This window comes from Triticum aestivum, chromosome 6A (assembly GCF_018294505.1).
Source record: "Triticum aestivum cultivar Chinese Spring chromosome 6A, IWGSC CS RefSeq v2.1, whole genome shotgun sequence".
In the NCBI taxonomy this organism is placed as follows: domain Eukaryota; kingdom Viridiplantae; phylum Streptophyta; class Magnoliopsida; order Poales; family Poaceae; genus Triticum; species Triticum aestivum.
The window spans coordinates 259067688-259139776 of record NC_057809.1 but is presented as its reverse complement, the minus strand read 5'-3'; the positions used below and the strand labels follow the sequence as shown (position 1 = coordinate 259139776).

The 72089-nt window shown below is 45.0% G+C and overlaps 1 protein-coding gene and 1 long non-coding RNA gene across 12 annotated transcripts; both read left to right on the top strand.

The window, feature by feature from the left end:
* Window positions 1-34380: 34380 nt before the first annotated feature.
* On the top strand, window positions 34381-56522 carry LOC123127400 (protein phosphatase 2C and cyclic nucleotide-binding/kinase domain-containing protein). 11 transcript variants are annotated; one of them, XM_044547092.1, is made up of 16 exons: window positions 34459-34719; window positions 36451-37718; window positions 38016-38147; window positions 38235-38459; window positions 38556-38681; window positions 38768-38830; window positions 46648-46730; window positions 53250-53481; window positions 53695-54005; window positions 54091-54175; window positions 54281-54347; window positions 54465-54742; window positions 54931-54996; window positions 55268-55389; window positions 55758-55914; window positions 56022-56522. In XM_044547092.1, the coding sequence occupies exons 2-16, from the start codon at window positions 36651-36653 to the stop codon at window positions 56265-56267; spliced, it is 3261 nt and encodes a 1086-aa protein (XP_044403027.1). In that variant the 5' UTR covers window positions 34459-34719; window positions 36451-36650; the 3' UTR covers window positions 56268-56522. The 11 variants fall into 11 exon arrangements, with proteins under 11 accessions (XP_044403025.1, XP_044403035.1, XP_044403032.1 ...); XM_044547093.1 differs by having other exon boundaries at window positions 38235-38464; window positions 38597-38681; XM_044547090.1 differs by having other exon boundaries at window positions 34381-34605; window positions 38235-38681.
* LOC123127403 (uncharacterized) lies at window positions 50721-52949 on the top strand. The gene is made up of 2 exons (XR_006462454.1): window positions 50721-52028; window positions 52190-52949. It is a non-coding gene; the product is annotated as an uncharacterized lncRNA (long non-coding RNA).
* Window positions 56523-72089: the final 15567 nt, after the last annotated feature.

Below are 72089 nucleotides of genomic sequence, written 5' to 3'. Positions count from 1 at the left end.
CAAGAGGAGGACGGCGGAGGGCGGTAGGGTCGGATCCCGGCGAGAGGAGGGCGGAGCGACGACGGCGGTGGCCGGACTTGGCGGCGGCGGTGGCTGTCGGCGAAGCGGCGGCCGGGCTGCGGCAATCCGGGCGGTGGCGGCGCCGATCGGAGAAGGAGGCGAGGCGGCACCGGGCTGCCGCGGCCGGGGAAGACGGAGGCGCGGGCGGCGGCGCAACCGGGCGGCGGGGCTTGGCGATGCGGGCCTCAAGGGCCGGCCACGGGCTCCCGGGCCTGGCGGCGGAGGCGAACGGCGGCACCACGTCGCACGCCCGGAGTGGCTGCGGGCGGGCGGCGCGCAGGTCGGACACGTCTGACCCGGCGTGGACGTTGTCCGGCAGCGTGAGCAGGAGCGGATCTAGGGTTTTTGGACGAGGGGATCCGGATTTTTCAGGGAGGGGATATAAATAGGCATAGGAGGAGCTAGGAGAGTCCAAATGAGGTGCGGTTTTCGGCCACGCGATCATGATCGAACGATCTAGATGATGGAGCAGGTTTAGGTGGGTTTTGTGCCAACTTAGAGGGGTGTTGGGCTGCAACACACACGAGGCCTTTTTGGTCCCTCGGTTAACCGTTGGAGTATCAAACAAAGTCCAAATGATACGAAACTTGACAGGCGGTCTACCGGTAGTAAACCAAGGCCGCTTGGCAAGTCTCGGTCCAATCCAGAAATGTTTAATCCCCACACAAGAAAGAAAGCAAGAAATGACCACCGGAGGAGAACGAAGCGCCGGAATGCAAAACGGACAACGGGGAAAATGCTCGAATGCATGAGATAAACACGTATGCAAATGCAATGTACATGATGACATGATATGAGATGCATGACAACCACAACAACACACGGAGACAAAAGCCTAAACCCGAGGAAATAAATTAACTTAACGCCGGAAACGGCAAGAGTTGGAGTACAAATTGGGAAAGTTACATCCGGGGTGTTACAACACTCCACCACTACGAAAGGATCTCGTCCCGAGATCTAGGACTGAAAGAACATCAGGTACTCAGAACGGAGGTGATCCTCGTGTTCCCAGGTAGCTTCACGGTCAGAATGGTGTGACCACTTGACTTTGAGAAATTTGATTGACTTTTTGCGAGTCTTGCGTTCAGTCTCTTCAAGAATAGCAATTGGGTGCTCACGATAAGAGAGATCTTCTTGGAGCTCAATGTCCTCAAAGTTGACGGTGCGGTCAGGCGTCTTGAAGCACTTTCAGAGCTGAGAGACATGGAACACATCATGAACATTTGCAAAGTTTCAAGGAAGCTCGAGTTGATAGGCGAGGTCGCCTCTCTTGCTGACGATCTTGAAAGGTCCCACGTATCTGGGGGCAAGCTTCCCTTTGATACCGAAGCGACGAGTACCTTTCATAGGAGAGACGCGGAGGTAAACATGATCTCCGATCTCGAAAGCCAAATCACGGTGTTTACTGTCATAGTAGCTCTTCTGGCGGGATTGGGCTGCTTTGAGGTTATCATGAATGACTTTGCACATTTCCTCTGCCTCTGTGATTAAGTCATTACCCAAAAGCTGACATTCACCGGTTTCAGACTAGTTGAGAGGGGTACGGCACTTCCTGCCATACAGAATTTCAAATGGGGCCTTGCCCGAACTTGCTTGAAAACTGTTGTTGTAGGAGAATTCAACATAAGGAAGACAATCCTCCCACTTCATGCCGAAGGAGATCACACAAGCCCTGAGCATATCTTCAAGAATCTGGTTGACACGCTCGACTTGACCGCTAGTTTGAGGGTGGAAAGCTGTGCTGAAGCGGATGTTGGTGCCCATGGCCTTCTGAAAAGAATCCCAAAACTTTGAGGTAAAGATGCTGCCATGGTCTGAAGAGATCACTTGAGGAATACCGTGTAGAGAGACAATACGAGAGGTATAGAGTTCCGCCAATTGAGATGCAGTGATCGACTCTTTGATAGGCAGAAAGTGAGCCACTTTAGTGAGTTTGTCGATTACAACGAATATAGCATCATTGCCACGCTTGGACTTTGGAAACACAGTCACGAAGTCCATTTCAATGTGGTCAAACTTCCATTCAGGAATGGCAAGAGGTTGGAGGAGACCAGCTGGCCTTTGGTGTTCTGCCTTCACTCTTCTGCAGACATCACATTCATTCACGAATTGAGCAATCTCGCGCTTCATTCGAGTCCACCAATAAGCTTGCTTAAGGTCCTGATACATCTTCGTGCTCCTAGGGTGGATGGAGAGGAGAGAATTGTGAGCCTCGTTCATGATCACTTTACGAAGGTCACCTTTGGGTACAACATACGATCCTCGAAGAAGAGAGTGTCCTTGTCATCAAGGCGGTAGCACTTGTACTTGGGCTGACTCTTTGCAATCCCAATCTTCACCTTTTTCACCATAGCATCAAGAAGCTGGGCTTGGTGAATCTGGTCTTCCAAGGTAGGAGAGACTTGAAGGTTGGTGAGGAAACCTTGAGGAACAACTTGCAGATTAAGTTTGCGGAAAGCTTCACAAAGCTCGGGTTGATAGGGCTTGAGAATCAGACTGTTGCAGTAAGCTTTCCTGCTCAATGCGTCCGCAATCACATTGGCCTTGCCTGGAGTATACTCGATACTTGGATTATACTCTTGAATCATTTCGACCCATCGAGTTTGCCTGAGGTTGAGATTAGGCTGAGTGAAGATGTACTTGAGACTCTTGTGATCAGTGAAAATGTCCACTTTTCTTCCCAATAGAAGATGTCTCCAAGTCAAAAGAGCATGCACAACTGCCGCCAACTCGAGATCATGAGTGGGGTAGTTCTTCTCATTAGGCTTCAACTGGCCAGAGGTATAAGCAACAACTTTCTTCTCTTGCATCAATACTGCGCCAAGACCTTGGAGAGAGGCATCACAAAAGACCTTGCAGATGCTCCTGAGGCAATAGAGATGCATGTGGTCCTTTGGCAAGAGGCGAGATGCATAGGTGCCGAAGACTTTGCAACAGAAGCTGAAGGTTTTGCAACAGTGGGAACTGGAGCTGCTTGAGGAATATGCCGTAAGGGCTTTGATGAGCTTGGTCGTGAGGGCATTGCAGCTGAGGAACTTGGCTTGTGTGCAGGCTTCTTGGGCTTAGCCTTCTTGGGCTTGCTAGCAGAGGCCTCAGCAGCAGCAGCAGCAAAATCTTCATTGAATTTCTTCACTACTTCTTTGGTCAACTTGACTTGCCGCTTGGCCCATTCATCTGGAAAATCCTCACCACACTTGATGCTAGTGGTATCTGCTACTTGCCCTGGTACCAATGGAGGTCTTGGTCAAGGAGGGTGTAACGCGAATTTCTTCATGTACTTTGGAGTTACATATCTGTACTCCCTCCATTCCCATGCCCATCTCCTCTCTATCCTCTGTATGCGCACCTTGCACTGATTTTTGTTCTCCTTGCCATGTTTGGCTTCATCAGGAGTATAGTATTCCTCATAGATGTCATCAGGGGTCTCGAAAGCAGTATTCACTTTGGGTCTCTTGCCTCCCTTCCGAGGTCCCTTGCCATCAGCCATTTTCTTCAGCTCAGGATTTTGAATAATAGAATTCTCCGACAAGGTATGCAATTTGTCTTTGAGGAACACTGCAAATGAGCTAAGTTGATGAGAACCTAGAGATTCAGCAGCGGACGTGTGTACCTGTGAACAGAGTATAGGTGCGAAGAATTTGGAGAGGTCACATGCGTTCTCAGAAGTTTTTCAAAAGAAACAAGTTTGAGGAATTTGACTAGGAGTGTCTTGAGGAATTTCACTAAGCAGTTTTTGACTTAGGTTCCAGAGTTGTACAGATTGAAAATCCACACGATTGAGGAATCTTGAAGAAAAACGTTGCTTAGTGAAATAGATCAAAAAACAAATGCATGTGAAGTGTTTTAAGAGTGTGGAAGTTAAAGAATAAACACCTTTTGAAGATTCTGTGGAAATCATCAGAATCAACAAGGGCAATAAAAATAGATTTTATTTACCCTTGATGAAGAACACGATGAACTAGGAGTTGAAGATGGGAAGTCCGCCCGTTCACATCTTCCATGCCCTAACTTGGCGGCGGAAGACAGCTACGACGACGGCAGAGTGAAGATTTCCGCGGCCCGCATGAGTATGATGGCGACGAGGTTGAGGCAGTGAAGCTCTTCCACACCGGCGACGATGGAGAGTAGCAGCGGCGCTAGGTCAGAGAGCTCGAGCGAGGGGAGTGAGGTCGAGCGGGGTAAATGCGCTCTGAGGAGGGTGAGGAGTATTTATAGCCAAGGTGAAAAACCGCTCGTCTGAGGAAAATGGACGAACGTACCCCTAACCCTTCTCATCCTAGGGACATGTGTCACCCGCGTACTGAGAAGTGGAGATTGTGGGTGAGTATTTTAATCTTATCATGGGATGCAGAACGGTTTGAGCGGCAAACACCAAAAATTCAGATAAGAATATTTTAAAGTTTCATTCGCAAATTCTTCAGCTGACAGGGACACAGTGAAGATTTTGAATAGGTTTCAAATAGAATGCACATGAAGAATTTGTGAACAGACTGGGTTGAGTTTAGCATAGAGGGGGAAGGGTCCGATCACATTATCTTAGCAAAAAAGTCAACTTGAAGAATTAGCAATAAGTGAATGCTATAGAGGACTAAAAACTCAAATATATATATATATATATATATATATATATATGTATGTATAGTCAATGAAGAACATAGTCAGAAAGAGTGAAGACTTTACAAAGTTGAAGAACTTGAATAACTGAGGAATTTCAAAAATGAAGAAAAACTCAAATTGAATATTTTCAACTTTTGTTGGTGGCGTGACCCACTGTATAAGAATGATGATTTCAGAAACCGCGTACAATTGTCGTTGGGCTCTGATAATCAAATTCTTCATTAATTTCTCCACACTTAGAGGGTTTGTCTTCATTGATTGAAGAAAAACGTTACTTCGTGTGTTGCACATCTAAGTCATCAATTTTTCATAAGTGTTAGGATGTGTGTCCTTTTCAAAGAACATTCGAAGATTCTAAGATATTTAGCTCACACCACAACTTGCTAAATCTCTTCTCATCCAAGGGCTTTGTGAAGATATCGGCTAGCTATTCCTCAGTCTTCACGTACTCGATAGAGATGTCGCCCTTCAACACATGATCGCAAAGAAAATGATGACGAATCTGGATGTGCTTTGTCTTCGAGTGCTGAACTGGTTTATGAGCAATCTTGATGGAACTCTCATTGTCATAGAAGAGTGGCACATTCTTCACATTGATGTCGTAGTCCTCGAGGGTTTGCTTCATCCATAGAAATTGAGCACAGCATGAACTAGCATCAATGTACACAACTTCAGTAGTAGAGAGTGATACATAGTTTTGCTTCTTCGAGGACCAACATACTAAGGATCATCTGAGGAAATGGCATGTGTCTGATGTTGACTTGCGGTCCACAAGATCACCAGCATAGTCAGAGTCAGGATATCCAATGAGATCAAAAGCCGAGCCCTTGGGATACCATAATCCAAGTTTTGGAGTGTGAGCTAGATATCGAAGGATATGCTTCACAGCCTTATGGTGTGATTCCTTTGGTGTAGCTTGAAAACGGGCACACATGCAAACACTAAGCATAATATCTGGCCTAGATGCACATAGATACAATAAGGAGCCAATCATGGAGCAGTATACCTTTTGATTGAAGTCTATACCATTTTCATCAGTGCATAGATGGCCATTTGTGGGCATAGGGATTTTGACGCCTTTGCAATCTTGCATGCCGAATTTCCTCAATACATACTTGAGGTATTTCTCTTGAGATATGAAGATGCCGTTGCACTGTTGACGAATCTGGAGACCTAAGAAGAATTTCAATTTTCCCATCATAGACATTTGATATTCCTCACTCATCATATAGGCAAATTTGTCACTGTAATGTTGGTGTACAACCAAAGATAATATCATCAACATATATTTGGCACACGAATAATTCATCATCATAGGTTTTGGTGAAAAGAGTTGGGTCAAGTGAACCAGGTTTGAAGCCTTTATTCATGATGAATTCCTTCAAGGTATCATACCACGCCCGAGGGGCCTACTTGAGGCCATAGAGGGCCTTGTTGAGTCTAAAGACTTGGTCAGCATGCTTTGAATCTTCAAAACCTCGGGGTTGAGCAACATAAACTTCTTTCTCGAGCTTACCATTGAGGAATGCACTTTTGACATCCATTTAATATAAGACGATATTATGATGGTTAGCATAAGCAAGCAATATGCAAATAGCCTCAAGTCTCACAACTGGTGCAAACGTTTCATCGAAATCAATTCCTTCAACCTGTGTGTAGCCTTGAGCTACAAGTCATGCCTTATTCCCCACCATAAGGCCATTTTCATCTTGCTTGTTGCGGTAGATCCATTTGGTGCTAATGATATTGTGCTTGCGCCCGTCTGGTCACTTGACTAGTTCCCAGACATTGTTGAGCTCAACTTGATGTTGTTCCTCTTGCATCGCTTGAATCCACTCAGGCTCCATAAATGCATCATCTACTTTGGTGGGATCTGTGATAGAGACAAAAGCGAATTGCCCATAAAAGTTAGACAAATGTGAAGCCTTTTGAGCGTGTGAGAGGACCTGGTGCTTTAATGTTGTTGATGATTCTCTCAACCTGCACTTCATTTGCGATGTGAGGATGAGAGGGTTGACAATGTTGAGTGGGCTCAGCATTTTCTTCAGAGTCATGTTCCTTAGGTGCACCAGCATGATGTTCTTCACGTTCTGGAATGACTTCTTCAGTAGATTCTTCTGTAGGAATGACTCCTCAGTAGCCTTGAACTTAATGGATTCCTTAGGTGATATTTCATCTAGCACAGGAGGTAGGTGCTCTCTTTGCGAGCCGTTAGTTTCATCGAACCACACATCTATAGTTTCAACAACCTTGTGGTGATAGGTGTTGAAGACTCTGTAGGTGTGCCAGTCCTTTCCGTAACCAAGCATAAAACCTTCATGTGCTTTCAGTGCAAATTTAGAATTGTGATGAAGATGTCTAATCCAACATTTAGCACCGAAGACTTTGAAATAACTCACATTGGGTTTCTTGTCAGTGAGGAGTTCATATGAGGTCTTTTTGAAGAATTTGTGAAGATATACCCTGTTGATGATGTGGCACGCAGTATCAATTGCCTCGGGCCAGAAGCAAGGAGGCGTCTTGTATTCATCAAGCATAGTGCGAGCCATCTCAACAAGAGTCTTGTTCTTGTGCTCCACGATGTCATTTTGCTGAGGAGTATAGGGAGCAGATAATTCATGAGTGATACCAAGTTCATCAAGATAGTCATCAAGACCAGTATTCTTGAACTCGGTCCCATTGTCACTTCTAATGTGCTTGATCTTCACACGGATGTTTGTTGAAGCCCTTGAGGAAAATCGTTTGAAGACTTACTGCACTTCAGTTTTGTAAGTGATGATATGCACCCATGTGTAATGAGAATAGTCATCAACAATAACAAAGCCATATAAAGATGCAGCACTAGTGAATGTGGCATAATGAGTAGGGCCGAAGAGGTCCATGTGAAGCAATTCAAATGGACGAGTGGTACTGATGATAGTCTTTGAGGGATGCTTGGCCTTGGTCATCTTTCCAGCTTCACAAGCTCCACACAGATGGTCTTTGAGGAATTTGACGCCCTCGATGCCAATGACATGCTTCTACTTCATGAGCATGTGCAAGTTCCTCATGCCAGCATGACCTAGTCGTCGATGCCATAACCAGCCCTCTGAAGCTTTTGCCAGTAGACACGTGGCAGGTTGTGGTCCTGTAGAGAAATCAACAATATACAAGTCTCCTCTCCTAAAGCTTTCGAAGACTTTGGAATTGTCAACTTCCATGATCACAACACAATGATACTTGCCAAAGACAACAACCATATCAAGATCACAAAGCATTGAGACAAATGATATGTCTCCATCGTATCTACTTTTCCAAACACTTTTGCCCTTGTTTTGGACTCTAACTTGCATGATTTGAATGGAACTAACCCAGAATGACGTTGTTTTCAGTAGAATTGCCATGGTGTTATTTTTGTGCAGAAATAAAAGTTCTCAGAATGACCTGAAAATCAATGGAGAATATTTTTGGAATATATAAAAAATACTGGCGAAAGAATCAAGGCCAGGGGCCCACACCCTATCCATGAGAGTGGGGGCGCGCCTACCCCCCTGGGCGTGCCCCCTGCCTCGTGGGCCCCCTGGTGCTCCACCGACCTCAACTCCAACTCTATATATTCACGTTCGGGGAGAAAAAAATCAGAGAGAAGTATTCATCGTGTTTTACGATATGGAGCCGCCGCCAAGCCCTAATCTCTCTCGGGAGGGCTGATCTAGAGTCCGTTCTGGGCTCCGGGGAGGGGAATCCATCGCCATCGTCATCATCAACCTTCCTCCATCACCAATTTCATGATGCTCACCGCCGTGCGTGAGTAATTCCATCGTAGGCTTGCTGGACGGTGATGGGTTGGATGAGATTTATCATGTAATCAAGTTAGTTTTGTTAGGGTTTGATCCCTAGTATCCATTATGTTCTGAGATTGATGTTGCTATGACTTTGCTATGCTTAATGCTTGTCACTAGGGCCCTAGTGTCATGATTTCAGATCTGAACCTATTATGTTTTCATGAATATATGTGAGTTCCTGATCATATCTTGCAAGTCTATAGTTACCTATTATGTGTTATGATCCGTTAACCCTGAAGTGACAATAATTGGGATACTTACCGGTGATGGTCGTAGTTTGAGGAGTTCATGTATTCAATAAGTGTTAATGCTTTGGTCCGGTACTCTATTAAAAGGAGGCCTTAATATCCCTTAGTTTCCAATAGGACCCCGCTGCCACAGGAGGGTAGGACAAAACATGGCATGCAAGTTCTTTTCCATAAGCACGTATGACTATTCGGAATACATGCCTACATTACATTGATGAACTGGAGCTAGTTCTGTGTCACCCTATGTTATAACTATTGCATGAGGAATCACATCCGACATAATTATCCATCACTGATCCATTGCCTACGAGATTTTCACATATTGATCTTTGCTTAGTTACTTTATCGTTGCCACTGTTACAATTACTACAAAAATGCTACTGTTACCTTTGCCACTGTTACCGCTACTTCCATACTACTTTGCTACTAAATACTTTGTTGCAGATATTATGTTTTCCAGGTGTGGTTGAATTGACAACTCAGCTTCTAATACTTGGCAATATTCTTTGGCTCCCCTTGTGTCGAATCAATAAATTTGGGTTGAATACTCTACCATCGAAAACTGTTGCGACCCCCTATACTTGTGGGTTATCAAGACTATTTTATGGTGCTGGTGCTAGGGAGCATAGCTCTATTATTTCAGTCACTTGGGATTTATATCTGTTGATCACTATGAAGAACTTGAAAGATAAAAGAACCAAGATTTTTCCCTCAACTACGAGGGGAGGTAAGGAACTGCCATCTAGCTCTACACTTGATTCACCTTCTGTTTTGAGTAAACTTGCAACACCTACTCCTGCCAATCATTCTGATATGTCGCATGTTATTGATGATGCCACTTCTGCTTTGCGTGATACTTATGATGAAACCACTTCTATACTTGATAATATTGTGCCATTAGGTGAATTTATTTCTGAACAACTTGCTAGGGTTAGAGAGAATGAAATTATTGAAACTGATAATATTGATGAAAGTGATGATGAAGATTCTCCCCCTAGATATGAATTTCCTGTTGTGCCTGAGGGTTATGTTACGGATGAAGAAACTGCTAGAGACTTTTTAGCTTGCAATGATAGATATGATCTTAATAAATTATTAGTTAAGCTGAAAGAAAAGTCTTCGAATGCTAGAATGAAATATGACCCTGCTTTTGCTACTTCACCTATCTATATTTCCGATAAGGATTATGATTTCTCTGTCCACATTGAGTTAATTACTTTGGTTGAATCTGATCCTTTTTAGGGCTATGAATCTGAAACTATTGTGGCACATCTTACTAAATTAAATGATATAGCCACCCTGTTCACTAATGATGAGAAAACTTGCTATTACTTTATTCTTAAATTATTTCCGCTCTCATTAAAGGGTGATGCTAAACATGGTTTAATTCTCTTGATCCTGATTATGTGCGTAGTCCCCAGGATATGATTTATTACTTCTCTGCTAAATATTTCCCCGCTCATAAGAAACAAGCTGCTTTAAGGGAAATATATAACTTTGTGCAAATTGAAGAAGAGAGTCTCCCACAAGCTTGGGGGAGGCTTCTCCAATTACTTAATGCTTTGCCTGATCATCCTCTCAAGAAAAATGAAATACTTGATATCTTTTATAATGGACCGACCGATGCTTCCAGAGACCACCTGGATAGTTGTGCTGGTTGTGTTTTCAGGGAAAGAACAGTTGATCAAGATGAATTGCTATTGAATAATATGTTGAGTAATGAAAATGATTGGACAGTTCCTGAACCAACTCCTAAGCCAACTCCAAAGAAAAGGGGTATTCTATTTCTCGGTCCTGAAGATATGCAAGAGGCAAAGAAATCTATGAAAGAAAAAGGTATTAAAGCTGAAGATGTTAAGAATTTACCACCTATTGAAGAAATACATGGTCTTGATAACCCGACACAGGTAGTAAAGGTAAATTATCTCTGTAGATTTGATGAAGGTAATATCCCTCGTTATAAGTCTGCTAGCCAATGCTTAGATGAGTTTGATAATTTTATTGTTAAACAAGTTATGTTGGTAGACAATTGAAACGTAATGCTTATATGATTGAACACTTGAGTGATTATATGTCTGGAGTTAAAGGTGAACTTAAACTTATTAGTAAACATGCTTCTATGGTTAACACTCAAGTAGAACAAGTACTCAAAGCTCAGAATGATTTGCTCAATGAATTAAATAATAAGAAAAATGATAATGCTGTTAGAGTTGTGACTAGAGGGGGTAAAATGACTCAGGAACCTTTGTATCCTGAGGGCCACCCTAAGGGTATTGAGCAAGATTCTCAGGGAACTAATGATGCACCTAGTTGTTCTAAGAAGAAGAAAAATAAAAATGATAGAACTTTGCATGCTTCTAGTGAACTTGTTGTTGACACACCTAAGAATCCCAATGATATTTCTATTTCTGATGCTGAAACACAATCTGGTAATGAACATGAACCTAGTGATAATATTAATGATGATGTTCATGTTGATGCTCAACCTAGCAATAACAACAATGTAGAGATTGAACCTGTTGTTGGTCTTGATAACCCACAATCAAAGAATCAATGTTATGATAAGAGAGACTTTGTTGCTAGGAAGCATGGTAAAGAAAGAGAACCATGGGTTCAGAAACCCATGCCTTTCCCTCCTAAACCATCCAAGAAAAAGGATGATGAGGATTTTGAGCGCTTTGCTGAAATGATTAGACCTATCTTTTTGCGTATACATTTGACTGATATGCTTAAAATGAGCCCTTACGCTAAGTACATGAAGGATATTGTTACTAATAAAAGAAAGTTACCGGAAGCTGAAATTTCCACCATGCTTGCTAATTACACTTTTAAAGGTGGAATGCCAAAGAAACTAGGAGATCTAGGAGTACCAACTATGCCATGCTCCATTAAAAGAAACTATGTTAAAACTACTTTATGTGATCTGGGAGCCAGTGTTAGTGTTATGCCTCTCTCTTTATATCGTAGACTTGAATTGAATAAGTTGACACCTACTGAAATATGTTTGCAAATGGCCAATAAATCAACTGATATAGCTATCGGTATTTGTGAGGATGTGTCTGCTGTGGTTGCAAACGTTACTATTTTAACGGACTTTGTTATTCTTGATATTCCCGAGGACGATAGTATGTCGATTATTCTTGGTAGACCCTTTCTGAATACTGCAGGGGCTATTATTGATTGCAAGAAAGGCAATGTCACTTTTCATGTTAATGGTAATGAGCATACGGTACACTTTCCGAGGAAACAACCTCAAGTCCATAGTATCAATTCTATTGGAAAATTTTCAACGATTATTATTGGAGGTTTTGAATTTCCTCTTCCTACTATCAGGAAGAAATATGATATTCTTATTTTTTGGGACATGCATATCCCCATTGAGGTAACCTAGTGTTATTCAAAATTTCTCTGGTTTCGTGTTATTCGAAAAGAGTTTGTTAACAAGACTTGATCAACCTTGTTAGTGGATTCCTTTTGATGAGCATGAGAAGGATGAAGTTAGAAAGCACAACTCTCTGTACCCTCTTTTTACTTTCTATTATTTAAATTAAATAAAGCAAAAATAGTATTTTTTTGACTGTTTTCTAAATTATCCTTGCAATAAAAAATACCCCGAAAATAAAAGTTCTCCAAATGCCCCGAAAATTTAATATGACTTTTTCTAGAATATTTAAGAATATTTGGCACTGAGAACACACCAGAGGGGGCAACCACCTGGCCACGAGGGTGCAGGGCGCGCCCTACCCCCTGGGCGCGCCCCTTCCTCATGGGCCCCTCGTGGCCCCCCTCCACTTATTCTTGCGCCCACACACTCCTTCCTCCAGAAAAAATCACCACACAGCTCAAACCCGTGTTCTAGCTTGTTTTGCTGCCATTTTTGATCTCCTTGCTCAAAGCTCCATTCACAAAACTGCTTTGGGGGATTGTTCTTTGGTATGTGACTCCTCCAATGGTCCAATTAGTTTTTGTTCTAGTGCTTTATTTATTGCAATTTTTTGTTGCTTAGGTGACCCTATTCTTGAGCTTGCATGTCAAATTTATTTGGTCCCAAGTAGTTCTAATGCATGATATAGTCTCTAGGCACTTGTGGGAGTAGTTGCTATCAATCTTGTTGAGTTTGGTTCACTTTTATTTTGAGTTACTAAAAATTCCAGAATTTTTTTAGAGAAAGAAATATGTTTAGGAAAATGTACCAAGGTGGTTCCTCAAGGAAGCAAGGACCCAGGCCCGCGATACGTGAGCTGGAATATGAACTATCAAGAGAAGCTCAAGTGCGGCCTTGTGAATGGTCGTCAGAAGATTTTATTGTCCAAGTAGGAATTAAGGAGGAATTTCACGTGTATGTGTGTAATGCTGAACTTGAGGGCTTCGTGTCAGATAAGTGTCCCCCAATATTATCACCTAACGGATTCCTTTGTGAGAAGGTTTAAATTTACATCATCACACAATTCTCACACTGTCCTATTTGATCTGTATGATAAATCTTATACCATGGAGTTAGAAGATTTTAATACTGCTTGTAAACTCCCGCAGTGGGGTAATGTCAGTGAACCTAACAAATCTGAATTTAAAGAATTTCTTACTAGTATCACTGTGGGGGAATCTAGAGAAATAACACAAGCTACCATAGGGAGCATTCATTTTCCTGCCATACATTATTTTGCTCTCTTCGTGGGTAGATGCATTAACGGTAAAGATGAGGCTTGTCACATGTGCCTTCCAGATCTTAGTGTCCTCAAGAGTGTTGCATTAGGTGATAAACAATATAACTTGGGGCTATTGTTGCGCGTAGGTTGCATCTTAATAGTTTAAGTGAAAACTTGTTTGGTGGAATTTATGCAGCTTGTGTATCTAATTTTCTTGAGATACCCATACATGAAAATGATATGGAGTTTCCTCTTGCTTATCTAGATTTTAATGCTATGGTTCGCCATCAGTTTATTGAGAGGAATGAACAACCTCTCCAGTACCGACTAATCTTTGACAGGCGTCGCACTATCCATGTTGCTCTCCCTACTCCTGCTTTCTTTGACTTTCAGACAAAAGGGAGATACATTATAACCAGGGGAGGAGGCGAACAAGTACGGGAGGAGGACGGAGGCAGCTCGCCTCCAAGCTACAGCTCATCAGGCAGTAGCTGCTGCATCTCAGTACGACCCCAGCTTCAACTTCGGATACGCACCAGGCCAGCCATGGGCATAGACCAACTTAGGCCAAAAGCCTAAGCTTGGAGGAGTACGTATTTCTCACCGACATTACATTCATATTGACACACTCATGCCAGTTGTCGGTGCTCATACTTTTTCATTGTATCATCCATGCTAGTTTATTTTCTGTTTTAAGCTTTCTTCTTGTGTGTTTGAAAAACCTTAAGAAAAATCAAAAAAAGTAGTTGTAGCTTTTAGCTAGTTTACTTTCCATGCCTGTAGTAGTAATAATTAAAAGAAAACCCAAAAAGATTTCTTGCTCTTCTTTTGCTTGTTGGGAGCTTTCCCGTGTAAATAGTTTTATTTCTTTTATTGTTCTTTGGGGGTCGAGAGGAGAATACCATGATGAAAATGTTGAGTGACTCTCATATGCATTATTATTGATCTAACAAAGAGCCCATATTACCTTGTCTTCTCCTGTATATTGAATGCTTGCAGATTCCAGCTTAGTCCAATGCACGTGCACTATTATTATTATTCACACTATTCAGTTGTGCAAGTGAAAGGCAATAATGACGATATATGATGGACTGATTGAGATGAGAAAAGCTGGTATGAACTCGACCTGTCTTGTTTTTGTAAATATGATTAGTTCATCGTTCCTGATTCACCCTATTATGAATGAAACATGTTTGCAATGACAATTAGAGATTATAGTTGCTCATGCCATGCTTAATTTTCTAGGAGTTTATAATGGTTTACCTTGCGTGCCAACATGCTATTAAAATGGTTGTGATGTGGTATGATAGGGTGGTATTCTCCTTTGAACGATTCGAGTGGCTTGACTTGGCACATGTTCACGCATGTAGTAGAAACAAAATCAACATAGCCTCCACGATATTTATGTTCATGGTGAATTATATCCTACTCATGCTTGCATTCAGTGTTGATTAATTTTAATGCATGTTCATGACTGTTGTCGCTCTCTAGCTGGTCGCTTCCCAGTCTCTTTCTAGCCTTCACTTGTACTAAGCGGGAATACTGCTTGTGCATCCATTTCCATAAACTCCAAAAAGTTATTCCATATGAGTCCACCATACTTTCCTATATGCGGTATCTATCTGCCGTTCCAAGTAAATTTGTATGTGCCAAACTCTAAACCTTCAAATAAAAGTATGTTTTCTATGCTCGAATAGCTCATGTATCAACTAGGGTTGTCTATATTCCATGCTAGGCAGTTTATTCTCAAGAGGAGCGGACTCCGCTCCTCACTCACGAGAAAATGGATGGTAACCGGGATGCCCAGTCCCATGCTCAAATCAAATCAAAATAACTGCAAACAAAACTCCCCCAGGATTGTTGTAAGTTGGAGGCACCCGTTGTTTCGGACAAGCCATGGATTGATTTTTGCTGGTGGTAGGGGGGGTATAAACTTTACCATTCTGCTTGGGAACTGCCTATAATGTGTGTAGCATGGAAGATATCGAGATCTCTCAGTTTTTATGTTGACAATGAAAGTATACCACTCAAAATATTATTCATCTCTATTTCAAAATCGAGCTCTGGAACCCCTACAAATCCCTGCTTCCCTCTGCGAAGGGCCTATCTATTTACTTTTATGTTGAGTCATCATCCTCTTATTAAAAAGCACCAGTTGGAAAGCACCGATGTCATTTGCATGCATTACTATTAGTTTACATTGAGTATGACTATGACTGGATCTCTTTTACCATGAATTACAATTTCCAGTCAGTCCTTGATCTTCAGAGGTGCTCTGCATTTATGTTTTGCGGTCTCAGAAAGGGCTAGCGAGATACCATCTTGTTATATCATATTATGATTGTTTTGAGAAAGTGTTGTCATCCGAGATTTACTATTATTTCTCGCTAGTTGATTATGTCATTGATATGAGTAAACATGAGACCTAAATGTTATTGTGAATCTGGTTAGTTCATCATCTTCGCTGAAAACTTGAATGCTGGCTTTACATATTTACAACAACAAGAGCAAACAGAGTTTGTAAAAGTTTTTTCTTTATCACTTCCAGTTTGCCAACTGAATTGCTTGAGGACAAGCAAAGGTTTAAGCTTGGGGGAGTTGATACCACTCCATCGTATCTACTTTTTCAAACACTTTTTCCCTTGTTTTGGACTCTAACTTGCATGATTTGAATGGAACTAACCCGGACTGACACTATTTTTAGCAGAATTGCCATGGTGTTATTTTTGTATAGAAATAAAAGTTCTCAAAATGACCTAAAAATCAACAGATAATATTTTTGGAATATATAAAAAATACTGGCGAAAGAATCAAGGCCAGGGGGCCCACACCCAGTCCACGAGGGTGGGGGCGTGCCCCTTGCCTCGTGGGCCCCCTGGTGCTCCACCGACCTCAACTCCAATTCTATATATTCACGTTCGGGGAGAAAAAATCAGAGAGAAGGATTCATCGCGTTTTATGATATGGAGCCGCCGCCAAGCCCTAATCTCTCTCAGGAGGGCTGATCTGGAGTCCGTTCGGGGCTCCGGAGAGGGGAATCCATCACCATTGTCATCATCAACCTTCCTCCATCACCAATTTCATAATGCTCACCGCAGTGCGTGAGTAATTCCATCATAGGTTTGCTGGACGGTGATGGGTTGGATGAGATTTATCATGTAATCGAGTTAGTTTTGTTAGGGTTTGATCCCTAGTATCCATTATGTTCTGAGATTGATGTTGCTATGACTTTGCTATGCTTAATGCTTATCACTAGGGCCCGAGTGCCATGATTTCAGATATAAACCTATTATGTTTTCATGAATATATGTGAGTTCTTGATCCTATCTTGCAAGTCTATAGTTACCTATTATGTGTTATGACCCGTTAACCCCGAAGTGACAATAATTGGGATACATACCAGTGATGACTATAGTTTGAGGAGTTCATGTATTCACTAAGTGTTAATGCTTTGATCCGGTACTCTATTAAAAGGAGGCCTTAATATCCCTTAGTTTCCAATAGGACCCCGCTGCCACGGGAGGGTAGGACAAAAGATGTCATGCAAGTTCTTTTCCATAAGCACGTATGACTATATTCAGAATGCATGCCTACATTACATTGATGAACTGGAGCTAGTTCTGTGTCACCCTATGTTATAACTGTTGCATGAGGAATCGCATCCAACATAATTATCCATCACTGATCCATTGCCTACAAGCTTTTCACATATTGATCTTTGCTTAGTTACTTTACCGTTGCCACTGTTACAATTACTACAAAACTGCTACTGTTACCTTTGCCACTGTTGCCGCTACTTCCATGCTACTTTGCTACTAAATACTTTGCTGCATATATTAAGTTTTCCAGGTGTGGTTGAATTGACAACTCAACTGCTAATACTTGAGAATATTCTTTGGCTCCCCTTGTGTCGAATTAATAAATTTGGGTTGAATACTCTACCCTCGAAAACTGTTGCAATCCCCTATACTTGTGGGTTATCAATAGACATGAGTTTGAATCCTAAGGACTCGACAAGCATGACTTTGTCCATGTGTCGATCCTTCGAGATTGCAACCCTACCTAGACCCAATACCTTGCTTTTGCCTTTGTCAGCGTAGGTGATATGCTTCAGATGTGATGGAGATAAAGCAGTGTCCATCAATAGGGTCTTGTCACCGCTCATGTGATTTGTACATCCATCAATAGGGTGTTGTCAAGGCTTGGCCTTATGCCTTGTGTTTTGTTCCACTCTTGCTGCCCTAGTTTCCATCATACCGGTGTTATGTTCCTTGATTTTGCGTTCCTTACGCGGTTGGGTTATAATGGGAACCCCTTGACAGTTCGCTTTGAATAAAACTCCTCCAGCAAGGCCCAACCTTGGTTTTACCTTTTGCCACCTAAGCCTTTTTCCCTTCGGTTCTGCAGACTCAAGGGTCATCTTTATTTAAACCCCCGGGCCAGTGCTCCTCTGAGTGTTGGTCCAAACTAGAGCACCGTGCAGGGCCATCCCTTGGCAACTTGGGTTACATCGGCTCCTGTACGCTTAGCTTATCCGGTGTGCCCTCAGAACGAGATATGTGCAGCTCCTATTGGGATTTGTCGGCACAGCGGGTGGTTTTGCTGGTCTTGTTTTACTATTGTCGAAATGTCTTGTAACCGGGATTCTGAGCATGATCGGGTCTTCCTGGGAGAAGGAATATCCTTTGTTGACCGTGAGAGCTTGTGATGGGCAAAGTTGGGACACCCCTGCAGGGTTTTGAACTTTCGAAAGCCATGCCCGCGGTTATGGGCAGATGGGAATTTTTAATGTCCGTTTGTAGAAAACTTGACACTTAACTTAATTAAAATGCATCAACCGCGTGAGTAGCCGTGATGGTCTCTTCTCGGTGGGGTCCGGGAAGTGAACACGGTGTTGGAGTTATGCTTGAACGTAAGTAGTCTTGGATCACTTCTTGATCATAGTTTCTCGATCGTGCCTTGCCTCCTCTTCTCTCTCTCATTTGCGTATGTTAGCCACCATATATGCTAGTGCTTGCTGCAGCTCCACCTCATACCTTTTCCCTACCTATAAGCTTAAATAGTCTTGATCGCGAGGGTGTGAGATTGCTGAGTCCCCGTGAATCACAGATTACTTCCAAACCCAGTTTGAAGGTGCCGTTGATACCGTGCAGGTGATGCAACCAAGCTCAAGGAGGAGCTCGATGAAGATCGTGTCTCTTGTGTTGTTTCATTTCAGTTGATCAGTAGTGGAGCCCAGTTGGGGCGATCGGGGATCAGTAGCATTAGGGGTAGTCTTCTTTTATTTTGGTTCCGTAGTCAGACCTTGTTTGTATCTGGATGTTGTAATGTTTTATTCATGTATTGTGTGAAGTGGTGATTGTAAGCCAACCTTGTATCTCTTTCTTATTCAGTACATGGGATGTGTAAAGATTACCCCTCTTGTGACATTGCCTTCAATGCGATTATGCCTCTAAGTCGTGCTCCGACACGTGGGAGATATAGCCGCATCGAGGGTGTTACATAGGGCAACCCATAGCCACCGCACTCCCTGACGGAGTCCCTCCCGGGTGTGTGGGGTTCAGGTCCTCAAAAGTTCTCTCCGGTCGTCTTGCGAATCACGCTTCCGATGAGACTCCTTCAGTGTGAGCTGCGGTGTATCACCCCCGGTGTCGAGGGTACACGTGATATGTTCGTGAGCGAAAATAGCCTATCTATTTACTTTTCATGTTGAGTCAATTCCATCTTTCTCTCTCTTTTGGCACCACGTATTGAGCATGAGGATCACTCTTAGCTTTGTATGCATTCTTCTAATAGAAATTTGTTGAGCATTGTATAAGTATGATGGTTATTTTCAAATTGGGGTACCTAGTCATCATCCTTAATTCATTGATTGATTTATGTTTGCAGTATAGTCTTGAAAGATTGCGAGATACTTCATTACCAATTTATGATATGTTGAAGTTAATGGAATGATGCTACTTGTTATTAGAATTACCATTGCCTATGTGGTCAAAGGTTTGTTCTATTCTAGCATTCACACTACATAAATTATTTATTTTATCATTTACTTACTCGATGAGGAGCAGCAATTAAGCATGGGGATGCTGATACGTCTCCATATATAATTTATGAAGTATTCATGTTATGTTTACGTCAATTATATATGGTTTGGGTGCACTTTTATATTATTTTATTGGACTAACTTATCAATCTAGTGCCCAGTGCTAGTTCCTGTTTTCTGCATGTTTTTTGTTTTACATGGTATCAATATTTAGGAATGCTAAAGTGCCACGGGGATTTAAGGTGATTTTTATGAAATATATGTGATTTTGGGGGGGGGGGGGGGAATCAATGCAAGATGGTGCCCGAGGGCCCCACAAGCCCTAGGGTGTGTCCTACCCCTGGTCATGCCTCTTGAGCTTGTTTCAGCCTGATCGGAGTTATGGATCTCCGGCTATGAAGAAATGGTGAAAGGCTAGAAAACAGACGTGAAAAACAGAAGACAAAAGAGAGATCCAATCTAGGGGAGATCTCCCTCTCTCCCAGGAGGTCCAGGGAAGAAGAAGGAGGGGGAGGAGGAGGAGGAGGTTCCCCTTCCCCCCCTCCGCCCTGGTTGCGCCCGGAGGCCGCCGGGGACATCTGTGTCATCAACATCACCACCAACTTCTCCTCCGTTCTCATGGTGATCTGTGAGTAGTTCATCCTCGAGGCTGAGGGTATGTACTAGTAGCTATGTGTTCAACCTCTTTCCCATGTTCTTGATGGATTCGATCTTGATTATATCATGAGCTTTATTACTAAAGTTGGATCATATGATGTTCACCTCCCTCTCTTATTTTCGTGGTGAATTGAGTTTTGTTCTTTGAATTTTCTTTATGCTAGATTGAATACTTTGGATTTAAGATCACTTGATACCTGTCTAATAATTAACTTGTAGATACCCAAGGTGACATTGGGGTACACTAAGCATAAAGGTTGAACGATGGTATCATGTGGTGTTGTCGTAGTACGACCTCTAGAAATATATGTGATACTTTGGGGGTGGTTCAATAGATTGATTGAAAAGACAACTTTGAGGTCGTTTGCTACCTATGTGATTTCATGCTACTTTCTACGATAGAAATAGAAACTTTGAGTGATTTTTTACTACACTTTGATGGATTATCATGTGGTTTAATTATGTTAATGATGTTGAGAGGTTGCACTAGTGAAAGTATGAACCCTAGTGTTTCCAAGCATCGAGACACCGTTTTTACCTTATTTTGTTACTTCTTACTTTGTTGTTTTTATTTTTTTAGATTACAAAAACCTATTTCCACTATCCATACTACACTTATATCACCATCTTTTCGCTAAACTAGTGCACCTATACAATTGACTAACGTATTGGGTGTTTTGTGTTGGAAATATGAGCAAATTACTAAGAGATTTAATCCGAATGAACACAAGATAAATCATGACAACAATAGCAGAGATTGAACTAATCATGCGAACTAGCATAGTAGATGAACAGCTCACATCCAGGGCACATACTAGAAACATGAATTCTATGACGATCTCGAACAGGAAGGATAGAATCACATACAGTGCAGCAGGAGTAGCACCGCCGACATTGACGTTGTCGCCCATGTCATCGAGGATGAGGCTACCGAGGTCGGGGAATAAGTCGTCGCTGCCAGCAGTCGCGTGAGTGCGCTCCCCAAAAACCTGATCGCCCCTCTCCCGTACAGGATCACGAGAGGTGGGGTTCCTGAGGTTTGATGTCCCTTCTCCCAGTGCACGCCGAAAGGAGGGATGGAGAAGACTTGCTTGGCGGCGCAATGATCTGGAACTATGGTGAGAAACCATACGAAGCGGCGGCCGCTAGGGTAGACATCTGCCTGACTATATAGTGCGGGCCGGGTAGGTCAAGGAAGTAAACCCCACGTCCGAGTCATCATGATCCAAAAGAATCGGAAACAGTTCATTAATTAACGCGTCCATTAATTATTAATTAATGACTCATTAATTTTTCCCGAATAGCAAAAATATAGATAACGTGCATAGCTCTGTCCTCGGCTCGGCTCAATCCCGCAACCCGCGGCGCGTCGTGACGAGGCATGGCGTGGCGTGGCGTGGCGAGCAAGGAGGAGGAGCGCGCGTGTAGGTCTCCTCTTCTCATGCTCATACAAGTGGTAGAAGAGCTCACCTTACAAAGAGGTGCAACTCTCTCTCAACTTCCGGGGTGGGACTAAACTTTAGTCTCACTCACTCCACTCACATGTGTGCATGCATGGGCCAAGAGAATTTCAGAATTTTAGTTGGGCTTTGGGCCAAAGGCCTACTAGCAAAATACCAACAATCCCCCACAAAGTCTCATTGGCACATCTCATCATTTAGTTCCAAAACATTGTTTATATACCGGTGCTTAGTGGAGACTGTGAAGTTGAACTTCCACTTAGAGTTTTATGCTACACTAGATCACGACTTGAATAGTGGACTACGCCTTGAACTACAAGTTTTCCATGAAACTAGTTTCACACAAATTCTTGACCGATACTGGGCTGCCGCAAGGCTTCCCCGCGGGTGGAGCGTATACGTCATACTCCAAGGCCTTTCATGAATTTATTAGAGAACACCCAATTCTCATAGACTGCGACGTTAGCAGTCAAATTCATATAGGTGTGTTCCTCAAGAGATGCTCTGCAGGACAACATCTCTGCTTACTCAAATAAGCCACTTGGAACACATTAAGATAAATATCAACCTTCCATGCAGATCAGGAGAGTATTGCATCTTCACGGAGTGGGATAATTAAAATAGGGATACTCTCCTCTCAGCTGACCAACAGCTTGTCTCCCACTTCTACTTCACGGGATCTCCGATCACATAGAGTGGGTTACCACTATGGATAACTCATGCGGTGGGTCTCAAGCCCATCTCCATCGATGCATTATCTATCACGTTACGTGATAGACCCTTTGTGAAGGGATCTGACAAGTTTTTCGATGTTTGGATATAATCCAACGTAATAACTCCAGATTTCCTCAATTTTCTTACAAATTTTAGTCTCCTCTTCACATCCCTTGAGGACTTCATATTGTCCTTAGAACTGTTTATCTTGACGATCACAGTTTGATTATCACAGTTCATCAGGATAGGGGTATTGGTTTTTCAACCATAGGTAAGTCCATCAAGAGCTCACGAAGCCACTTTGCTTCAACAGTGGCAGTGTCTAATGCTGTGAGTTCTGCTTCCATAGTTGACCTTGTTAAGATGGTCTGCTTGCAAGACTTCCAGGAAACACCACCACCACCAAGTGTAAAAACATAACCACTTGTGGCCTTAATCTCATCAGCATCAGATATCCAGTTTGAGTCACTATAACCCTCCAGTACCCTTGGATATCCGGTGTAGTGAATCCCATAGCTCGCGGTGCCTTTCAGATAGCGCATAACTCTCTCAAGCGCATGCCAATGATCATCTCGCGGTTTTGACACAAACTGACTCAGCTTGCTCACAGCAAAAGAGATGCCAGGCCTCGTGGCACTCGCCAAATACATAAGCGAGCCAATAATCTCAGAATACCTCAGTTGATCTCTAGCAATCCATCGATTCTTTCGAAGCAACACGCTAGCATCATATGGAGTCGGAGAAGGCGTGCAGTCACTATACCCAAAGCGACTCAAGATCTTTTCCACATAGTGAGATTGAAGCAGTGTGATCCCACCATTCTCATCTCTCAGCAGCTTGATGTTTAAGATAACATCAGCTACTCCTAGATCCTTCTCTCAAAGCAGCGAGATAAGAAATCCTTAACCTCCTTGATTAAATCAAGTTTGGTTCCAAAGATCAGTATGTCGTCGATATACAGACAAAGAATAACTCCTTTGCCCCCACCATGGCGATAGTACACGCACTTGCCACCATCGTTTACTACAAAACCGGCAGCAATTAATGTTCTTTCAAACTTCTCATGCCACTCCTTAGGAGCTTGTTCAAGGCCATATAAAGACTTTAATAACTTGCGCACCTTTCCTTCCTGACCAGGTACTACAAAACCATCTGGCTGATCCATATAAATTTCCTCCTTTAACTCTCCATTGAGGAAAGCCGTCTTAACGTCCATTTGATGAACGAGAAGACCATGTGAGGCAGCCAGTGATAGTAGCACCCGAATTGTGGTCAGTCTAGCCACGGGTGAGTAAGTATCAAAGAAGTCTTCACCTTCTTTCTGGGTATAACCCTTAGCCACAAGCCGTGTCTTATACTTTTCAATCGTACCATCAGGTCTAAGCTTCTTCTTGAACACCCACTTACACCCTACAGGTTTGCACCCATAAGGACAGTCAGTGATCTCCCAGGTTCCGTTAGCTAAGATGGAATCCATCTCGCTACGTACAGCTTCCTTCCAGTAGTCAGCATCAGGAGATGCATAGGCTTCTGAAATAGTCCTGGGTGTGTCATCCACGAGGTACATAATGAAATCATCACCAAAGGACTTTGCAGTCCTCTGTCTCTTACTCCTAACAGGAGTTCCATTGTCACCCTCAATAGGATTCTCAACGTGTTCCATCGCAATGGTGGGTTCAGGAATTACAACGAATTCCTCACTAGATGGAGTAGGTATCTCCTGATTTGATGAACTCGACATATCCTTCATAGGAAATATGTCCTCAAAGAAAGTTGCATCATTCGACTCCATAATCGTACCAACATGCATGTCAGATACCTCAGATTTTATTATCAAAAATATATAGCCAACGCTATGAAAAGCATAGCCCAGAAGAACACAATCCATGGTTTTTGGTCCAAGCTTCTGCTTCTTGGGAATTGGTATATTAACTTTCGCCAAACAACCCCAAGTACGTAGGTAAGAGAGTTTCAGTCTTTTCCTTTCCCATTCCTCAAATGGAGTCATGGTCTTATGCTTTGTGGGAACTTGGTTTAGGACATGACACACGGTCATTAGCGCCTCCCCCCACCATTCCTTGGAAAGACCCGATGTGTCTAACATGGTGTTAACCATATCAGTTAGAGTTCGGTTTTTTATTTCGGCTACCCCATTTGACTGAGGTGAGTAGGGAGGCGTCCTCTCATGGATTATACCATGTTCTGCACAAAACAGATCAAATTCATTGGAAAAATACTCTCCACCACGATCGGACCTAAGCCGTTTAATTTTTCGATCAAGTTGGTTCTCTGCCTCAGCTTTATAGTTTTTAAAGAAAGTTAAAGCCTCATCTTTTGATTTCAGAAGATACACATAACAATATTTAGTGGAGTCATCAATCAACGTCATGAAGTATCTCTTTCCACCTTTTGTCAACACGCCATTCATCTCACAAAGATCAGAATGTATAAGCTCTAGTGGCGCCAAGTCTCTTGCCTCTGCAGTCTTATGGGACTTGTGAGGTTGCTTAGCTTGCACACATACTTGGCACTTAGAGCCTTTGACAGTAGAGATTTTCGGAATTAAATTCATATTGGCTAGCCGCGTCATGCAACCAAAGTTAATGTGACAAAGTCGTGAATGCCAAATATCAGACTCATTATTGTGGCAAACATTATTAATAACTTCAGTGCAAATATCTGACAAAGACAGGCAGAACAAGCTTCCGCTCTCATAGCCTTTTCCAACAAATTGTCCATATTTAGAAATTACAACTTTATTGGATTCGAAAACCAACTTAAAACCATCTTGACATAAACGGGAACCGCTAACAAGATTTTTATTGATGGACGGCACATGATGAACGTTCTTCAGACGCACGGTCTTCCCAGAAGTAAACTTCAGATCGACCGTACCAACACCTCGAACGATGGCATGTGACCCGTTCCCCATCAGCACGGGAAAAGTCCATGTGACCTGGTAAGAAGAAAACATGGAGGCATCAGCACAAACGTGTACATTGGCACCAGTGTCAATTAACCAATTAGTAGATTGAAATACTGAAAGGATGGTAGGAAGAATACCGTACCCATGATCCTTCATATCAGTATCACCGATGACAACATTAGTGGACTTGCCGCTCTTCTCATGTTCGTGCTCCTCAAAGCGGTTAGGACACTTCGTAGCCCAATGATTAGGATCATCGCAGACATGGCAAAGTCCCTTCCCTTTCTTATGAGAATTCTTCTTGAAATTGGTAGAATGTGACGGCTTGTTCTTTGTATCAAACTTGCCTTTGCCCTGAGTTTTGTTCTTGTTGTTTTTGAACTTGTTGGGCTGGAAGTTCTTCTTCTATACCATGTGGGCACTAGAAGCTCCCTCGGCAACTCGAGCATGTGTGTCCTTTGCTCTCGCCTTCTCTTCAACATCAAGAGTACCAATGAGATCCGCAACAAAAAACTCATGTCTCTTGTGTTTCAGGGAAGTAGCAAAATTGTTCCACGAAGGTGGAGCTTGGCAATGATGCCTCCGGCAACAAATTTGTTCGGCAGCAAACACTTGAAGTACTCAAGTTCTTTTGCGAGCGACTGTATCTCATGAGCCTGCTGTACAACAGAGCGCTCATCAGTCATCTTGTAGTCATAGAATTGCTCCATGACGTACAACTCGCTGCCGGCGTCCGAGGCACCAAACTTGGCCTCGAACGCAGCCCACATGTCCTTGTTGTTGTCAAACGATATATATGAATCCACAATGGAGTCATCAAGAACACTCAGAAGATCGCCTTTAAAGAGAGTATTGATCTTCTCAAAAGCTTCCAGCTGTGCTGGATTAAGATCGCCTCAGGCTTGCCCTTGGTGGCGTCATAACAACCCATGGTCTGAAACCAATAGACTGCTCTCGTGCGCCACCTCATATATTTCTCCCCCTTAAAGGTAGGCGGCTTCAGATGTGCAACAAAACCACTTGGAGTAAATTGCCAATAATCAGGTTTTTGGATTGTTGGAAATATGAGCAAATTACTACGAGATTTAATCTGAATGAACACAAGATAAATCATGACAGCAATAGCAAAGATTAAACTAATCATGCGAATTAGCATAGTAGATGAACAGATCACATCTAGGGCACATACTATAAACATGAATTCTACCACGATCTCGAACAGGAAGGATAGAATCACATACGGTGCAGCGGGAGAAGCACCGTCGGCGTTGACGTTGTCGCCCATGTCGTCGAGGATGAGGTTGCCGAGGTCGGGGAAGAAATCGTCGTTCGTGAAGTCGTCGCTGCCAGCAGTCGCGTGAGTGTGCTCCCAAAAACCTGATCGCCCCTCTCCCGTACAGGATCACGAGAGGCGGGGTTTCGGAGGCCTACTGTCCCTTCTCCCGGTGCACGCCGAAAGGAGGGATGGAGAAGACTTGCTTGGCGGCGCAATGATCTGGAACAGTGGTGAGAAACCATACGAAGCGGTGGCTGCTAGGGTAGATGTCTGTCTGACTATATAGTGTGGGCCGGGTAGGTCGTGGGAGTAAACCCCACGTCCGAGTCGTCACGATCCAAAAGAATCAGAAACGGTTCAGTAATTAACGCGTCCGTTAATTATTAATTAATGACTCATTAATTTTTTCCGAGCAGCAAAAATATAGACAACGTGCATAGCTCTGTCCTCGGCTCAGCTCAATCCCGCAACCCACGGCGCGGCGAGGCGTGGCGTGGCGAGGCGAGCGAGGAGGAGGAGCGCGCGTGTAGGTCTCCTCTTCTCATGCTCATACAAGTGGTAGAAGAGCTCACCTTATAAAGAGGTGCAACTCTCTCTCAACTGCCGGGGTGGGACTAAACTTTGGTCTCACTCACTCCACTCACATGTGTGCATGAATGGGCCAAGAGAATTTCAGAATTTTAGTTGGGCTTTGGGCCAAAGGCCTACTAGCAAAATTCCAACATCTTGCGGATATAAGAGATTTTTTATATTTGATTGCAGGGTTGTTTGAGAAAGAACTATTTTCATTGTACGTCTCTCACAGATTGATAAACCTTACGTCATCCATTTAAGGGAAAATTTCTACCGTCCTACAAAACTCTGCGCTTGGATGCCCAATAAAGTCTACAAGAAGAAAGTTGCGTAGTAGACATCACCACACACCAGTCCATAATTAAAATCTTTTGAACTCCAAATTTTTTCTCCATACTTCAAACTTTTTGCATGATTAATATGCACCATACAAAGCCCCATACTAAAATTTGACCACCTTTCGAGTCGGTATGCTAATTTCGAGACATTAACTGATTTTCCGACCAGTAAAAAGGGTTAAAGACTCTTCAGTAGGAAATCACGTGCAAATAAGCTCCGAAAGGGACGAAACTTGGCATGGTGTCTTCATTGGGCACTTGTAGGGGCGTGGTAAAAAATTGAGAGCGTTACGATGAAAACTTGATGCACCTCATGTACAAATCGGACACTCTGCCCCAAAGTGTCAAGGTTTCAAACGGAAACTGCTGCCTGCAACACACAACTTTATTTTAAATCTTTTGAACTTCAACTTTTTCTATGATTAATACACACCTTCCAAAGACCCATGCTCAAATTTGGCCACTTTTCAAGTTGGTCTGCTAATTTCAAGGCATTAACTGATTTTCCGACCACTAAAAAGGGCAAAATACTCTTTCACATTTTCTCTATGATTAATACGCACCATTCAAAACCCCATGCTCAAATTTGAGACTATTATGAGTTTAGCAAATTTATTTTTTCAAGAATTTTTAGACTTAAGATATGTGTGGCGGGTGGCTTACAACACCCGCCACTGCAATCTTTTAGAAACTATGAAAAAGAATTACACAATTTACCCAAATAATGCTATGGCAGGCAATTTTTTCGGCCCGTTGCCCGCCATTGCTGTATTTAGCCCGCCAACAAATCTGAAAGAATTTAAGAGTGGCATGTTGTAATTTCTACCCGCCACTGCTATGTACTTCGGGCTTTTACTTCTACCCGCCAATAATACATTTCCCAAAAAGCAGTGGCGGGTATCTGACCTTGTACGCCACTAATTTGAGCCCATTTATAAGCCTTTCCCAGTGTCAGGTTAACCGGAGCCTCCCCAAATCTGAAGGAACGATCCATTTTATTTTCCATCAGCCATATTCTCATTGTAACTTCTGTTTTGCTTGATAATTTTCAGAAAGATGCACTTTGATATCTTTTCTTAGAAAAAATGATTCTTGTTTCGTGGGATTCCATTTCCCCGCCTCATCCTTCCCCTTCCCTTCCCCTGATCACCGGTTGATGATTCCTTCTTTTAATCTTGCCTCTTCTGCTACCGTTCCTTTTCGACTTTGGAGTCGGCTCCGCTTGGCCACCTCGCGAAGGTGACAGCGGACTCGGCAATTGTGTTTCGGAGAGAGGTTACCCCCCCCCCCCCCCGCTAGTTCAGATTGAGGCTATCCGTTCACGGGAAATCCTAGATGGTCGCCTCGTCGAGGCCCGTGCACGCGTACCCTCTCCTTCGGGAAACCCTTCGGGGACGGCCCCGAACCCTCTGCCTCGCATGGTGGCCGCCCCAGTTGAGATCCGCGGCCGCACTCGCTCTCGCACCGCTGCCCTCCGCGCCCTGAGCGCCTCTCGTGTCTTGGGGTCAAGCAGCCCCCGATGGATGAGTGATGCGGGCCCTCTTCTAGAACATCCGTGTTTTCGGTCTAGATGGCCGCCGCCGCCAACTAATCGAATACATGCGAACTGAGCGAATCGACATCGTGGCCATTCAAGAAACCATGCGTACGGAATTCTCTTTGTCGGAGCTCGAGCACTTGAGCTCCTATTTTCCTGGCACTGGCTCCCTTCTAGTGGGAGTGCGGGCCACTCGGGTGGCATCCTCCTAGGGGTGAAGGATGCCACCTTTGAGGTAGGCAGAATGGATCGGGGCGAGTTAGTCGTGAGCATGGAGATCTTCGAGCGGGCACTGAACTTCTAATGGGAAATTATTGCGGTCTATGGGCCGGCCGACCACCGCCGATCGGAGGCCTTCCTCGGTGAGCTCCGTAGGAAGGTAGCAGCCGCTCAGCTCTCGGTAGTAGTGGGAGGTGATTTCAACCTCATTCGATTGGAAGGATACAAGAGCAATAATTTGGTGAATTTCCCACGGATGCAGATGTTCAATGACTGCATTGCGGACATGGGGCTTCGCAAGCTCGATCGTGTCGGGGCCAGGTTCACTTGGACAAACCGACAAGTTGAGCCGACTCGCTCCGTTCTCGACAGGGTCTTTGCTTCCCCTGAGTGGGACATTCATTGCTCCCTAGCATCGCTCCGAGCGATTACGCAGATTGGCTTAGATCACGTCCCCCTTCTCCTCTCTTCGGAGAATGAGCGCCCTCCCCTTCCGCCCCGATTTTGTTTCGAGACCTTCTGGTTGCGCCAGCCTGGGTTTTCTGCCGCAGTGGGCGCGCGGTGGCACGAGGCGCGTGAGGCCCCCCATCGATCCCTTTCGGCCGTCGACAACTGGCACTTCTGCGCCAAGCGGTCACGGCAATTCATGAAGGGCTGGGGCGCAAACGTCGGCCGCGACATCCGGGAGCGTAAAAAAGCTCTCCTTCATGACATCCAAGGGCTCGACCTGCGGGCTGATGCCGCTGGCCTCTCGGCTGACGAGTGGATGCTTAGATATGATTTGGAAGACCAGCTCACGGTCATCTACTCAGACGAGGAGGCCTACTGATGTTTGCTGGGTACTCAGAATTGGGTCCTTAAAGGGGATGCCAATACCGCCTACTTCCAGGCCATTGCGAACGGCCGCCGACGCCGGAACTCCACCCCCCTTCTTTGGGACGAAGAGTCCCTCCTGCAGCGTCCCGAGGACATCCGGGCTCATGTAGATGACTTTTTCAGAGACCTATTCTCTGCTTCCCCTCGGGGAGGTCTTGCCCTGGCGCAAGATATTTGGCCTTCCCACAGTTGTGTTTCGCCTGCGGACAACGAGGCCCTCACGACACCGTTTTCTGAGGCTGAAGTTTTGGCGGCTATTAAGGGCATGCACCCATCCTCGGCTCCTGGACCAGATGGGCTCCCAGTGAAGTTCACCCAGACCTTCTGGGAGGTGATCAAACCTGAGGTGATGGCCCTATTTGACGAGTTCTTGGCCGGGTCCATCGACCTCGCCCGACTCAACTTTGGTGTAATCACCCTCATCCCCAAAGTGGCGGGGGCCTCAGAGATCCACCAATTCTGACCGATTACGGTGATTAACGTCATCTTCCGCATCCTCGCAAAGGGGTACACCATTAGGGTGGCCCCTATTGCCGACCGGATCACTCACCCGGATCAGTCGGCCTTCATCCAGGGCCGTTATATCCTTGATGGAGTCCTAGTGTTTCACGAAGCACTCCATGAGGTTCACTCCAAACACCTCAAGGCAGTCTTCCTGAAACTAGACTTCCACAAGGCGCATGACACGGTTAGTTGGTCTTTCCTTCAGGAATGTCTCCTCCGGAAGGGATTCGATGATCGGTGGGTGATGGTTTCCTCAGGCCGGACCACGGTGAACATTAATGGGGAGATCGGCCCTTTCTTCCCCACCTTCTGTGGGGTGCGCCAGGGCGACCCCTTCTCCCCATTCCTGTTCAACATGGTGGTCGATGCTCTGGCTGCCATCTTGGATAAGGCCAAGGCGGCGGGCCACATAAAGGGGATAGTCCCGCATCTTGTTGGGGAGCACGGGATCTCCCTTCTCCAATATGCGGATGACACCATCATCATGGTGGAAGGCTCAGAGAGTGATATTTTGAACCTCAAGTTCCTTCTGCTGTGCTTCCAACAGATGTCTGGCCTCAAGGTCAACTTCGACAAGAGCGAGGTGATGGTCTTGGGGTACTCCCAAGACGAGTGCCAGAGTATTGCGGATTGGCTTAACTGCCAGGTTGGGAGCTTCCCCACGACTTATCTGGGGATACCCATTAGTGATTCTAGGCTCATGGTGGCCGAACTGCGCCCCACAGTGGGGAAGCTTCAGCACCGTATCGAGCCTTGCTAAGGTCGTTGGCTCTCCAAAGCAGCACATACGGTGCTCATCAACTCGTCCCTCTCCAGCCTGCTCTTGTTCATCATGAGCTTCTACAGCCTTCTGGAGACGCTTCATCACGAGATCGCCACTGTTCAGGGCCATTTCTTCTAGGCCGGTGAGGGCGACAAGCAGAAGTACCACATGGTTAGGTGGTCAGAAATCTGCAAGCCTCGCGACCAGGGCGGACTCGAGATCATGTCTTCCAAACGCATGAACATTGCCCTCCTGACTCGGTGGCTTTGGCGAATTGCCAACGGAGATGGTGGCATGTGGCTTCGCATCATTCAGCAGAAATACCTCCGAGGCCAGCCTCTCGCTTTCTGCCAGCGGTCTGGGGGATTCCAGTTCTGGCAATCCGTCATCCAGCTCCTCCCAGTCCTCCAGATTCGGACCTCGATAGAGGTCGGATTAGGCACCGCCAGCTTGTTCTGGTTCGACAGATGGTCTGGTGACTTGCCCCTTGCGGCCCGCTTTCCCGACCTATTCTCCATTGTGGTGGCCCCTTAGATGTCGGTCGCGGCAGCCTTATTGACTTAGGGCAACTCGCGTTCCGGAGGCCCTTTGGTCCGGCTGAGACCGCCGACTGGCAAGAGCTGCTTGACTGCATTGCATTGCATGCCCTGATCTTACTACCGAGGATGACAGGTCCAGATGGTGTCTAGAGCCTTCTGGACAATTCTCCACCAAGTCCCTGTACCAGGCCATTGCTCCCTCGCCTGGTCATGAGGTGCTCACCTTCATCTGGGAGATTCGCCTTCCCCTGAAGATTAGGATCTTCTTGTGGCAATGGATCTGCGGCCGCGTCCCGTCTGGTGTCGAGGTCCTGAAACGCAATGGCCCGGCTGATGGGCGATGCCCGCTCTGCGGGCCGGAAGAGGATTCGAATTATATCTTCTTCACCTACGTGTCCGCGCAGTTCCTATGAAGATATTTCCGCGAGATAGTGGGTGGAAGCTGGGACCACAACAACTTCCCCACTCTCTTCGCCGAACTCCATGCGATCCCACCCGCAGTGCACCACATTAGGTGGCTGGCCATTGGGCTGCTGGCCTAGACGCTGTGGACTGTTAGGAATAAACTTATGATTCAGCGCATCCCTCTTCATCATGCTACTGACGCTTTGTTCAAATGATCTGGTTACTTGCAGCTTTGTCGGCCGCTTAGCCGTCCCAGGGAGAGAGACGCCATCACCTCCATCATCACCCAGCTTCGCACGATGGCTCTCCGGATGGCTCCACCGCTTCCCCCACCACCTCCGGAACCAGATTAGATCTTTGTCTTCTTGGCATCGCCATCGCCACCGCCTTGCCGTTTTTCTGTTGTCCCGTCGTGTGCTTGTCTTGGGCTTGTTGTGCTGTGCCCATAGCGGAACTTGGGTCTCTTTGTCTGAGTGTGTGTGTTGGACCATGCCCGCGGTGGCTTTGTGTGAGTGTGTGTGGTGCGTTGTTGTTGTTAAACATGATCGATGCCTGGCTATGTGTGACCTTGTGCGCCAAGGTCTGTAGGGTAGTTTAGTTAGAGTTTATCTCTATCTCTTTCTATCCTGTTGTTAAAGCCGCCACCATACGTCTTGTTTTGTCCATTGCTGTATCCAGAGGATGGAGTCTCAGACAGCTAGATGTACAGAACACGTTCCTTCATGGTGTTCTGGAAGAGGAAGTGTACATGAAGCAACCTCCTGGTTTTGAAGACAGAAATAAACCATCCTTTGTATGCAGGCTTGATAAATCCCTCTATGGACTGAAGCAAGCTCCTAGGGCATGGTACTCTAGGCTGAGTTCCAAGTTACAAGCACTTGGTTTTGCTCCTTCAAAATCTGATAGATCCTTGTTCATTTACAATAAGTCACATACGTCAATATTTGTACTTATATATGTTGATGATATTATTGTCACAAGCTCATCAAGTGAGGCAGTTACAGCTCTGCTAAAGGATTTAAAGTCGGAGTTTGCTCTCAAGGACCTAGGAGACTTGCATTTCTTTCTTGGTATGGAGGTCAAGAGAAACAGGGAAGGTGGTCTTCATCTTTCTCAGGAAAAGTATGCCATTGATATTTTAAGTAGAGTTGGAATGCAGGGTTGCAAACCATCACCAACACCATTGTCCAGCACGGAAAAACTGTCTCTTGTAGAAGGTGAGTCCTTGAGTCAAGAGGATGGTACTAGGTACAGAAGCTTGGTAGGTGCACTACAGTATTTGACTCTTACAAGGCCTGATATTTCCTTTACTGTTAACAAAGTTTGTCAGCTTCTTCATGCACCTACTACTGCGCATTGGACTGCAACAAAACGCATACTAAGGTATGTGAAGGATACTTTAAGTATTGGGTTGACATTTAACAAGTCACCATCCACTCTTGTTAGTGCTTTCTCTGACTCGGATTGGGCAGGATGCCCAGATGACAGACGCTTAACTGGTGGTTTTGCTGTGTTCTTTGGACCTAACCTAATCTCATGGCGTGCAAGGAAACATGCCACAGTTTCGAGGTCAAGCACTGAAGCAGAGTACAAGACACTAGCAGATGCCATCTCGGAGATCATTTGGGTGAAGTCCATGCTGAGAGAACTTGGGATACGTCACACTCCAACTCCTTGTCTTTGGTGTGACAATCTTGGTGCCACGTATTTATCTGCTAACCCTGTTTTTCATGCAAGGACTAAACATATTGAGATTGACTATCACTTTGTGAGAGAAAGAGTTGCCAACAAAGAGTTGGATATCCGGTTTGTGCATTCAAGAGATCAAGTTGCTGATGGGTTTACAAAAGCGCTGCCTACAAGACTCTTTGAAGAATTCAAGCGTAATCTCAATTTAGTTAAGTTTTGATTAAGGAAAGGTGTTAAACATGATCGATGCCTGGCTATGTGTGACCTTGTGCGCCAAGGTTCTGTAGGGTAGTTTAGTTAGAGTTTATCTCTATCTATTTCTATCCTCTCTTTCTATCCCTTTAAACCTTCCTGTAATATCTCTATGGTAGTCCAACTACCGTACCTTGTAACCTATCAAGAGATGGGTCTCTCCAATATAAGTACATGCGGCTCCCCTGTATGGGAGTTGAGACGCTTTGGTATATTCTCACAGTTCTGACCGTGATACTTTATGCTTGATGGTTGCTTTATTTATAAAGCGGGCGAAAGCCTTTTTCGGTAATCTTGTAGGAGCAAAACATTCCTCTGCTCCTCTCTACTCGACGACCACCACACACACCTCCCTCCTCTCACCCACCTCACAAACCACCACCACCCCCTCTCTCCCCGTATGCTGCCGCAGATTCCCCACTTTTCGCGAGCAACGTCCGTAAGTTCCATGGCCGTTCTCCTCCTTTCTTCTAAGTTCTGGTAGTTGGGACTTGGGAGTGCCGAGTTCATAGTAGTCGTGATTGCAGAATGATCTATCATTATCCCAAGTCAGGTACCTGGCAACTACTGTATTTTTCTTTGAAGAACAGCTCAGTTTTGTTTTTTTGTTTTGTTTTGGCTCTGGTTACTCGATACTTGTGCTTATAATGCGATTGTGTAATCATTCCGTACACAAGGGAACTCTGCTATCAGGATTTTCTTTTATTTTCCTCTTCTTTTTCCACTGTAGAATTTCTTTAGGACCATATGAGATTCTTTTCTTTGGCAATAAATAGCACGTCTGGCTGCTGCTGCTGCTTCTTCGAAGAAAAGAGAAAGATTTTTTGAACGTTGTGGTGCGGGGAGTGAAAGGCCCTCTCTTGCGTACTTGAACTGCAGTAACATTTAGCTGTTAATGACATTTTTTGTCTGAATCAATTTACCTTTTGAATTGATCAAGATTTTCCAAACATTTTGTGCTATAATGATTGAAGTTTTTTAAGAACATTAAATGAACTTGATGTGTATATTGCACTTCTTTAACGGCACCCACAAATCTTTAGTCATTATATTGCTCCACACTAAGATTGCTTCCAGTTTTTTCAGTTTTTTTTGCGGGTGAGTTTTTTCTCTAAGTCGAAATTATATAGAGGCTTAGTAAAGTATATTCCTTTCATAGATAAATGCATTTGACTGTTTTGTTTGTAAGACAACAGTTACAAGAAATCGCAATGAAAAATGAAAAAGCTTAACAAAAAAAATCATTATTTTTTGTAATATTCTCAATAAATAGGACCGGTTGGACATTTTTCCATGATCCATTCTAAAAATAGACGGGGTTCCACTATCAGGAGATAAGGGAGCAGCAAAACAGCATCCAAGTCGCGCAAACCAAAAATAGAAGAGTTCCACGAACGTGCAGGGAATGATGTAATTTACTCTTTCCGATTACCATTGCCAAAATTTTCTTTTTTGTATAACATGTACGCATTAGTAGTCCTCCTCCTATGTGTTAGCTTCTTCTGCTTGGAGTTGAGGACTTCAGATGACCACATTATTAGTAGAGCTATATATCTTAAGTTTTCTCTAAATAGTTTTCTTGGTGAGTGTCTGATTGGTCAAATCTTAGGGTAATGCATGTTTTGCTCTCAATGTTTCTGTGTTTTCCAAGATTCAATTGTTATTTAGATTTTGAGCTATTTCTTCATCAATCATTTTATTTATTGTCCAATAAGAGAGTAGTTTTGCAGTGTTTCCATTTGATTGAAATGCCAATTAAATTCAGTTCTTCCATCATGTTATTTTAGAAGAGGGTGCCCTATCTTTTAAATTCTATGATCTACCAGTTGCATGCTTACACTCCTACACACAAAAGCCGAGGGGTTTGTCTAGGGCACATCTAGATGTGCTCTAGTTATTGCACATCTAAGTGACTCAATCAAGCTAGAGAGAAAAAGAAAAAAGACAAAAGAAAATGCTTGCACGAATCTTAGCGTAAAATCAATGACGTGGGACCTAGATGTGCAATACTTAGAGCACATCTAGATGTGCTTTCGCGAAACTGATTATGTTATTATTGCACTTAAGTTAGTATTCTTCCAAATCTGTGCTTCCATAAGAATTCATGGGTAGATTTTCATTGTTATGAAATAATATCTCCAAATAGTTCTCTTGTAACTTATAATGGGGTTATGACTTCTGAGGGCGGCCTCTGTGGTTTGCTTTATATATAAAGCGGAGCGAAAGCCTTTTTCGGTATGGGGTTATGCCTGAATTGTTTAGTATTCTTTTTTCAAAATTTCAGGTGAGCGTATGAACTTTTCTGATACGTAAGGAAATAAGTATCATCTACAGAGTGTGGCGCTCTGAGTTCTCGGATTCAGTATATGTTGGCAGCTTCTTGAAATTGGTCTTGTCGGTCCATCGTTTATTGCTGGATCGGAGAATTCTGAGTGTTCATGTTCTTTCTGCCTCTTGGCCCTTACCAAGCTGGTTTTACATCTGATGGGCTGCTCACCTTCGAAGTGTTGTTTTTGTTTACATTTTAAGGGATGTTTGCACTCCCACGGGTGTCTTAATCAAACACCTGACTCCCGAAGAGAGTCAAGGGGAAAATCAAGTTGGGGAAGGGCAAAGATAGATTCTAGTGCTTCAGATGGCTCTTCTGATGATCTAGAGGGAGATGATGGATTCGGCCAAATGAACATTACAAGGGAATCAAATGTTGGTATTAATCGTCTCTCAAGGGTCTCTTCACAGTTTCTTCCTCCAGAAGGTTCGCGCAAAGTTCGAGTCCCGTTGGGAAACTATGACCTGAGATACTCCTATTTGTCTGAGAGAGGTTACTACCCAGAGTCATTGGACAAACCAAACCAAGATAGCTTCTGCATACACACTCCATTTGGAACAAGCCCTGATGACCACTTCTTTGGTGTATTTGATGGTCATGGGGAATATGGAGCTCAGTGCTCGCAGTTCGTGAAACGAAGATTGTGTGAAAACTTGCTCCGGGATAGCCGGTTTCGTACTGATGCTGTTCAGGCTCTTCATTCTGCTTTCTTGGCAACAAATTCTCAGCTCCATGCGGACAGCTTGGATGATTCCATGAGTGGTACTACCGCGATCACTATACTGGTGAGGGGCAAAACATTGTACATTGCAAATACAGGCGATTCACGTGCTCTTATTGCTGAGAAAAGAGGAGAGTATATTATTGCTGTTGACCTGTCCATAGATCAAACTCCTTACCGGACCGATGAGGTTGAAAGGGTCAAGGAGTGTGGTGCCAGGGTTCTGACATTGGATCAAATAGAAGGACTAAAGAATCCAGATGCTCAGTGTTGGGGCAACGAGGAAAGTGACGATGGCGATCCTCCAAGGTTGTGGGTGGAAAATGGCATGTTTCCGGGAACTGCTTTTACTCGTAGTATTGGAGATTCTGTTGCTGAATCAATTGGCGTCGTCGCAAATCCTGAATTTTTTAACCTGGAGCTCAGTGCCAGCCATCCATTCTTCGTTATTGCTAGTGACGGAGTTTTCGAGTTTCTTTCTAGCCAAACAGTCGTAGACATGGTAAAGCCCATCTACTGCTGCTAATCTGTGGTTGTCTCTGTGATTCTTAATTTAGTTTCTGAATATCCTGTGAGCACCAAGTTTTTCGCTGGAATAGTAGAGATATACTCCCTCTGTAACTTAATATAAGATGTTTTTTAACACTGTCATGGACTCTAAAAATGTCTTACAAAAAGTTACGGAGGGAGTATATATTAGAGATCAAGCCCTTCTTCACCTATTGCATTGCATACATGTTGTGAATACTCTAATGTATAGTGTGACAGTATATTCAACTCTATGATGATGGATTTGCAGATTGCTAAATACAAGGATCCTCGTGATGCATGTGCTGCAATTGTTGCTGAGTCCTATCGTCTCTGGCTGCAGTATGAAACTCGTACGGATGACATCACAATCATACTTGTACATATTAACGGGTTAACTGATGTATGGATTTATCATTATAGTTTTCCTGTGTAGCTTCCATAGCAGTTATTTTATTTGATTACGTGGATAAACCTCGTCTTTCAACAGAGTGGTTCCACCCATACCGTATTGAAGGTGTCTTTACAACCATCACAGCAAGTAGTAGAACTGGTGGGCTCTGAATCACCATCCATCACAAGTTTGAACCCCAATAACCAGCGCTCCAGGCATGATCTATCACGTGCACGGTTGAGAGCTATTGAAAGTTCTCTGGAAAATGGTCAACTATGGATTCCTCCATCTCCATCACATCGCAAGACATGGGAAGAGCAAGTAAGGTCTACCCACTTTTCCGTTGTGCAAAATTTAGTTCAGGACTTCTTATTATCTCCTACTGCTGACAAATCCTATAAACAAAATGATACAAAGGCACGTATTGAGAGGATACTACATGATCATTTCCTCTTCAGAAAGCTCACTGATTCACAACGCAATGTTTTACTTGATTGCATGCAACGGGTTGAGGCAACACCTGGGGATATAGTGGTGCAGCAGGTTATTATCCCCCGCTTTTCATTACGTCTTTTAATGACATTTTGAGGCTGCTTAGAAGTATACAATAAGAAGATTGTATAATGCAGGGTGGTGAAGGCGACTGCTTTTATGTAGTTGGGAATGGTGAGTTTGAAGTTCTGGCCATGCAGGTAATGGTTTTGAAGCTTATATATTATGTTGGCTTCTGACGGTTTGCTTAAAGCGGGGCGAAAGCCTTTTCTGGTATATTATGTTAAAAATGCAAATCAAATAGAGAATATAATCAAGAATAGAGAGAAACCCAAAATCAGGAGGAAAATAATAACTGCACACAAACGTGCTGAGCCATAGCTCGCAACTCAGCCTCTGCACTCGAACGAGAAACTGCAGTCTGTTTCTTCGTCTTCCAGGAAATGAGGGAACCACCAAGAAAGACACAGTAGTCAGAAAGTGAACGGCGATCCGTAGGATCACTAGCCCACGTAGCATCCGAATAGGCCTGGAGCTGTAACGAGCTGGAACGGGGGAAAAGAGACGATGAGAGATCGTGCCACGAAGATATCGTAGAACACGAAGAAGGTGACTATAGTGAACTGAAGTGGGAGCAGAAACAAACCGACTCAGAATATGGACAGGATAGGAGATATCCGGACGAGTGACAGCAAGATACACAAGACTCCCAACAAGATGACGATAACGTGTTCGATCAGACAAGGGCACACCATCAGAAGCCCGAAGGTGAACATTGAGCTCCATAGGAGTCTCAGTAGTGCGCTCATCACTAAGAGCCGCACGAGTAAGAATATCCTGGATATACTTTTCTTGGGAAATAAAAAAGCCATCAGAGGTGGAGGAAACCTCAGTCCCAAGAAAGTAACGAAGAGGACCAAGATCAGACATAAGGAACTGCTCATTAAGACGCGCCTTGACAAAGGCAATGTACTCAGAATCGTCGCCAGTGATGATCATGTCATCAACATATAGAAGAAGAAGAGTGCGACCACGAGCAGAAAGGTGGAGAAACAACGCTGGATCGCGATCACTGGGTGAAAACCCAACAGCGGTGATCACAGAGGCAAAACGCTCAAACCAAGCGCGAGGGGCTTGCTTAAGGCCATATAGAGAGCGACGAAGACGACAAACCGTGCCATCGGGAACTGAATACCCAGGTGGTGGCTGCATATAAACCTCCTCACGCAACTCACCATTAAGAAATGCATTTTTAACATCAAGTTGTGACACACATCAGTGGCGAACAGAGGCCATGGCGAGAAGTGTGCGGACAGTGGTCATATGGGCCACAGGAGCAAAAGTCTCATCATAATCACGACCATGCTCCTGCTGAAAGCCACGAGCTACAAGACGAGCTTTATAACGCTCAAGAGAACCATCAGAGCGAGTCTTAATCTTATAGACCCACTTACAAGTGATGGGACGAATACGGGGAGGAAGAGAAACCAGATCCCATGTGTTGTTGCGCTCAAGTGCGGCAATCTCCTCTGCCATCGCAAACTGCCATTCAGGATGAGCAACAGCATCACGATAAGAGGTAGGCTCAAGTACAACCGAAAGGTCATATTTGCTAGGAGAATAGCGGTCAGGAGGAGGGCAAGGTCGAGCTCGAAGACCATAAGTCGGCTGGGACGTGGAAGACGGTGCACCAGAAGTAGATGGCACATCAGTAGATTCATCCATAACACGTCGACGACGAGTATAATTAAAAGGAAAAGCGGGATGAGAAGGAACCACCCGAAGTGATGGAGATGGAGAAGACATCGGTGATGAAGGTGGGATGTCATGCAATAAGGAAGGAGAAGGAACGATAGGAGAAGACGGTGTCGGATCTGCAATAGTGGGACGATAAGGAGGAGTAGGAATATGAGGAACGGAGGGAGGTGTATCAGGAAACGTGAGAAAAGAGATATCCTCTACTGAAAAGGTCAAAGAGGATGGTTGTGGATAGAATGGACGAGACTCATCAAAAGTCACATCCCTAGAAATACGCATCCGTTGACCGACAGGATCCCAACACCGATAACCCTTATGCTCATCACTGTAGCCTAGAAAAACACACTCGACAGACTGAGCAGTTAGTTTGGTGCGTTCTCGAGGGGCAAGGAGAACATAACAAACACAACCAAACAATCGAAGAGCGGAATAATCAGGATGATGATCAAAAAGACGCTCTAGAGGAATACCTCCCTGTAGAGCAGATGAGGGTTGAATGTTTATGAGATATGTGGCAGTGGAGACAGCCTCAGCCCAGAAATGAGGCGGAAGAGAGGCGGCAATCATCATCGCACGAGCTGTCTCAAGAAGGTGGCGATGCTTGCGCTCAGCCACGCCATTCTGAGCGTGAGCACCGCGACAAGAGAATTGCGCAAGAGTACCCTGCTCAGCAAGAAAACCACGCAACATTTTGGAGATATACTCGCCAACAGAATCAACACGAAACACACGAATAGGTGTAGAGAATTGAGTGTGGACCATGGCGGCAAAACGCTTATAAATAGAGAGAACCTCGCTACGAGAAGACGTGAAGTAAAGCCAAGTGTAGCGAGAGAAATCATCTATAAAAATAATATAGTAGCGATGCCCCCCTTTGGAAGAGAAGGGAGCCAGTCCCCACACATCGGAATGAACTAAATCAAAAGGGCGTTGAGACACTGACTCACTTGTAGGATAAGGTAACTGAACCTGTTTACCAAGCCTACAACCCTGACACTGCAAAGAGACATCTCCTGAGACAGGCCCCAGAAGACCACGACAAACTAAAGACGATAGCCGAGAACCACAAAGGTGACCAAGGCGATGATGCCACTGCTGGAAGGAGCTGGTAGCAGAAGCAGCGATGGCAGATGTACTGGCGAGTGTAGTGGCAGCGGATGGAACATGAAGCCAGTCTGACTCCCAAAGCCCCTGGGAGTCAAGGCGGCGAGGGCCAGCTCCAACCAAAGCTTTCGTGTGACGATCCTGGACAGTGCAAGAATCAATGTCAAGAATGACGCGACAACCAGAATCAGTAAGCTGACTTGCAGAAAATAAGTTCATGGTAAGGCGAGGAACATAAGAAACATCTAGAACATGAAATGAAGAAGTGGAAAGAATGCCTCGACTAGCAACGGGTAGAGGAGTACCATCAGCAGTAAGAACATTAATAGGAAAATCGAGAGATCTAAGAGAGGACAAGACGGAGGAATCAAAAGACATATGAAATGAAGCTCCAGAATCCAGAACCCATGGGGATGTACCAGACTGTGTAGATGGTGGTCGCTCAACACTAGAAGCACCAGTCACAGAGCCTGCAGTACCCGTCGAAGAACCTGAAGCAGCAAGTAGACGCTTAAGCTTCATAATAATATCCTGCTCAGTCAAGGAGACAGTAGACGACGTCGAGGAAGAAGCGCGGGTCCCAGTAGAAGAATTGCGCTCCCTATTATGCATATCACGCTTCTTCTTGAAGCAATCAGATTCGGGGTGACCATCTGTGTTGCAGTACCCACAATGAGTATGAGGACGATAGCGGCCCTCACGAGTGCGGCTCTCACTACCAAAAGGAGTGGGTAGTAGCGGCGGAGCACTCGAGCGAGAAGGTACTGATGGAGTAGCAGCTTGAGCAGCAAGCACAGATGGAACTTGAAGCAGACCGGCACCACGGAGGCGAGTCTCCTCAGCAGGAAGCTCAGAAAGCACCTCAAAAATAGGAACACGGCCACGAGCAAACAACTGAGCACGCCGAGGCTCAAACTCCCCACGGAGTCGCGACAGAAACTCATAGACACGCTGAAACTCCAAGTCGGACCTCACAGTCTGGCAACAGGCGCAAGTGCCACAAAAAGCAGTGCGAAGGGAGTCAAGCTAGCGCCAGATAGCAGAACTCTGAGTGTAGAACTCATCAATAGTGGAGTCTCCCTGCTGAAGAGCATGCTCCTGACGTACCACAGACAAGTAGAGAGCATCACCAGAGGGCTGATAGCGCTGACGAAGACGAGTCCACATCTCAAACACAGTGTCGAGACCCATAAACTCAGAAGAAAACTGTGGTAGAACACTGGCAGTGAGGACAGCAGCTCCACGAGCATCATCATCACACCACTGAGTGTAAGCAGCCAGATCATCACGATAAACGGAAAGAGCATCCGAATAAACCACGACCTGCTGGTCATAAGTAGCAACCGCATCATCAGCAGCAACTCGGGCTGCAGCCCTATCATCATCAGAAGCATTTGCGGCAAGATCCGATGGAGGCGGCGGTGGGATAGGAGCCACAGGAGGAACCGGGCGCTGAGGACAAGGAACCTCGCCGGAAAGAACTCCCCAGAGATGAAGGCCACGCATGTGAATGCGCATAAAAGCAGCAAACTCAGCATAGTTAGCCCCATCAAAAATCATCGGGCGGCGTGGAATGGCGACATAGCCCAACGAGGTCGAAGACATGGGGCGCTCTCTGTACCTCTTTTTTTAACCTTCTCTCTTTTTTTAATCAATCCACACAACCGATCGATGAATCCAGAGTAAGTCAAACGACAGAAGCAGCGCCCACAGCGCTCGTACACCAGAATCAGAGGAGCAAAGTTGCGGCGACCCGACCTGGGTGAGCCAAAGGCCAGTGGCGGCGGCCGGACCAGAGCGCCAGTCAGAGACGCGGAGGCGGCGGCCGGACCCGAGCGCCAGTCAGAGACGCGGCGACGACTGCCGGACCTCGAGCACCAGCCCGAGACACGGAGGCGGCGGCCGGACCCAGTGCCCAAGGCGCTAGGGCGGGCGGATCTGCAGTGGGATCCCCTAGAGGCGGCAGGGGCGCCCGTGGGCAGCAGGCAGGGCGGCGCCCCTAGCCTGTGCGGTGGTGGCCAACGGTCCATGGCCGGCGATGGGCTTCCCTGGATGCATGAGTGGTGGTGAAGCACTCCATGGATGATGTGGTGGACGACTCTTCCTGGAGATGGGTCGTGGCGGCCGCGGATCTGGCGCCCCGTCCAGATCTGCCGCAGTGTGATCTTCGTCGGCCTGCGGCGTGTGGAGGGACCGGTGAGGGGATGGAGGATCTGACTGCAGCCTTGGCGGACTATGGTGACGTCTCTGAAGTCTTTTCCTTCTAGAGGCATCGTCGTTGCAGGTCAAATCAACTCGATCGGGATGTTTCGAGGGAAACCCTAGATCTGGGTCTACCGGATCGGACGATGACGACGCCTTCGGTGTCGTTCTCCCTCCAGAGGGCATCGTTTTGGATCAAGTTCTAGCTGGAAGGGACAAGAGGAGGAGCGGTGTTACATCTACGGCAAGGCCGAAGGCAGATCTTGGCGGCATGGCGCTGCGGAGTTTCGGCAACGGGCGCGTGTGGATGGATACGTGCAGGATGGTGGCGTTGTCTGGCGCCGTGATGGCGTCGACAGCTGGCCTGGCAAGGTTGATGCGTCAGTACCTGCTCTACAGATGGATCGGTGAAAGACGGCGGCGGCAGGCTCTGAGAGTGTGCCAGACCGGTGTGTGCCCCAGACCCAGCAATGCAGCTTGGTTGGGGCCTCCGACTTTAGATGTTAGGCTTTGGTGTGATGTTTGTTTGGTATTCGGCTCAGACAATAGGCACCCCTTCATCGAGTGGATAGGAGTAGTGACAGATGTTGCCAAGATGGTGGATTCAGACTACCTGATATATTACCTTGTAAGGTCTTTATGAATAATTAATAAAATAGCTGCATGCATCGCCCAGATGCAGAAGCCAGGGTCATCCTCCTTTTCTAAAAAAAGATATGAGGAGAGGAATAAACTTACAAGCTTAGGATTTCACAATGACACATCAACCGCCCTGTGTATATACAAATGGAAGAATAGTACAAAATGACTTCCAAGTTTTTTTCTGCAGAAAAATGACTACTAAGTTGGAAAAAAATACGAATCTGGGGGATCTGCCTAACAAAGTAACAAGTACTGGCCGAATAGAAAATTAATCCCAAGTATTTATATGCACAATAGGCCACTGAATACAGTCAAAAGCGAGGGATCATGTTGCACATCCAATTGAAACTATTCACCATATACCTCAGCTTGTTCAATTGAGCCGATACCGATCCCTTATCTTTTTAGAAGATGTGCAACGAAGGCTACCCTTGCTTTTGGTTGATTTTCAGGAAACCAATAGTAGATACAGGAGGAGGTGGTATTTTGCAAACAATTAGTTGATTTGCAATACCCTTTTTATTGAACTTCGAGGGATTACTTTCGTTCCAGCATTCGCTAAAGGATGAAAGGATAGGAATAGTCATATCGGTCGGGACTTCTGTTGGATAGCGTACGTTCGCCATTTCTTCCCTTTTTCAAGGATTGATAATGTTCGTAACATGCCGTTGAGCCAAGTCAAGCGAAAGACTTATTCGAAGAAAGCTTTAAGAGAGTTTGTTGTCCCATGCCTTTTCGATGGTGAACCTCCTACTGCTTCTTCCAATTCTGAAACTGGGATTGGCCTGTTGACTTTGCCCTTCCTTTAGATAAAGAGCCCCCAGTTTTGCCAAAAGACCTTTGCGTGTCGTCATTCAACTCCTCACAAGCCTGTCGTTGGGCTACTTGCGTCTTCGGCAGATACAAAGGAGACGTGACGGTCGGTGAAATAGCCCTCCAACTCATAGCTCTTCTTGCTTAACATGAAAATTCTCCTTTCCGGTGAAAACGAGAAAGAAAGATGTCAACTACTAAATGTGCTGCTTTGTGAATTTGATACTAGGTAGTTCTCCCCCCTCAGCAAGCAAGTAGCCTTTGCGACTTACATCTCTACTACAGGAGGGTATGAACCCCCGGATCTAGGCGAGGTGATGGCGGGGAACTCCAACAGGTTTTGGTTTCCTCCCCGTTGATTGATTGAGCCCAAGACTGCTTGACGACTTTCGGTGTGGGGTCAGCTTGAGCCGAGGTCGTCTCGTAACAGGAATAGGAAGAATAACAAACAAGCACACAAGCAGGAATAGGAATATTGGCTGTCACTATCCTCTGGTTAGCAATCAACTACGGAGCTGGCAACTCACAAGCCAGCAAGTCAACCTCTGTCAGATCTTCGGCCCAGTTTATGGACGAAACTGACTCTACTTCCTCATTCAGGCAATCAGGCTGATATGAACTGCAAAAGTTTTCATCTTTAGCGTGGATATCGTAGGTATAAATGAAAGAATCTAGAATCAGGAAGTTGTTTTGTTCTCTCGATATGCAGAGGGGAGAGCATGCCTTGTCTTAGGCAGTATATCAGTCGTTAACGATCTTACCAGGACACATCCAATTAAAACTAGAATCCCAACCTCTTTGGAAGAAGCTCCAAATAGAAAAAAATTCAGAGCGGGGAATCTTCCTACAAACTAAAATGTGTTAAATATATATATATACATATATATATATATATATATATATATATATATATATATATATATATATATATATATATATATATATATATATATCAACGGGCCTTAAAATGCTCAATGAAAGATCTACTTCTTATTTTTTGCTTAACTATCTAATACTTCCTCCGATCCAAAATAAGTGTCGCAGTTTTGAACTAAGTTATTATGGATCGGAGGGAGTAACTTCTTATCTTAGTTCAGGCATAAAGAGGAAAAACACTATGTTCCTTTTTATGCCAATTCATCAAGCTCCCAACTGCACTGCCGGAAATTTGAATCCGCGTGATGTATTGCTATTTTTTATGTGGTTGTTTTCTTAGCCTCCTCATGTGAAAATCATGGTCCGCCACTGGGTGCTACCTTGTTGGTGGCCATGTATGAAGCGATGAGAAGTAGCAGTGGAAGCAAGTTGTCTCTGTGATTGGTATTACAGAGCTACCTAGTGGTCATTTCACAAACCTTTTCCGTATATGCTGCTTATATCCAGATTTGAGTTTAAGCATGCAGTTCAAGAAATTAAATCAGTTCATAAATTATTTATTTTATTTTAATATCTATGCTATGATTATCGAAGGCTAAGCTGATGAAAGATATATAAACAGGAAGAAGATGGGAAGGAAGTGACCAAGGTCTTGCATCGGTATACTGCTGACAAACTATCTTCCTTTGGAGAGCTAGCATTGATGTGAGTCAGTTTTACTCATTGTTTTATTATACTGTTTCAGTATGCTTATAAGCGAAGTTTCTGTAGAAAATACTTGGGTGAACACCTGTTACCCCTAGTGTTACCATTCAACACGCATACGTGTGCGAGGTGGTGAATAATGGTCAGCTCTCAGTGTCACATTGATTTTATCAGTCAGTACATAATTAAGCTTTTCTTCTCTGCACCTAAATATGGAGCTTAGAGCCGTACTCAACCATTGGCCCTTGTAATCAGTCACTCGATCATTTCCAAGGACATACAACACTAAGTGCCAAAATTGAAAGCTAATGCATTATTCTCTTTTGTCAATAAAGGGCACTTTCATTGACTCAAAATGTAGCATTAAGTGGATACAAAGCTTGATGAGCAACACCCAGCCTCTGCATAGCTAGAACGCACACGGTCAATACCAACAGCCTGACAAAATGAAAATTAAAAATCGACATATCGCAACAGAAGAGTCATAGGACTGACACTATTCCTATGTCGAATAAGGTGGTGGACTGATCCGAAGACTATGCTGCCACCCATGTTGGGTAAAAACTTCCATGGCCACCTGCTCCAACCGCATACACACCACCTAGAACAGCGGTTGGCACTCCGTTCGGTGTAGCGTAGACCACCTACGAAGCGAGTGCGAGAATAACCTGTGAAGGAGAACAATTTTTGCCATTAAAGACCAAATCATTTGTACATAGCCAAACGATCATAACAAGGCATACGCTCCCATTCTTATTAGCATTTTGAACCTATTTGGAATACTATCCAACCAATGGGCACAAATATTGGCAACACTTGTTGGCAGATACAAATTAAACGCTACTTGGATGACTAACCATGTAGAACGTGCAAACTTGCACTGAAAAAGGAGGTGTTTGATTGTCTAACCGTGAGTACAAAAACTACAGTTCTTACTTCCTGCCAATTTGTAGGTAAACGTTTACACCCGGCGCGTCGGCCGAACATTGGGCCGGACGCACGCGGGACGTTCAATCGGGAAGCATCACGTGGCCAGAACAAACCGCGACCCTACCTTATCCCTTCGCTATGCGTTTGCCTTCCGCTTCCTCTCACTCGCTCTCCAGCTGCTCCCCTGTCGTCTGAGCGCGCCCCGCGGCCCTCGTCGACTGTGCGCCGGTGAGCTGCTACCAGAGGTGGCCGGAGATACGAGGCGGAGTGCGCGCCGGCGAGATCCTCCCCCCTCCCTCCACGCGGCATGAAAACCACATCCCGAGAGCTTCGTAAGGGGCGGGGTGGAGCTGCAACGGCACACGGCCATGGTGCGACGAGCGGCGCGTCGGTGGAGCTGAACGACGGACGACGAGCCGATTAATGTTGCAACCGCTCGTGCGAATTGCTGGAACCAGCATTCCGGAGAGCTACAACGAGTAGCGATGGTGCGGCCGCCACGACAATGTTGCAACCGGCGTCTCTTTTTGCTGGAATCGGTGTCGCGTTTTGCTGGAACCGGAGACCGTGTTTGCTGGAAGTCCCCATCGCAAGATCGATGAAATGCTGCAACCAGCGTGGTAATTTGCTGGAACCATTGTCATGGTTTGCTGGAACTGGCTTTTTCCTCACTCAATGATGACCACGGTGACCGCGGCTCATGTAGTGCGTTTTTTCTCCTCTTTCTTTTTGCTGGAACCCAGTGTCTCTATTTGCTGGAACCGTACACATTTTTTGCTACCATCCTTTTTTGATTTGCTGGACCAGACCAATTTTTTGCTACCACCGTATTTTAGTTTTGCTGGAAGCAGCTTTTTTTTTTGCTACAACCCGTCTTCTGGTTTTGCAACGGCGGCCCACGCCGGAAACCGTTGGCGATGGGACCGGAGGAGGGGGGGGGGGGAGGGGGAGCTGCCACCATTGATGACCGGAGTTACAACAGAGGGGGTTGTAAATCATCGACGGGCTTTTTGCTGCAACTTGGCAGCCACATGGCGCGGCGAGATTGGCGGCGCTGCACCGGGTCGCGACGGGATAGGCAGAGGAAAGGTGGGACAACCGCGAGGCGAGAGGCGCGAAGCAGGCAGCACGACGGCGCTCGCGACGATGCTGCAAGCAGGAGGGCAGGGCAGGGGAAAGGAGGAGACGGAGATTGAAGACGAAGCGGAAGGAAGAAGATTTCGCTGGAGATCCAATCGGGCGGCTATAGGTGCCTGTATCGGGCGGCTGGGGGCCGACCGGCCGAAACTTTCGGCCGGCGCACCGGCGCCCAGTACTGCCCCAATTTGTAACACCCTACATAACCACCGGACCGCATTGGATTTATGGGCTGCTTGTACAGCGAGGGGAGCACCTATTTGAGGCATTCTGCGTCAAAAAGTCATCCTTTCGCAGAGGATTCGCGCGACTGGGCCGGCCCATTAGGATTGAAGTCAGCAAAAATTCGTAGAAAGAAAACTGTGCACGAGCTGGAATTTGAACTATAGACCTCCCGTGTGTGTAGTGCCGATCAAGCCTTCATGGCAAATATTTAGCTCGAAGTCAAATGAACTAAAAATACTGGCATAAATTGAGCATTACTTAAAAACTGCAAACACTTTTTTGAAATTACAGAACAAAATTTTGAATTTTAGATCAATTTGAAAATCCTGATGATTTTTTCTGTACGTGAACAAAAAATTAAATGGAAACCTTTTTTGTAAAGTGCGAACAAATTTTCAAATTTTAGAACAATTTTGGAAAACGCAAACATTTTTAAATTGGTGAACATATTTTGAAAACAGGTACAACTTTTGAAATGCAGAACAAAATTTTGAACATGAGAACAATTTTAAAATCCTGAAGATTTTTGTGTACGTGAACAAAAAATTGAAAATGGAATCATTTTTTGTAAAATGCGAGCAAATTTTCAAAATCCAGAACATTTTTGAAAACACAAACATTTTTAAATCCGGACGTCGTCTGTGCGTTAACCAAGGGAAGCAGCACGCCAACGTAAGAAGTGTCGGCGACGCGCAAGATTGGATCGGGAGGGCGAGTTGCGGCGCTCGAAAAAAAAACCTAGCTCTGATACCATGTTAAGCTTCATGCACTAGCCAGCGCAACCAAAAGTCTGAAATTATGGAAAGGGCTAGTGCAGTGCACATATATTGTAACATATATAGAGTACAAGACTTGGAGGGGAAGAAGTCTCTCTTAGAGATAAGGTAGGATTGTATAGGAGAGATTACAAACAATCTTAACAAATCCTATCCTACCATAACCTATAAACAAAGACAACTGGATGAAGACACTGCAGTTCGCTTACCTCCCACCACCATGAGGGGCATCCTTGGCGCACCAAAGCGATCTTGCACCTGATCCACCACCAATTAGACACGATCTGACATGGTCGGCCCTAGCAGGTTTGAAAGGGCGTGCAAGACATAATAGCATGCACACCAACCGGGGGTCATACTTCCAAGAACAACGCCCCTAGGAGGAAGCGACATCGAGGTCGCCATCGTCTGATCTAGGTTTTCACCCTGAGGACTAGAGCACAAGGAATGACCCACGAGGGTGCCGCCCCTTGTGGTCAGCGACAAAGGTCGTGCAACCTTTTTCAGCGCAACAATCATTGCTCAGGCACTTGTGCAACAAAGCAAAGACACAACAACAAAATCATATCGCCATCTACTATCGCGCCAGCCCAAAAACTTGTTTGACCTACCACCCTGGTGATGGGTGGGGAGCCCGGAAACCTGGTTAGCCCACCACCTTGCGAACGGTGAACATATTTGGAATTTTGTTCCAACATACGATTAGAAAATGTAAATGTCTTTCAAATAAATATTCACGTGTTTAAAATTTTCCTTTTTTAAAGAAGTTAAAAGGTTTACTTATGCCACACACAGATACAATTAACTTGCGTGTATTACCTTTATTCTAAAAAAATTGTACTGTTTGAACAAACTATATCTCCTGCTGAAAAAACACATATTCCTTGAATGTTTTTACAAAGACAATGTCCAAAAGAATTTTTTAGATAAACATAAAACTACAAAATAAATGAACCTAAAAACTGAAAGAGGAATAATGAATAACTTTAGAAGTAATTTTTTTTTCAAAAAGGAGGGTTTACCCCTGGCCTTTGCATCATCCCATGCACACAGCCATACTTATTAAGGTTAGTGTCAAACATCCAGTACGACGTACATACAGTAACAAGCAAAAGAGCACAATGCTCGAAATAACCAGGCACGAACAAGATACAATGACTCAATATCATTTTGTCGGTTGCACCCATAGTCCATTAACCCATTGTCCTCCACGCGAAGAACGGTAGACCACACGCAAAAGTTGGTGGCTCTGTAGATGACCTGCAAGAAGTTTTGGAAACTTGTATTTGTTCAAGATGAGGTCATTACAACAATTCCATAATGCCCATAGTAATTCGCGAACACCAACATGTATTTGTGCCTTAAGTACTGAGGGAACTACCGAACATATTCGTCATGCTAGCTGGGGGTAGTAGATTAAAAGCTTTATTCGCCATACCAATGTTGCAAATGGGCATGCTTGAAACAAATGTTGAATAGTTCCCTCCTGATAACAAAAGCAACATTTCTTGCATCCCTCCCTGCCAACGACGACTGGCCAGGTTATCCTTGGTCAGAACTATACCGTTGTGCAGGAACCACATAAAAATCTTTAATGATTCACCCCTCCCCCTGCGTCGCCCCCGTGTGCGACCGGGGGGAAACCCTAGCCGCCGCCGGTCCAAGTTCTTCCCTCGTCCCCCTCCCCCTCCTCGTTGCCGCCGGATTCCGCTGGCGGGCAAAGCCCTACCGGCGTGGGCGGCGGCGAGGCTTCCTCTCTCCCCCGCGCAGTGGTGGATGGCGCGGGCCGGCACCGTCAGGTGGGGGCGCTGCGCTGCGTGGGGCATGGCTGTGTTTGGCGGCGAGCTCGCTGGCGTGGAGGGCCACGTCGGAGATGGTGGGGTGTGTCGGGTGTGGCGGCGCCAATTCGGGGCAGTCGAGACCTTCGGCTGCTCGGCCGCGTTAGGCAGCGCGGGGAGATGGCGGCGGCTTGGCTGGGGCGCCACGCAGGGTGTTCGCCGGGGTGGTGCTCCCCAGCATGCTCTGGTGCGAAGCTGGTGGTGAGCCCTGTGCCGGGCATGGAAGCGGTGGGGCGGGGCTGCCTCTGATCTGGCGGCGCTGTGCTGTTGGCTTCCTGGTGGTTGCGTGCCCGGTGTCTCCGACGCTTGGAGCTCGCCGGGCAGCGCGGGTTGGGTTGTAGCCCAGTGTGGCTGCTGCTCCGGTCGTGGGTGGCCCCACAGCAGCTTGGCAGGTTAGTTGCGGCAGCGGCTAGCATGTTTCAGCGCCAGCTCGTCCGTACGCGGCTTGTGTCGGCCTCCGATCCCTCTCCTCATCGTCCGGGCGCTACTTTCGTCGAAGGGTTGGCCCTCTCCTAGCTGCGGTCCATCGCTCATCTCGTGGCCGGTGTTGCAGGACCGAGCTTGTCTCGCGCCCGGCTGCAGGACCGACCTCGTCTCGTGCCCGGTGCTGCAGGACGGGTCGATGGAGGCCAGTTTTGGCCGGTCTATTGGGTCTCAGCCAGGGGTGCGAAAGGTGGGGTCTTTCCGCTCGCCACTTTGGTTGGGGTAGCAGCGGGTCTCGGGTGAGGTGGTGTCAAGGTCTTGGATGCCGGGGCGGCGGCCCAGGTGGTGGCAGCGCGGTGCTCATGGCCAAAGCCCGTGGCTCGGTGCTGCCCGATGGCCATGGCCATGTGGGCAGTGTGCTAGCTGGGGTGTGGCGTTCGGTGGCGGTGAGTGTTGGCCGGGGTGAAAACCTCTATCTTCGGACGGACTGGCGGCGGCGAAGCTCGTTCCTTTCTTGAAGGCGTTGTCGCGGCTCTCATTGCCGTCGTGTTGCTCCTCTGATCCTCGGATCGAGCGCTGGTGGCGCTCCGCTGTCGTAACCTTCCTGAAGGCGCCGCCTTGGAGCCCACGGTTCGTCGTATGCAGCTTCATATCTTCGCGGTGGCGTGTTCACGGTTGAAGGCCCCGATTGCTCTTGTAGTGCTAGGGGTGGTGTTGCCGTGCCAGAATGTATCCTGCGTTGGGTGTGTGCGTGTGTTGTGTTGGCGTGCGTTTGTACCGGGTTGTTGATGATTGTTGCTTTATATATAAAGCGGGGCAAAAGCCTTTTTGGTAAATCTTTAATTTCAAGGGAACCTTAAACTTCTATATATATATTGATCTTGCAAGACCGTACCAGTATTAATACCATCAGCCTACATCGATTTTATGGTAAAACTACCAGGATTTATTAGCTTCCACCGAAACGAGTCGTCATCACCTTATCGGTTGGCCACCATCAACCTCTGAACCAAACAATCCAATAAAATTTCGTTCTTGTTGGGTCTGGCCTGGCCGCCCTAAGTATCCCCCCCATACCATGACTTGACTTAACCATATACTATATGAATAAGCAGTCCAGACGGATATAGGTGACACTCAGTCCCTCACTATTTAGCACATCTAATTACCATTTGTTTATAAACAAACAGGTATAACAAGCCACTTCAGTCTTCGGTCCGTGCCGTGACTAATGGAACATTATGGGCTCTAAAGCGGGAGGATTTCCGGGGAATTCTGATGTCAGAATTTTCAAACATGCCATCACTGAAGTTGCTCCGATCTGTACAACTGTTTACAAGATTGACAGTGCTTCAGCTAAGTCAACTTGCCGACTCACTTGTTGAGGTATCATTTGCAGATGGACAAGTAATAGTAGACAAGGTATACTGCCTGAAAATTGTTTTTTTTAATGAAATGGAAGCTTTTATTGATTGTTTGCACCATATCAGGGAGATATAATCACAAAAGAGTTCACTCCCCACCTCTGCATCTGCAATGCACACGGCCAAAAGAAAACATATCGGCATGCTCTTCTGCAAACTTATGGGATCCTTGAATGGTTATTAATTGTTTCTTTTGTGAACCCTTTTTCAGGATGATGACGTCTCTTCTCTATATATTATTCAAAGAGGCCATGTGAGACTTACAGTAGCAGCTGATAGGTTAAATTCAGATTCGTGGGATCTTCTTAGTACTCATGGAAAGCAGGTCCAACAGAGTCAAGAAAGTGGTAATTATGTGGTTGAGATAGATGAGGGAGGTCACTTTGGAGAGTGGGCTCTCATTGGAGAGACTATCACATTTACTGCTAGCTCAGTTGGTGATGTGATCTGTTCTACTATAGCAAAAGAGAAATTTGATTTAATTGTTGGGTCTTTGCCTAAACCATCACAGGCTGATTCCATGTACTGTACATGTAACATATTTTTCATAGTCACCCAGGAGATGTTTCTCAGCCACTGAGCTTATCATTTCACGACATATATGCAGGCTTAAAAGTTCTCTTATCCCAAAGGAGAACCAGCATTGTGCGGATGACGATTTGCCCTTCAGGAGGGTTCAGCTATCTGATTTGGTAGGGGGTTAGTATTTCAATTTCTTTTCTCTAATGTCAATGTTTCTATCAGGGGAAAGATTTGGTCAGATCATTGCCGATGCATGGTTCTATATATGTTCACAGGAATGGAAGGAGTGCATATATGCCGCTGATTGCAGCGAGATCGGTCTTGTCCAAATTAGAGGCTCTGGTATGACGATGAATTCAGCTTGGCTGTCCTTTGTTATCAGATGTATCAATTTTCTAACGGTCATACATGACTTTTAGCTAATCGTGTTCTGTTTCCTTTGTGCTAACCATCAACCAGACAAGATGAAAAGCTTCAAAAGGTTTTATATTAAGAGGGTAAATGATCTCTGTAAGGAAAAGCAGGTGTTTCAGGAGAAAGACATGATGAAAACTTTGAGCAAATCAGCTTGTGTGCCAGAAGTTTTATGTACTTGTGCGGATCAATCATATCTTGGAATACTGCTGAATTGTTGCCTTTGTTGCTCACTGGCTTCAATACTTAATGCACCACTAAGTGAGTCATCCGCACGATTCTATGCAGCTTCAGTTGTTGTTGCTCTAGAAGAACTTCATCGGGTAAGATTTTCATTTTCTGCATTTGAGAGACTAATAGGGCAGCCGGGTGCATGTAGCTCCCGCTTGCCAGGGTCCGGGGAAGGGTCCGACCATTTTGTGTCTTTTCTGCAGACATTAAAAAAAATTGTATTATGTTTCATATTATGAGCTTATCTACAATATGCATCTAAGTATGTACAATATTTCAGAGGTCTATTCTTTACAGAGGTGTTTCAGCAGATATTCTTATGCTCGACCGATCGGGATATCTGCAGGTGATTATCTGACCTTAAGGTATCTGGTGATAGAACTACCATTTGTTGCAGAGAATGTTCATGCTTCTAATAAGCACTTTTTGAGGAATGTAAAACTAATACACATGTTCATCTAGCCCTAAGACCATAGCATACAAATATATAATCCTTCTTCGACCAGGACAAATTTTGATTGTTGCGTAGTTTCTAATTTACTAAATTGACATTTAATGTGACAGGAGAGCAGATAGCATCGCTGTTCTAATGATAAAAATGTATTTATGTGTGACAGGTAGTTGACTTCAGGTTTGCGAAGAAGTTGGAAGGTGAAAGGACTTACACAATATGTGGCATCGCTGACTCTCTACCTCCAGAGGTTGTTCTTGGCAGGGGGCATGGGTTTACTGCTGATTGGTAAGTGGTTATCTACCCACATTTTTGTGTAAGACCTTCCAAATTATGCGTGCTGTGAATTATTGTTGTCATGGATGTCTTTGTTGTTGTCATTGTTGCCGTCGGTGTCAGTGCCGACATGCCCATTTTCCTCTAGAAGATGCTTTCAGTGCCGAAAACACAGCAGATGGAGACATATAAAAACCTAATCTCTCCCAAGAAGCAAGATTGAAGTAGATACGAAATTACAAATTCTCTTAAGGAAAGAATGCACATTAATATTTTTTGCACTACATTCTTCAGCTGGAAAGCTATGAGTTTGCGATTTGTATGTATATCTATAGTTCTGTAAACATTAAGCAATAGTTATTTTGCTTTTGTATGATCAGGTGGGCGCTTGGAGTATTGATTTATTTCATGCTGCAATCAGACTTGCCATTTGGGTCGTGGAGGGAGAGCGAGCTAGAACCTTTCGGTAAGATTGCGAAAGGTCGCCTAATTATACCATCAGCTTTCAGTGTGGAAGTTGGTGACCTTATAACCAAGGTTGTATCCGTGCTCCAATGTTTGTACTTTCATTGTTCATATATATCTTTGACCTTATTTGTTCTATGTGCAATAAGGCAACTCAATTTTGTGGTTTCTCTGGCCAGCTACTTGTGGTAGATGAAAATACACGCCTTGGAGCCACAGGTGCTGACGCTGTGAAGGAACATCCCTGGTTTGATGGCATTGACTGGAAACAAATAGCAGATGTCACTTCAAGAGTACCTCAAGAAATCTCTAATCGCATCGACATATATGTAGAAACTCTTCAGCAGGATTTAACAGTGCCCCCTTCCATCCTGACTGAAGATCCTGCTGATATGACTACTCCAGAGTGGATCAAAGATTGGTAATTTCAGATGAATGCTGACAGATTGGTGCTATTTAAGAAAACTTTTGATTTTTTGCGAGCATTTTCATATCTTGTGAAAACAAGAATCTAAGTTTTGTCAAAAAGATAAATGGTCAAGCTGCAATCATTTATTCAGTGCCATCAAAACGAGAAAATAGTGATAAATTGGTTTCTAATAAGGCACCAACATTGGATTGTAAGTTGGCTAATAATCCATGTGATACATATGTATGGATATCCATCTTTCATTTGTCAATTATTTTGCAATTTTCATGTTTTGCTATCCATCTGTGCGATTTTGTATAAAAAAATTATGAGAAAAAACAAGAGCCGTGTGTCTGAAGGTACTTGGTTGTAACTTGTGCTCTTTATGTAAGACGAGGATTCAACATGGGTGACTGGTGGGGCTCTTGTGTGATGGCAAGCTTTGCCATGAAGACGGCGGAGGGCAGCCATCCTGGAGTGAAGCCAACGAGTGGGGTGAAGGCTTCGGGGAGCCTCCTCGATATTCTCCCTGTATCTTCGTAGAGCCCTTTGAGGTATTGGTGGGGGCTCGATGCCCGTCGCCTTCCTTGAGCATGCTCTTTGCTCTTTAGGGGGTGTTTGTTTCCAGGAACTTTTTGATGTAGGGACTAGAAAAAATCCTTGTTAGAAACTTTTTAACCAAACGGGAGAGACTATTAGGGACTAAAAGTTGTTTTTTGGGACTAAATGAAGAAGACTCTCAAAGAGAGTCTTTTTTGGGACTTTTAGGGACTTTTCCAACAATGCCCCTCCATGCACCCATTGGCCCGCCACCCCATGATGTTGTTTGGTTGTTATTTTTCTATATACTATGGGTAACATGGTCATTTAATAACCTCTAGAGAGGGACTAGGGACTTTTTAGTCCGTAGAAACAAACAGGGGAAGACTTTTTAAGGACTAGGGACTAGAAAAAGTCCTAGAACTTATGAACCAAACAGGGCCTCAAGCGTTGTGCAGCTAATGATGATGGTGTCGACGAGGAAGGCGCCGAGCTATCAAAGCGGGTATCCATGATGTTCCTGGCAATGATGATCAGTGGTATGTTGTCCCACCTACATCAAAGGTATGTATGGTAGTGTGACCGGAATATTGTTGTGCCCCCACGTGCTCCTTGCGTGACCTTCAGGGGTCACACCTTGGTGTAGAGCCTCGAGACATTTGTTGCCTGGGTTGCGAACTCGTGGAGGTGGCTCATGTACTCCCATGGGGGCGTCTTCTTTGGCCCAGGTGGTGATAGGGCGTGCCTGCATGGGATGAAGTGAGATGGAAACTCCCATGCCATTTTTGATAGTTGGTTTCTTGAGCTAGCCCAGGAAGAGCATTTCCTCGCCCCCCCCCCCCAGGCGTGAGGGACTTACTTGGTTATAGTTGGCCAAACCAAACAAATAGATCGGAGATAAATATAAAGCTATAACATTCATGCATAGTAAAGTTCAAAAAACTCAATTACTTTCAATGAATAATATGATCATAAACCCACAGTTCATTGGATTCCGACAAACACACCACAAAAGAAGATTACATCAGATAGAACTCCACGGAGATCATGGAGAACTTTGTATTGAAGATCGGAGAGAAAGAAGAAGCTATCTACCTACTAGCTATGGACCCGTAGGTCTGTGGTAAACTACTCACACATCATTGAAGGTGCAACAAGGCTGATGTAGAAGCCCTTCATGATCGATTCCCCCTCCGGCAGAGTACCGAAAAAGGCCTCCAGATGGGATCACGAATGAACTGAAGCTTGCTGTGACGGAAAAAGTGTTTCGGGTGGCTCTCTGTTGGTTTGAGAATGTTTGGGAATTTATAGAGGTGGGATTAGGTCAAACGGAGCTGCGTGGGACCCACGAGCTTAGGGGGTGGCCCCCCTGGGGCGCGCCAGGTGAGCTCGTCACTCTCTCGTAGATCTTCTAGCCTCCTCCCGAACGTTCTAGTGTCCCTTATGGTCGAGAAAAATCATCGTAAAGTTTAATCGTGCTTGCACCTCGTTTGGTATTGGTTTTCTGAAAAGCAAAAACAAGCAAAAACATCAACTAGCACTGGGCACTGCGTTAATAGGTTAGTCCCAAAAAATGATATAAAATGCATATAACATATCTAAGATTGGTAATATAATAGCATGAAACAATAAAAAATTATAGATACATTGGAGACGTATCAGCGTCCCCAAGCTTAACTCCTGCTCGTCCTCGAGTAGGTAAATGATAAAAACAAAAAATTGATGTTGAATGCTACCTAGCATGATTATTTATGTAATTCTTTATGGTATAAATATTGAGAAATGATGAATTAATTGATATCAACATAATAATATCCATGAATATAAGAAACATAATCATTATTTTTTCGAAATATACGATGCTCAGCGAATGTTATCCATACTCATTGAATTGTGTAAGCATGGTATGACTCCACCTTCACCACATAAGTATAAATCATGAGCACCCCAGTGTCAAACCAAGAAATTGTATCATACTAACCCGCTTCAGCATTTTCAACTCCACCCAATACATGAGCGTGAGCCATGGATATTGTTGGTGCAATGATATGCCCCTTATGTTTTGGAGTTTGTTGACAGAAACAGTATGAGACTTATGTGTTTGCTAATGCACACAGAGTAACAAGTCCCCAAAGTATCGAGGAGTTTGATGCAAACGACGAAGATAATCTCCCTGCCATGCAGCGAAGGTTATCACCGAAGATGAAGCTAACAAGAGTGACCCCTAAAAATTGCTGAAGTTCAAGCAATTGGTTCGGTGCCTGTTCAAAGCAAATGGCTGTGTTCGAGGAAGAATGAAGACGAGATGAAGACATAACATTTATTTCGTTCTTCTTCTTCTTTCATTGAGTCATAGGACCACCGTACTATTAAGAGGGTGTAGCTGTGACACCCTCGATGCGACTATAGCTCCCACGTGTCGAGGCACGACTTAGAGACATAATCGCATTGAAGGCATATGTCGCAAGTTAGGCAATCTTCACAACATCCCATGTAATATGATAATAAAAGGGGAGATAACATAGTTGGCTTACACTCGCCACGTCAATCAAGTACATAAATAACATTACATCATCCAAACACTCATGGCCCGACTACGGCGCCAAAATAAAAGAGAACCCAACATGCGACACGGTCCCAATCACCCCCAACTGGGCACCACTACTGATCATCGGGAAAGGAAACATAGTAACGTTGAGAGTCTTCGTCGAACTCCCACTTGAGCTCATACGCGTCTCCTGGAGTGGAATCATCAGGCCCTGCATCTGGTGTAATAGTAATCTGTGAGCCACAGGGACTCAGCAATCTCGCACCCTCACGATCAAGACTATTTAAACTTATAGGTATGGCAAGGTAAATATAAGTGGAGCTGCAGCAAGCGACTAGCAAGTATGGTGGCTATCTTATTCGCAAAAGAGAGCGAGAAGAGGAGGCAAAGCGCGAGCGAGAAACTAGCAAGCAACCTGCGCAAACATTACTCCAACACCGTGTCCACTTCCCGGACTCCGCCGAGAAGAGGCCATCACGGTAACGCACTCAGTTGATTCATTTTAATTAATTAAGGTTCAAGTTATCTACAACCGGACATTAACAAATTCCCATCTGCCCATAACCGCGGGCACGGCTTTGGAAAGTTCAATCCCTGCAGGGGAGTCCCAACTTAGCCCATGACAAGCTCTCACGGTCAACGAAGGAATAGACCTCCTCCCAAGACGTTCCGATCAGACTCGGTATCTCGGTTACTCAAGACACTTCGACAGGTTAAAACAAGACCAGCACCACCGCCCGAATGTGCCGACAAATCCCGATAGGAGCTGCACATATCTCTTTCTCAGGGCACACTCAGATAAGCAATCCGTACAACTAAAACCAGCCCTCGAGTTTCCTCGAGGTGGCGCTGGAAGGGGCTCTAGTTTGGACCAACACTCAGAGGAGCACTGGCCCGGGGGGGGGGGGGGGTTAAAATAAGATGACCCTTGAGTCTGCAGAACACAAGGGAAAGAAAAGGCTAGGTGGCAAATGGTAAGACCAATGTTGGGCATTGCTGGAAAAGCTTTAATCAAGGCGAACTATCAAGGGGTTCCCATTATAACCCAACCGCGTAAGGAACGCAAAATCCGGGAACATAACACCGATATGACGGAAACTAGGGCGGCAAGAGTGGAACAAAACACTAGGCGAGAGTCCGAGCCTTCCACCCTTTACCAAGTATATAGATGCATTAAGATAACATGGCAAAATAATGATATCCCAACAAGTAAATAAATGTTCCAACAAGGAACGGCCTCCAATCTTCACCTGCAACTAGCAACGCTATAAGAAGGGCTGAGCAAAGCGGTAACATAGCCAATCAACGGTTTGCTAGGACAATGGTGGGTTAGAGGTTTGACATGGCAATTTGGGAGGCTTGCAAGCAAGTGGTAGGCATCATAGCAATGGCATAGCAAAAGAGCGAGCAAACTAGCATAGCAAAGATAGTAGTGATTTCGAGGGTGTGATCATCTTGCCTGCATAGTTGTCAGAGTTGACTGGATCCTCGAAAGTAAACTCAACGGGCTCCTCGTTAGCGAACTCGTCTCCCGGCTCTACCCAAACAAGACAAACAAGCAATAAGGATAAAATCAACCACGTGCAAGGATCAAGCAATATGATGCAATGATGATATGCTATGCGGGATGCGATGCGGAATGCAAAATGCAAGATATGACAGTGAATGCATGAACCTGGCCTCAACTTGGAAAACCAAGTGTGCCACTGGAAAGATGAGATGAAATCGCTTGAAAACGATATAAAGAACGCTGAAATCGGAGTTACGGTTTGGAAATGGCAAGCGATTCAAAAATGACCTGGTCTACGATTTGCAGCAAGTAGCCAACTAAATGCGATGAGATGAACATGCTACAGCAACCAAACATGACAACAAAAAACATGGCAGGGATTCACACAAGATGCTTAACAAAAGTCTAGCACTGAGCTACGGCCAATTCATCCATTAGCAGGTTCAAACAAGCATGGCAAAAATGCATATGACAAACAGATCTCAGACTTAGTGAAATTAACACTTGTCTGGAATTTCAGCTCAGGTAGCCCTCTTCGGAGCAACAAAACTACATGCTACAGGACCTGACATGGCAAAGTAAAGAATGGCATGGAGCTACTCAAAGAGCTTAACAAAAGTCCCTTAGTGACCTTGAGCCAAAAGGGATCAGAAAATACAATTGCAAGTATGCGAACATAGCAAAAACATAATCAGTTTTCAGGCTTAGTGAAAACTGGCACATGCTGAAACATAACTCAAGTAGGCATGTTTATGAGCTCGATGCACTCACTACGGTGCAAGTCATGGCAAGACAATCATACACCCATAAAGAAGGCACAAAATGCAAGCTAGACATGGCAAGAACGATAGCATAGCATGCACGGATCAACTATAACATCACTGGCAAAATTGCAAACAAGTTGACAATCTACCCCGATTCACAAAGTAGCAAAAGTAGAGCTCGATTGACTCAAGCTAGGGTGCTCCATAATTGCAAACAAAGACATGGATGGATAGAGCACTACAATATTAACAAAACACTCTTACTGATCATCCCCAAAAGAGGCACGGATCACTAGGAAACAACAAGAACATATGGCATCATGAGATAAACAGCTCCAGGACTTAGTGAAATCACTAAGTCCCTGAAAACAGAATTAGCAAGTGCACCACTTTGCAAGCTTGCACAAGTCACCACACACATCACAAAAATACATGGGTTGCACCTCTGGAAAGATGACAAAATTCTTAACAAAACATATGTAGAACTCATGGGCATAGCATGCACACATTAATCATGGCAAAAATAACAAAAACCTAAATGGAGTAGCAGATCTGACAATTATCTCAAGTAGCCCTCTTATAACAGCATTTCGGGCATCAAGATGAAATCAAATGAAAATGATGAAATGGAATGAAATGATGTACTCTCTGAGATGAACATTTTGATATGCTATATGCATGAATCGGAGCTACGGATGCAAAGTTACGGGGCTACGAACATGTGCATATGGGCTGAGAATTTCGGGACTTAGTAGAAAAAATCACCCCGAGATCTAGGGTTTACTGTTCACGGCACGCGAACTGAGAACTCCGGCGAGGCGGCGGCAGCTCCGGCGAGGTCGCAAAACCGGCGGGGAGGCAAGGGAGGGCCGGATCCGGGCCGGATCTGGCAGCGGCGGCCGGCGGCGATGCGGCAGCGGCGGGGCGGCGGCGCAGCGCGGGCGAGCTGCGCGGGGCGGCGCGGCGGCGATGCGGCAGCGGCGGCGGATGGCGGCGAGTGCGGGCGCGGCGCGGTGGAGAAGAGGGCGCGGGCGGCGGTGCGGAGATGGGCCGGGAGGGCCGGCTCCGGGTTCCCGCGGCCCGCGGTGGGAGGCGGCGGCGGCGGACACGTGGCGGGCGTGGAGTGGCTGGCGGCGGCGGCGGGATTCGTCCGGTGGAAAACAGACGTGTCCGGCGCGGTGCGAGCGGATTTAGGGTTTCGGGGAGAGGGGATCCGGGATATTTCGAGGGGGACCTATTTATAGGCATAGAGGGAGTTAGGAGAGTCCAGATGAGGTGCGGTTTTCGGCCACAGATCGTGATCGAACGCTCTAGATGATGGAGCAGAGTTAGGTGGGTTTTGGGCCAAATTGGAGGGGTGTTTGGCTGCAACACACATGAGGCCTTTTCGATCCCTCGGTTAACCGTTGAAGTATCAAACGAAGTCCAAATGATACGAAACTTGACAGGCGGTCTACCGGTAGTAAACCAAGGCCGCTTGGCAAGTCTCGGTCCAACCCGGAAATGTTTAGTCCCCACACACGAAAGAAAGCTAGAAATAACCACCGGAGGAGAACGAAGCACCGGAATGCAAAACGGACAACGGGGAAAATGCTCGAATGCATGAGATGAACACGTATGCAAATGCAATGCACATGATGACATGATATGAGATGCATGACAACGACAACAACACACGGAGACAAAACCCGAACCCGAGGAAGTAAAAATAACTTAACGCCGGAAGCGGCAAGAGTTGGAGTACAAACTGGGAAAGTTACATCCGGGATGTTATAGTAGCATTCGAAGCTTTGATTCTCTGATGCTAACCCAAATCCTATGGAAGATGTGAGAGAAATCGCTTTGTGCTCCGAGCAAATACTTGCCAGCAAGAGACTGTGATCTTCTTCGCTGCAAGAGATTTGCCTCGGACCGAGGAGTTAGCATTACTTGTTCCTCAAGTAATGTTATCATTGCTCCAAAATCCAACCGTTGTGAATGTCGGTTGGCCATTGGATGGACCTCATGTACAAAATGGTCATTTCCCACCTGGGAAGGCTACGGCTATAAATAGCCACCCCGCGCCGGCTTTGTCCGGTGGTTGCTCCATTTGATTTCGGAGAAGATTATTGAGAAACCCACTCTCTGAGCGATTTGAGTTTAAAATCCATTGAGAGAAAAACCCTAGAGCTAAAGAATTAGATAGTGGTTCAGCATCACTAGAATCTAAGTTTAGTACGCTCCGCCTATTACTCTTGAGAGCTGCAAACTCTCTAGACAGTTAGGTGTCAATTTCTTCAGAGACCAAGAGTGATTGTGGTTCTCTAAGAAGAAGTCTGTAAAGGTTTGGAGATCGCCTTCATGTATCTACCACGAGTGATCGGCATTGGTTGACGGATCGATTGTCGAGAAGAATAGGGTGAAGAGAGTTTATCTTTTGTGTTATACCAGAGCCCCTCCAACCCGACGCAGTCCTTGTGCAGAAGGACGAACTGGTCGAACAAATTCCTTGTTGCCATTGAGCATCTTTGGTTACCTCTGTCACCTATGTTTAACTTCAATGCATTTTCATTCATATGATTCTCATCGATGCTTGCCTTAGTTTCCCTTTGATACGCTGCCTTAGTTCACTATAGTCTGTTTTTCATTCATTCCGCTGCTGGGTTCTGAGAGATTTAAGTTTTCCGAAGAAAATTTAAAACTCCCATTCACCCCCTCTCGTAGACATACTTCGTTCCTACAATTGGTATCAGAGTAAGGTATTCCTTGACTCTGCTCATTTTAGTCTAACGACTTTGGACTTTAAGTATGTCTTTAGTGAACTACAAATCGCACCTAGATTCCCATATTCGACGGGATGGACTATCCCTTCTGGAAGGAGAAGATTAAGATCCGTCTCCGCACAATAGATGATGATATGTGGAATGTGGTGCAGCTCGGTCTCACAATCGCTATTCCTCAAGCTCCTACAAATGAAGAAAAGAAGCTCATTCAACTGGATGCTCAAGCCAAAGATGCATTTGGTAGCCATCTCTCTCGAGCACAATTTCTTCGATATCGCCAGTGTGAAACTGCGGAGAAGCTATGGGATGTCCTTGAAATGATCAATGAAGGAGTTTCAACTCAGAAAGAAGCTCGAATTGATACTCTTCAAGCGAAGTTCAATCGCTTCAAGCGCATTGAAAATGAAAGTTGTCAGCAAACCTTCGACTGCCTCCATGACATATCAAATGAACTTCAAGGACTCGACGCCAAAGACATCACTGACCATGAAGTTGTGAAGAAAGCGCTTCGATCTCTTGACAATTCATTTGACATGCTTGTTCTGATGATTGGCGAGTGTCCTGATTTCAAAACCCTCAATTCTACTGAGGTCATGGAAAGATTGAACACTCACGAGGAACAAGAAGAAGAGAAAAGAGATCTTTATGGCTCAACTCAATGCAAAAATCATGTTCTCAAGGCTGTGGCTGACTCCTCTTTCCAAAAGAAATGCTGAAGAAGATTCAGATGATCTAGAACGACTCAGCAAAGATCTCGCACCGATCACAAAAGGATTCCAACGTTTCTACAAGAAGAGCCAGTTCCAGAAAAGAAGTTCAAGCAACTCTGGGGGTTCAAAATCTTCATCAAAACCAGCTGGAGAATACAACTGTTTCAATTGCAAAAAGCCTGGACACTTCATTTCGAACTGCCCTCTCTGGGAAGCTAAAATCTGTGCTAGTGGGAGATATGATTCGGGAAACTATCGAGGTAAAAGCAAGAGCAAGGACTACGATTTTGATGAAGAAAAGAAAACGAAGAAATTCTTCAAGAAGAAGGACAACTCCACTTCAAAATCTTCACCAAGATCTTCATCGAGGAACCCCTCCAAGTCCTCCTCCAACCGCAAGAATACTTCTCGCAAGGCCAAGGCGCACATCAGCAATGAGATGGATTCTGAAGAAGAAGAATCATCTGCCTCCAAAGAAGAAAATTAGTCAGACGAGGACTCCGGCCCAGGCATGGCTCGTGTAGCATGCGCCTCTTCTTCTGGACGAATTTCTTCGGAAACCCGTCAAGCGACAATGAAACTCCTTCCTACTGCTTCTTGGCCAAGGCTTCGAAATAAAAGGACTATGTCTCTGGGTGCACTGAATGGATTATGGACAATGGATGTATCAGTCATATGACCAAGGACAAGTCATTGTTTGTCGATCCCAACTTAACTGCTTCTCCTCTGAAGTATATCACTTTTGGGGACAACAACAAGGGAAAGGTAATTTGGCTAGGTAAAATTGCTATATCCAAGGAGAAATCTATTGATGATGTGTTACTTGTTCAATCCCTTGGACTCAGTCTTATGTCAGTTGGCAAGCTATGTGATTTAGGCATGCTAGTTTTATTCTCTATATCCAAATGCATTGTCTTCATGGCCTCTTACAATACCTTCGTCTTTGAGGGAATTATAAAGAGCGATCTTTATATTATGGATTTCTCTAAGGGTCCCTCAGTCCAAACTTGTTAGCTTGCAAAAGCAACCGAAGGATGGCTGTGGCACCGTAGACTTGGTCATGCAGGTATGAGAAACTTGCAGACCCTGGTGAACAAAAATAATCTCCATGTCATTCCTAATGTAAAATTTCACAAGAACCATCTCTGTGCTGCTTGTGAGGCTGGTAAATTGGCTAAGAAGCATCATTCGTCCAGGGTAGTTATGACCACAATAATACCATTGGAAATTCTTCATATGGATTTATTTGGTCCTCAAAATTCTGCAAGCTTTGGTGGCAGTCATTATGGTCTGGTTATTGTTGATGATTTGTCTTGTTACGCTTGGGTATTCTTCCTCAAAGACAAGACCTGCACTCAAGATATCTTCAAAAAATTTGCTAAGAAGGTCCAGAATGAATATGATGTGCGAATTAAGCATGTTAGAAGTGACAATGGAACCGAGTTAAAAAATACTCATATTGCTGAATTTCTCAATGATAATGGTATCACTCATGAGTTCTCTGATGCATACACTCAACAGAATGGAGTTGTTGAATGAAAGAACATAACTCTCATTGAAATGGCAAGAACAATGCTCAGTGAGTACAAAACTCCCATTTGCTTTCGGGCTGATGCTATTAACACTGCTTGTCATGTTATCAATCATGTTTATCTTCACAAGGTCCTTAAGAAAACTTCATATGAGCTTATCACTGGCAAGAAACCGAATGTTTCTTATCTACATGTTTTTGGTGCACCTTTTTACATTCTTGATATGAATCATTCTTCCAAGTTTGCACCTAAGGCACATGAAGGTTTTCTTCTCGGTTATGGCTCAAACTCGCATACATATCGTGTCTATAACTCTCACCACATGAAAGTTATGGAAACGGTAAATGTGTGGTTTGATGAATCTAATGTCTCTCAAAAGGAGCACCTGCAAATGTGATAGATAAACAATTGATATCAGATGCTATTCAGAAAATGGCCATTGGGAGCGTCAAGCCTGTTGAAGGAAATGCACCTAAGTGCTTTGATGATGATGCTTCTATGACTGGAAGCAGAACTCGTCAAGCCACTGCCGAAGCAAAAGCTCCTCCGAATGGGAATGGCAATCAAAATCCAAATGCCGATAAAAATGGAAATCCTAAAGGGAATGATGACACAAATATTGATGCTGATTAAAATGACAATGATCATCACGATGAAAATGCTCATCCTCGTGTGGCAAATCGAGTTGATCCCTCATTAATTCTCGATGAAATTGAGAATCTAGGTTATCGACCCACAACTCGCTCATGTACTCGTTTGGCTAACTGCCATGGCAGTTTATCCTTTGTTTCATTGGAAGAACCTACCAAATACGAGGAAGCCATGTATGATCCAGATTGGATGAATGCCATGCAAGAGGACTTGGTGCCATTCGAATTCAATGATGTATGGGAACGGGTTGACAAACCAAATCCCAAGAAGCACAATATCATCCGCACAAAATGGATTTTCCGCAATAAGCAAGATGGAAATGGCATCGTGGTGAGAAACAAAGCACGACTTGTTGCTCAAGGGTACACTCAGGTAGAAGATATTGATTTCGGGGAAACATATGCTCCCGTTGCTCTCCTTGAGGCAATTCGCATTCTTCTTGCTTATGCAAATTACAATGACATCTTGCTTTATCAAATGGATGTGAAAAGTGCTTTCCTCAATGGTCAAATTGATGAGGAAGTTTATGTTAGAAAGCCACCTGGCTTTGAACACCCCGAGTTTCCTAACAAAGTTTTCAGGTTGAAGAAATCTTTATATGGGCTAAAGCAAGCCCTCAAGAATGGTATGACACCATGAAGAAGTTTTTGCTCGACAAAGGGTTCAAGCCAGGATCCACAGACCCCACTCTTTTCACTCGCGCTATTAACAATGATTTATTCGTTTGTCAAATTTATGTGGATGATATTATCTTTGGCTATACTAACAATGCTTGCAACTTAGAATTCGAGAAAATGATGTCCGATAAATATGAGATGTCCATGATGGGTGAACTCAAATTCTTTCTCGGACTGCAAATTCGTCAACGAGCAAATGTCATTTTCATTTCTCAGGAGAAATATCTAACAGAGTGCCTGAAGAAGTTCAAAATGCAAGATTCCAAAATGAAGGGCTATAAAACTCCAATGCCCACGTAAGCTGGATGCAGATGTGTATGGTATGGATTACGATCAGAAAGCTTATCGTTCGAGGATTGGATCTATTTATCTATGTGCATCTAGACCTGACATTATGTTGAGTGTTTACATGTGTGCCCGTTATCAAGCTACACCAAAAGAATCGTATCACCAAGCGTTCAAGCGCGTTTTGAGATATTTGGCTCACACCCCCACCTTAGGTTTATGGTATCCTAAGGGAGGACAATTTGGTCTTGTTGGATATTTAGACTCAGATTGGGCTGGTGACTTTGATAGGAAATTACTTCGGGGACACGTCATTTCCTCGGTAGATCTTTGGTCTATTGGTCATCAAGGAAGCAAAATTGTGTATCTCTATCTATGGCTGAGGCCGAATCTTTGCTGCTGGCTCTTGTTGCCCTCGGTGTGATGCCCCAAGACCTGAGCTTCAGATGCCTTCCTTGTTTTCCGAGTTTTGTCGTGTGATTTGTTTGGTTCGTTGCTTTCTTTCTTTTTTGCATCATGTGCATTTGCATCCATCATGTTCATGCGTGCTTGCTCGCTTGTCATGTTTGTTTTATTTTATTTTGCATCATGCATCTTCTCCATACCATTGTTGTGTTTGTTTAATTTAGTTGCTCATGTGCATTGCAACTTCTTTTCTTCTCTTGATCCTTCCATCAACCCCATGTTCACTTCCAACTTGGTTTCACCCAAGTTTCAAATCCCTATGCCACTTCCTTCTTTCCCTTTTCTCTATTTATTTGAGTTGCAAATAGAATTGCTCAAATGAATGTTCATCTTTTGCCCATAAATCATATTTATTATGTAGGGTCATCCTATAAAATTTAAGCCCATCTGGATTCAGTTTGGTTAGGCTATAAATTCATGAAAGTTTTAATTAAATTTGAACACGTTTAAATTTATAGTCTGTAAAAATTCCCAAACTAATTTGATTAAATCGGGCATATTTCATGGTTTCCAGAAATATGTCCCTCCATCCCTACTTCAACCCCAAACCCTCTCTTTCTTTTCCTCTCTTTATTTCTTTTCTACTAAAGAAATATGAGGGAGAGAGAAAGAGCCCAGCTAGCTGGCCCATCTGCAGCCCACTGGACCGGCCCACCTCCTCCTTAACCTAGCACTAGGGAGCTTCCCTCTCGATCCCCACTTCTCCCCTCGCGCCGCCACAAGAGAGCTTCGCTCTCTCCCGATCCCATCTCCCTCTTGTCCCCTGCCGCCACCTCCTCTCTCGATTCCTTCGTCCCTCTCCCGTTCCATGTCACACCCTAGCTAGTTCAAGCATTAGAGTGTGCATCATGTTTAAATTCCTTTTAAATTTGAAATGGGGATGACAGAACCCCCAGCACCCCCCTGGAACAACTAGGGTTTACTAAAAACTTTTTCAATGAACCTGAAATGCCCTTCTAAAAAGCCCACCCTTTTTGTTTTGGGTTAAAACCTTTGACAAAAATGGTGCACATTTTTCTAGGACATCTAAGGTCATTGGATTAATCCTTATGGTATTTGCATTTGGGCATTTAAATGCTATAAAATATTTTAAATGCTCAAATAATCATAAACTAAAATGTTTGCTGCTGGATATATTCTAAGCAGTAGCCATGATTAATTTTATGATTTATGGAAATGCCCTGGCATTTTTAATAAAGCCTTGAAGTTACAGAAATAAATAAATAAATAAATAAATAAATAAAACGGAAAAAAAGAGAGAGAAACCTACCTGGCGCAGCCCACCTAACCCACCAGCCGGCCCACCTGGCGGTCTAGCACTGTGCTGGCCCGCGCCAGCCAGCTGCTTCTTCCCCGCCAGGCAGGCAGGGAGGTGACGCCGGCGTGCCTGAGCTCGCCACGGCGTCACCTGCTTGCCGCCCGCGCCCTGGATGCCTGGACATGGTGGAGTTTTAAATAAAGTACTTGAGTTGTAGAGTTTTGTTGTGATGCCATGTTGTATGTACTCATATCGGGCATATTGTGTGTATGATTGAAATGCTTGGTATGAGTGGGATCTGACAATCTAGTTGTTTATCCTTGGCAGCCTTTCTTATGGGGAAATGTAGTCTAGTGTCCCTCGAGCCATAGTAGTCCGCTATAGCCCGGTTCACCGGAGTCCTGCTAGCCCAGCACTACTGTTCAGGACACTTGATTGGCTGGCATGTGTTTCACTTCGTTCCTATGTCTGTCCCTTCGGGGAAATGTCACGCAGTGACATCCGTAGTCCTGCCTAGCCTGCTACAGCCCGGGTTCCCCGGAGTCCTGTTAGCCCAGTGCTACAGCCCGGATTCACTCGCTGATGACCGACATGCTCGATGTGATTCATGTATTCCTGTCTCCATAGGTCTGTGCCACTTTGGGTTCACGACTAGCCATGTCGGCCCGGGTTCTCTGTCATATGGATGCTAGCGACACTATCATATACGTGAGCCAAAAGGCGCAAACGGTCCCGGGCCATGGTAAGGCGACACCTGTGGGATACCGTGCGTGAGGCCGCAATGTGATATGAGGTGTTACCGGCTAGATCGATGTGATTTGGAATCGGGGTCCTGACAGCGTTGGCATCGGAGCCGGACTGCCTGTAGGTTCGTTGAGCCAAATTGGTCGATGTCGAGTCTAGAAATGCTTTAGTTATATGTAGGGGAATTGATTGTGGGAGGGAACGTAAGGCTCTTTTACTCCTTTACCTTATGCCCTCTGATCTGAGTCATTCTCTTCTCATTCAACGTGGGTTAAGGACTAGGCTCTCTTCTTCTATCAGGTTCACATGTTACTAATCCGTAGTAGCTTATAGGATTGTTGTTACAAGCCCCAGTTCAGTTTCTACTATTTCTAGTATGTTGCTAGTTGAATCAGAACCTTGATATGATGTTGTTGAGTGGTATTGCAAATTGTTGTGGATGTCTCAAATCTTTTTTTGAGCATTTACAACTGTTATGCTGTCCAATTTTCCCTAGAAATTCTAATGTCTTTGCATTGTGGTTGTGCTTTCAGATGGCCAACCGTGCTCAAAACCAAGTGGTTCGCCTGACCCGGTGCCTCGACGTGCCCGGTCAGACTGCTATGTTAGTCCGGGTAATGATCGAGACAGGTTACCGTTGGTATCCCGAATACACCGTCGAAGAGCAATTCCGAGACTTTAATCAAAGCCAATATTTCTGCATCGTCAGGATAGTTCCTTCTTATCCTGGATCTACCGAGTCCCTTCACTGTTCCTATGGACTCGGGGTTACTGTTGAGATGGCTGTGCAGGATGCTGCCTATTCCATGATGACCATCATGCGAGTCAGGACTGGCCTGCTTCGGAACACCGACTTCCGTTACATGCCAGCTTCACTTCCAGGAGCGCAAGGGTATCTCCAGGCTATCTATGCTGACTCCACTCAGGAGGACTCACTAACTCGTACCACTGCCAAGATGCTCCAGGATAAAGACCGAGAGAATCGGGCCTTGAGGCTGGAGCTTTTCAACACCCGTGCTGATCATTGGGCCACATTGACTCGGTTTGCACCTGCGGTGCAAGCTGGATGTATGGATACAAGGGATCTGTATCCTGTGAGATCTGCTCTGCCAGACATGGTGGATTGGCGTGATGTGGGAGGCATCACCCCATCCCGTGGTCCCCGCAGGCCACCGTTTGTTGGTCCAAGACCTCATCCTAGCCCCTTTGGTCCACAAGCTCCTCAGGACCGTCTGTTCCCGGATGATCACGTTGAACTTCCAGGCTATGGAGGTGAATTCTATGAGGACTACTACGGAGCCACCTAAGTTAGTAGTAGTACCACTAGTATTGTAATAGTTGTATCTTCACTGTCCTGCGTGACTTGTGGAATATGACTTTGTGTGTAATCAA

What these genes read in the sequence shown, in the direction of transcription:
- LOC123127400 (XM_044547090.1), top strand. Translation starts at nt 36,651, where the DNA reads ATGGGCTGCTCACCTTCGAAGTGTTGTTTTTGTTTACATTTTAAGGGA. An exon ending in CCATCACAGGCTGATTCCAT is followed by an intron (nt 54,006 to 54,090) that starts GTACTGTACATG and finishes ACATATATGCAG; the next exon opens with GCTTAAAAGTTCTCTTATCC. An exon ending in GGGTTCAGCTATCTGATTTG is followed by an intron (nt 54,176 to 54,280) that starts GTAGGGGGTTAG and finishes ATATGTTCACAG; the next exon opens with GAATGGAAGGAGTGCATATA.